The sequence below is a fragment of the Lipophrys pholis genome, assembly GCF_963383615.2.
Source record: "Lipophrys pholis genome assembly, chromosome: 15".
Taxonomy (NCBI): Eukaryota; Metazoa; Chordata; class Actinopteri; order Blenniiformes; family Blenniidae; genus Lipophrys; species Lipophrys pholis.
The window spans coordinates 8,333,204-8,403,954 of NC_137642.1; the positions used below are offsets into that span (position 1 = coordinate 8,333,204).

Sequence of the window (70,751 nt, forward strand, 5' to 3'; positions counted from 1 at the left end):
TGCTAATTCTTTGTCTTTAAAGAGCTTTGGGTTATTCTTCCTCCGACTTTGTAGGACTATCTATCTTGACTACCTGGGACGATTCCACCTTCAATGAATATTACACAGCTAATTAATGTTTTATATCTTCTTCAGTTCCTCTAATTGCTCCTGTACCGTTTGAATACGTTTTTAACCCCCAACATGTGTCCTAAATTCACTGATATATTCTTTACTAGTTTACTGTCGGGCATTTGAGGTTCACCGTGACAGTGAATGTGGGTGTGTGCGGTGGTGTGTTTCTCTGTGTTTCGCCCTGGGATGGACTTGTGTCTTATCCAAGGTGCAGAGTGCGTCCAAACGCAGTCAGCTCGGATTGTCTCCAGTTCTTCCCGACCCTGAATTTGATACAGTGGTATATCGAAGATGGATCGAGGTGACCCGTGTTTGTCACTTTTTGGATGTTTTCATTTCACGTAGATTTATTGGTTAATTTGAAGATTAATTGAGCGTCCACAGTCACCTCCCAAGTGGGTCACCCACCTAGACCAATGTGCTCGCCAAAGATTTTAATCTAGTTTCAAACACCTTCGTTTGTTTACACTTTGGAAATGTGCACAGCATCCTCGAAGGAATCTCAGTCCGCTGCAGTGTTCCTGTTTTCATCCTGAGCCAATAGAGACAAAGATAATGTTCATGTTGTGTCGTTGTTTCAAAGCCAGGCTCCGGTCCTTTCCACATGTCAGTTTTGGCCAGTGAGCAGCAGAAGCATGAGGGAAATGTGTAGGTGGTTAGATCAGCCGATGAAGTGTAAATACCACTCAATCTGTTCTCATTAGAGGAGTAAAAACATACGAATCACTTCGCCTCTATTAAAAATGCCCCAGGGTCTTGGTTAAGTGCGTGTGTGAGACTGCATGTGTGTGTGGTAATATATGTGGTTGTGTGGAAGCGATGGGGGGGCTTGACAGAATGATGTTTTGGCATTTGTGTCTGCAATGGGGATCTGAAATGCCACCACCATCAATGCTGCTTAATTCTCAGAAACATACTCTTAATCTGAACAGACAATCCGTTGCGACAGCCGCTGTTATGATTCAAATCAACTTGAAGTGAAGGGTGTGTGTGTATGTGTGTGTGTGTGTGTGTGTGTGTGTGTATGTGCATGTGTGAGTGAGGGAGTATGTCATTCTGTTTTGGTTTGTGATTAGGTGCCCGTGCACGTGTGTGTGTGCGCGTATGTGTATGTGTGTGTGTATGACCAAGATATCACGCATCCATTCCACATTCCCCTATGATAATGTGGATTGATTATGGATATGATAATGAGCGGCCGGCGCGGCGTCGCGACCTTCACAAGGTCTAATTGAAACAAGCGTTGGTCCTCCGAAGCACTTATCAAGTCACACAGCACATCATTAATCACGGAGAATACAAGCTGTCACTGTAACACACACACACGCACGCACGCACGCGCAGACTCGCGCGCACAGATTCTCTATATTTTTCTGTTTTCCTAACATGCACTCTCTCTTTTCTCCTTTCTTTCACTCTCTTTCTTTTACACACACATACGCACAATGCAAGCTGTCACTACAATATGCCTGGTATTGTCTTCTTTTAAGGAGAGTGGACAGCTCGTCCACCCTCAATCTCTATTTTCCCACAAAAAAAAAAGTTGACGAACAAACAGGCTGTACAAGTTGAACCTTGAAAAAAAAAAGAGAGAGAGAGAGAAAGAAAGAGAACAGGGGAATTGTTAAAAACAATTCAACAAATATGAACAGCTGTTCGCTTCACCCAAACTCGCTTGGAATTGAATTAGCTGAAGTTGTTTTACTACCTGCTTTTATTAGAAGTCAATTTAACAACCAAATGTGATTCCAATGTCTGATTAAAGCAGCATATGGTGCCTACCTGTTAAACACAATGTGCTCAATACCAGCTTAACGCCTCAGTGAGCCACTCGAATAAACTAATAAGCCCAATATCATATTAGTCATTACATAGTCCAACACACAAAATTTCAATCTGATAAAAAAAAAAGGTGGTTTCATTATCATCATAGAGAAAACACAAGGGAGTCTGCAAGCACCGCATCGATACCATCATCAACTTTGTTAATTGTTATTCAATTAACTGCTTTTGTTAATGAAACCAATTAATACATTAAAACAAGCAGGGAGATATATGATTATTATGCATCTATGCAGAGTACAGCTAATTACAACTGTAAATCAATCAATTCTACATTAATCAAGTTGGAAAATGTCCAAAAACAACAAAGTCACCAAAAGACTTTGGAAGTTTTTCTTTTTTTTTTTTACATATTTTGATTGCCATGCTATTATCCTGTTTAATGATTGTTAACGATCCTTTAAAGAGTTTATGATCCAATTTCCTTGCTATGAATTTAATTGGGACCTAAATAGTATAATCTTACGGTGTGAAAGTGTGTCCCGTATTTAATCAACGGTGGTGTATCGAAGAAAGCTGCAACAAGGTCACGGAGCTCCTCTCAGGGCAAACACAGCCGGTGAAGCTTCACATCGCTGAAGGATGGGGGCCAGAGGAGGCTTGATCTGTTACAGGAACATTGATAAAACAGTCACTTCAACCTGAGTACAGCGGAGCTGTAGTACAATGCACTGTCCCAATGTTCTGACAATAGACCAGATCCTTTCAAAAATATTTGAAATCTATCCTCATTTTTGTAGACGATTAAAGAAAGATTACATATATTATTACATCAGGACCCTGGCCAGGATTTCTTTCACAAGTTATACATGTTATACACATGACATATCTTTATGAAATGAAATGTTACAATAGAAATATGTTTTGTATAATAGATGAATGTCTAAGTGAAGTGTTTTTATTTTCAGCCAGATTTTGTCACACAATAGTAATATTTTGGGTTTTTATCACGCTCTGTAATTGTGATAGATTACCATACAAAGCTTGTGACATGCCTGTCATGTTTTGCTTTGAGGTTCAGGTCTGGTCAGGTAGTTACAGCAGAGGGGAGCTCGATGGGGGGGGAGTATATTCACACCACCACATGCCTGCAAGATCTTGAATAACTTGGGTCATTGGTTCATTGCTGATACTTCCACACAGAGGGGGGCTCTGACCGAGCCAGAGGGGGCTGAGCAAGGGCTTGGAGGACACTTTTCCTCAAAAAAAGACATTTGAATAAACTTGACGTGGCCCTAGCTACGGCCTCGTGCACATATGTTCTACCTTCAACGTGTTGTTTCAACAAAACGGTCCTTTTAAACTCAATGATAAGTCATTTTAAACAAAGCTCTGCAGAAGCATTCACTATTCTGGATAATGTCGGTAGTTTTTGGGTGGCTGAAGAGGATCTGTTGCAATTCTTTTCTGTTATTGGGACAGCTTTTCATGACTCACAGCAGATATCTGAACTATATTGTCTCTTTGAGATCCCTTGTACCAGAATCATATTTTCTTGTTTAATTTCTTTGAATACTCTTTCTTTAAACAGCTTTGCAAACATATTCCACTGAATTTATGGATTTTTTTTCTGTGTGTGTGTGTGTGTGTGTGTGTGTGTGTGTGTGGGTGTGTGGGTGTGTGTGTGTGATTCATATTGAACTTTTTTAATTGAAAGACCTTTAGGCGACTTAAAAGTTGTGATTTATGACATTTCATATTATTTGATAAATGTCTCGACCACTTTAAGTCACTAATATTAGAACAAAGGGACTTGTATGTTGAATCCACCTTAAAAATGTGTTTCACCTTTATATTTTGGTTCCTACAGTTCATTGAAATACCTTTGGTAAAATGTCATTGTTCCAATATCTCCAAACATCACGCTGAAAGGGTTGTATAATATTGGGGGAGTGAGTGAATGAATGCTTGTAATTTGTCACCAGCATCATCATTCTGCAGAGTCACAAAGAGGATTACATGAACAAATTAGTTGAGTCAGGAAATATTGAACACTGTAGCGGGGTATTTTTGTTGAAAATGTAACATACAGTATATACTGCTGTAAAACAAACGGTATGTTTCTGATCTTATTTCATTTCTTTACTTGTTGTTATGTAATGATCAACAAAACAACTTAAAAAAAAATACTGTGCATTTATAGAATATAACTGAATTATTCCCTGTTTTTGGTCCCGTTACACTCGTTCTGTCTACTGATGCTAAAAGCAATTACCTTTAGAGATTTTTTTAAGTGGTTTCATCATTTGATCATCATATGATCATCATATCATATCTAACACTATTCCTATATCAAATCTAGGCCATATTGAAGGGGATCCTATACAGATCTGAAAAGACTTAAGCTTTAGTTGATACGGGATCTTGTAACATTAAGTTTACTGAGGATATTATCTGTCAATTCATGTTTTTATACTTTACTAAAAGTAAATTCAAAGTTGGGAAGGGAAAGATTTTCAAAGGAAAATATTTCAAAAAAGAACTTGACCTGAAAGTTGGAAATGAGGAACCGCAAAATGATCTCAAGGAAAGGTAGATTTGAACCCCAACCCTGCAGACACAAACATTAGATGGTCATTATGTTGTATTTTGTAAAGTAAAATAGTTAAATGTGTGAGATAAATGAAGAGTGAGAGCATGTAAGCGCGCCACAATCATTATGCTCGTAAACAGCATTTACGTCATTTAATACTAAAGTCCTGTTTTTCTTTTTAGCTATTCACCAGTGTGAAGCAGACACGCACACAAGTTTTAAGAATATGAAATCACAAAAACATCGAACTGTCTCCAAACAATCTGCTGGCAAAGTCAAAAGTTTCTAAAACACTGTGTTGAGTTTTTTTTTTTTTCCATATTTACCTTGAAGGGAAAGAGCTCATCAGAAATGATGCAAAAACTCTCGCCCTGAAATTATCTTGTAACGAGCAATAAAAGATGAAATGGACAAACAACGCCCGGTCTCTGCAGGGAGACCATTAAACCGACCTGTTTATTGCTGGTGGTAATTAGTGACCTAAACATAACTCCGCACACAGCAATCTTTGACTTTCGGTTAAACTCTTGCTTCAAATAAACCAGTGGTTGTTTTCATGAGACAATGTGGTTGTAAATTGAGGTCTGTAAAAACATCAACAGACGATCTTCCCTTTGACATGGGGAACTTCTAATCAGTCCAGTCCAATTATTTTCTTAATATCCATCCCGCACACCTGAACTGTAATTGCAACACATAGATCTCCCACTTTTAAATGAGACTGCCCTCATTTATCAGGAAAATAATCATCGGCCGGGATAATTATCAGACATACAAATATAAACACCTTTAGAAGTTCCGATGTGAGGGCCTGCTTGCCTCTTAAGTTGATACAGTCATGTGACCTGACCAGTGCCCTAGTTGAACACCTCTTAGATGTTTATGCATATATGGACGCTAATCTCTGTCAGGACTGTGGGATTTGGGAATATTTTGTTTAACGGAGATCAAAGTAGCTGGCTTGGATAAGTAAAAACCCTCCAAACACATCAAACAGAGAGCAATGCATCCTGAATCCCACGCCCATAGTAGCCAATCAAGCCATGCACACCTCTTTTCCTTTGTAAAGAGAGAAGGATTCTCGGTATGGGTCTCCCTCCATCAGCATCTCACGCAGCTCGCCCCCCACAGAGACCAGGGGTTGTTTAGGCTTACGGACTATCAAGGAGAGCCACTGCGCCCAATCTGTATGTCTCTCATGCCCGGCTAACACGATGCTTGCATTGAGGAACAGAGAGATACTGTGTTAAGAGATCAAAGCAGCAGCAGCGAGATTTAGACTCGCAGCCTGTCAGTCAAGATGGCGAGACAAAGCACAAGAAGACAGAAATGCTTACACACACACATAGCCTCCCGCTCGCTGGCTGGCTTTTTCTCCGTGGTGAGCCTGCGAGGGGTGAGGCAGTACTGTCAGATGGCTCAGGGGCTACTCATTTGTAGACATCCACAGCGCGGCATGAACACCTAAACTCTCACACAAAAGGAGGACACACGCAGACATTTACAAGCTCCAGACACGGGCCTGCGCGGATAAGAGGTCGCCTGTAGCCTGTATATTGGCCTATGGAGGAATGTTCTGTGCTCTCAGCATTTTTCCTCATCCAGAAGATGAATAGAGCTATTTTACAGACAGGGGAGAGACAAAACAATGCCGTGTGATTGGTTAGTCGAGGTAGGAGCTTCATGTCTTGTTGATCAAAGAAGCCCTTTTCTTTTTTGTCAAGTTTGCACTATATCTTAAGTACTTTTTGTGGAGCATAAAGGAGCAACAACAACAACAAAAAAAAGTGCAACAGGACATCCTGCTGCAAAGAATGACCCTTGTTCGTGTCTTCTTTTTGGTGTGGTAGACTTGCCCTGCATTGTGCAAGTGTTCTACCAAAATCTTTGTCCTTTTCACCTGGTCTGACAGGAAGAAGCATTTCCTTTTTTCAAGTCCTTCCTGAAAATTACCTCCCATTAATGAAATTCCTGTTAGGATATCACTAGGAAATACACTCTTATATCCTAAATTTGGATCAAAGACCAGATTGGGGGAAAAAGAAAAAAAGAAAAAGCAAATGAGTGTTAGGTGTTATTTACTTAACAAAATAAATAAATACAAAATATTACTTGCTGGACTGGTTATTAATAGGGAAAACAAACAAACAACAAATGATGCGTTATCAGTGTTTAGATTTACAGAGAACACCCGCATCTCTAACTACAATGAGAAAGACACAACACCATCTGGTGGCTGTTGACAGTAACATTTTATTTCAGACTGAACCGACCTCAGCCGCATGGAAAATTAACACAGTGAAAATTATTTATTTGGAGAAATATACAAATTTATAAACATCCATCCATCATCTATACAATTTCAATTCAGGATTGAACGTTCTGATGGACCCCTGTGATGGGGTAAACATCATAGGCTCAACACAAACACTAAGTCACAAACATATGGTTGCCAACTAACCTCCAATGCATGTTTTTGCACAATTAATTCATTGCTTAAACCACTCCGTAACCATTTTACAGGCATTTTAAAAGATATTTTATGAAAAGTGAAACACAAATTGGGAGAGCATCAATAAGCAGTTCACATAAGTCTGCAGAATGTCAATAAAAACCAGAACAGATTACAAATAATGTCAGAAAAAAAAAATGCAACCTTGAACTGCACTTTTTATTTGAGGCAGCATGGATGAGTTAGGTCTTATTTCAGGAGCAAACTTGTGCTTCAGGTTGGTGCCTCGACACAAAAAACCCAGACGGCAGTCAAAGCGCAGCCCATGAGTCACCGGAGAGGCAGACAACAAAAGTTCATGGGAGGTGTATAGATCCAAAAGATAGAGCATGTTCTCACGATGCCTTTCAACGTCCCACACTGAGGTGGTCTGGTTTCATCTTCAGTTTGTACTGCTCTCAGAGGCCTGAAGAAGAAATAAATACACACGTGAGTGAATCAATGGTATGAATCACTGTTTAGTCATCAGAAATTACACAATATGTTAGAAAACAAAAAAATTTTATTTGCAGATGACAAATACAGTGTCTATTGGATCCCATTAATACACCACTCGTTAGGGATATTTGGCTTTTATGGAAAACTGAAAAAATGACGTTATATCATTAAAATAGAGTATTTAAGTACAAACAAGCAGTGGTGATTTCCTCATCTCAAACAATTTATTGAAACAAAAGCCAACAACGAGTGGAGGGTATACTACCTCAACTACAAATGTCCACGTCTCAAGAACTCGACCTTGAGCATGAACTACAGCTTGACAACGTCTCATGTTGTTCACAAGTGGACTTATTGTCTGCTTCAAGGGCGGCCCTCCGGCCGTCGAGGTTCTTTGGTACAGAGTTACGAGCCTCTACACAGCAACTCAGCTGATCCCAGAGGTTTTCTATGGATTAGGGTCTGGAAAAAGTAGACTCCGCTCTATCTGAGGTTCTCCAGTCTCTTGCAGCCATTCTCTAATGATGCCACCTCCATGAGCTGGAGCATTGTCATCCATGAAGATGAAATTCGGCCTGTTTTGTTCCGGCAGGGGCACAATGACTAGATTAATGATGTTATTCATGAGTATGAGCTTGTCACTGGACCGTTCACAAAGTGAATTGCAGTTCTCTATTGACTACCAAAGGCTCGTCTGATGACAACAGCTGCTGGAGCATAGTGCTCTCACTGACGTCTCCATCGTTTCTGCTCAAAGTGAATGAACTTTCATCAGAGAACAGCACTGAGGCCCACAGGTCCCTCATCCAGCATAAACGCTTCTTGATCCATGAAAGACCATAAGCCTGTGCCTGGTGGTGTGGTCAGGTACCAAAGTACCAAAGCCCCTGTACCAAAGTAAAGGTTATAGTGCATTTGAGGTTAATTCTGAAATTTCACCCAAAAATATGAATACCCCTAACTTCCCTAACTTTGTGTGAGTATTGTAATATCTTTGTGGCAACATTTATCTTTTATTCCACAAAAACGGAAGCCACTGTCTACGTTAATTAATAAGCACAATAAAGACAACTCCGGTGTAAAAATGTGAAACAGATGCGCAAAAGGACAAGTAGCACAGCAAGTGGGTTCAAACCACTTTCTAAGTGGAGCTTCCACCATTTTATCCTTGTCCTGCAAGGGTTTTCTTGAATTACAAAGACCTGTTGTTCTCCCGCTTGCAACTACAAGGTGGTATTGATCTGTGAGCAATTGGCTGTCCCTCTTTGTTTGCTCTTTGCCTTCAACCTGTCGACGGTGGCACAGCCCCTTCGACCCCAGTCTACATTAAAGTGAGTAAATAGAACCGATGGGTGTTAAAAGTGAAAACAAACAAAAGACAATGAGCAGATTCCAAAGCACACTTAACAAAACTTTTCCAATGTACTTTTGAGATGGATTACTACTGTGTGGCGGCAGTTTAATGTAGTCATGAAGGATGACTGGGAGGTTCCGTGCATGAAAAGTCAATGCAGACGTATTTAATAATTTGATCCTCCTATCCACATCTGTAAATACAGTCTTGATTACCTCCCCACAAATATAATCAGTTCAATGTGATTTACAGTAATTATTAATATCCTTGTGAAGTCTTCATATATTGGCATGGATTTGTAGTTACGTCTTCTCATTTTTCTTCCCCTGATTCAACATAACAAAATTCCCTGCAAACTGTTTTCAGTATGTTTACAATACAGACGTTTGGCTTCATGTTGTTTTTTTTTATAAACAAATCCAATTCTTCTCTGCTGGCTCCCTTTTCAGTTTTCACAACCAAAATCTAATAAAAAAAAAAACTCTCAGTATTGAGGCATCAGGGCACTATCTCCCGGTTGTAATCACTTTATGTGAGATTTCTGTAAAAGGAGATTCTCTACTGTACCTTCAGAGACTCTGAGGTTTTCCTCAGCTCCTTGATGACTGCAGACAGGGCCTCTGGGTTGATGCCCTGCTCACAGAGTCTCACACATATCGACAGAGACTCCATGTCCAAACCAGTGTTCAGAAGCCTGGAGATCTCCAGCAGCACTGTTTAAGAAATACAGCTTTAATATATATCAGTGTCAACGCTGCAACTGATAACTGCAGATCTTGAGCAACAAAGCAGTTCAATTCTGTGGTTAGCAAACACGACCATCTATTTCCAGCTGGAATTGAACAAATAAGTTAAACATGTGTTTTCAGTAAATATTTACCCTCCATAGTTTCCCGGACTGCGTTCAGGTTTACATTAGCCGCACTCGCCATAGTGATGGATGAAAACAGTTAGCCAAAGCTCGCTAGTTGATTCACAAAAACAGTCTCAGACGCGACTCAAGGTGACTAACTTTATCACAGCGGTTGAAGCAAAGTCAAGCGTTCTGTATTCGCTACATATGGGAAGTTACAAAAAAGACTTAGAATCATCAGTACATTAGCATTAGCTGCTAGATACAAAGCTAGCAGAGGAGAGTATTAACGGAAGTGACGACATGAATTCTTTTGATTGGCCGTCCGCAACTTCCTGCCGCGTCCCTATTGGCGGACACTTCGCGTAGTCAAAATTGAAATAAACGTTTGTGCGCATTGCTTTTTGCTGACTCTTTAATGATCGTTTTAAATTTCGAGTACACAGATCTGCTGCATTGACCGATGTAAGTACCAACGGGTATATATTTTCATGTTCAAAGCGCGTATCATCGTTTTAGTAACAATGTTTGGACCGTGCGTGATGCGACGCCGTAACCGATGGCTCGAAATGAAATCCGACTGTTGTTTTAGTGAATTTGGTAACGCTTGAAATGTGATTTTCATGCGTATTCACTGGGATTCTTTTTTTAATGTTTCTTTTTTAGCTAAACATGGGGGATCAAGTTGAGTTCCAGATCACACCAGAGACTCCAGGAAGGCCCTCCATTAGAAACCCATTTGAAAGTCCCAATGACTACCACAATCTCCGGGAACCGCTGGTACCATCTCCTTCTGTCTTCAAGTCCAAGCCCGTTAAAACTGTAAGTCGAGACACACTTTTTTATGTTGTTCTTTATCTCAATATCTTGTCACGGATCATGGATTTGTTACTGTTAGACTTTAGTATCCAAGGAAGCAAGCATCACCCCCTGTTAGACAACCCAACAATACAAAGCTCCATAAAGTAGTGTATCCACCTAAACATATCACTGAAAGGGCCTCAAAACAGACTTTAATATGACTGACAAAGGAATACAAACAATCCAATTCAAAAGAAAAAGTGAAGATATGATTAAGATGATTATTGAAAGTCACCATATAGCCAAAAAATCACTTTATCCAACTTTCAGTGTGCTGGATCTTGTCCCAGCTGATGATGCAACACGTGATAATAGAATCTGGACAGTTCATCAGAGAGCAGAGGTGTAGTCACACAGATCTACATTCACATCCATAGCAATTTACAGTCACCAATGAATGTTTTTGTACTGTGGGAGTAACCTGGAGTACCCATGCACACACAGGGAGAACATAACTCCATGCTTAAATTTACAGCTAGCATCAGTTGAATATACGACAAAACCATAATCAGCTATTAGTACTTGAATGCACATGGTCCACTCCTCTGGCCTCTTTCACAACGTGCGCCCTGTGCATGCCTGTTTTGAGCAAATGTGAAGCCTGAGCCTCTGAGTTTGGTCACCACTATAACTAAAGTGGCTATAAACTCCACTGGGACACATCTTTCATGAGTGGTCTTACAGTATACACACACTGTATACTCCATATCTCCTAAAATTTCCTGTTTCTGTGGAAATTGTCCATCCATCCACAATTGTCCTATACTAATTTTCTCTTCTCACTCCTTCAAAGACTCCTCCTAAATTTAACTGGTCTATTGATGAAATGGCCAGTCTTCTACCAGTACACATTGACCCAGAGGACATCCAGCGACAGTCTTTCTACCTCAGCCAGACAAGGTAGGTACTGATGGGAAAAGCATTGTGTTTTTTTTCTTAAACAAGACTATTTATCTGTTTTTAATCTGTGGATTGATTCAAAGATTGCAGAGAATTGGGTGAATCAGTTTCTGTCTTCTATATTTCAGGATGGATTCTGACATTGAGGAAAAACGTCAGAATGCCATCGAGCAGGTATGGCATTATAATCAAATTCATCATCTTTTTTGCATTATAATTGAAATTCTATCATAATAGCATTTTTTTCATTCTCATCATGTCCTCCTCTGTCACCCAAATAAGTTTTTCACCAAAGGAACTATTGTTCCATCTCCCTGGGCCCCACCAGGCCGCAAAAGCATACAAACGTATAAGAAAAGTGAGTTACGTTTTCTGTCCCTGTTGCTTTTTACTGACTATATATTTGAACATTTGTTTGTAATCATTTTGTTTTAAATTTGTTCTATAGAGTTATGAATGACTTTGTGTTTGTTCCTTTATCCCCTCCTGGGATTTATAGCTTCTTTGTCAGCGATGATTGAAGAACCAGAAAAGATCTCAGGTAGATGAGCTTTTTCTAACATTACTTTCTCAAATTTGTTAAGCAGGAACTAACTTTTTACTTTTTTTTTTTGCTTTGTTTAATTTTCAGTTTCATGCCAGACAACCCTTTCACTGCCTTTGGAATTTGATCTGGAGAAAGTACTTGGTAAGTGTCTGAATCAAAGTTACATATGCATCCGTCTATCTTCTATATTGATTTCTTCAACTCGAGCTCAAGACGCACCGGAGCCAATCCCAACCGACTGTGGCAAACACAGCAACAGACAACTTCATTCTCATTAACTTATATACTTCTTTTGTTCTCTTTCTCAGGAGATTATTACCGTTATGAAGAAGCGTGTGATGCTGTGATGGAGAGTCTCAGTTCCTCCTCACTGAGGCGAAAGCTCTTCCTTGATGGTCAGGGCAGTTACAGCAGCTGTGACAGTTCCAGTCCATCGAGCCCTGAGAGGGGCAGTTTGGAGCAGGAGCGGTCCTCTTTCCACAAAAGAGACAAAGCTGTTGGAGAGGTTGCCGGTTCCCAGGAAAGTGTTTTATCATCCATCTTTTCTTCCCCATTGCCCTGTGGCATCTCGGCTCAGACTCCATCCACGGTGAGTTGAGAAGTTACACAAATGATAATTTTGCTGAAAAGCAGTATTTGAAATTTTACTTGCTCGGCCAGATGCATTGCAGCATGCAGCCAACACTTCTATCTGATGTGATTTTTACAATTCTTTTTCAAGCCAAAATGACATGACTATCTCATAATGATTTACATTTTTACCACAGGGCCAGTTCTCCTCCAGTCCCATCCAAAATGGCCGCTTTCGAGACTGCAGCCTCGGCAGCATGAGTAGTCCTGTGTTTCCTGATCGGTCATCTCCAGCAGGTCTAGGCTCCCCTACAATCTCTCCGATTCTTGCCCATGCACACACTCCCAACAACTCAGGTAGACTATTTGTTTTCTACGAATATGAGCCAAATATAGATGTATGAGATAAGGACTAATGTCTTGTGTACTTTTCTGTTTCCAGCTGAGAAGAAGCTGCAAAGCAACTTGACCCCACTCGGTGTTCCTCTGGAGACAGGTGGTTCCTGCAATGAGAGCCCCTTTGTCGAAGGCTGCTCTCCCATTCGGAGCTGCTCCCCGCTCCAGCTCCATTGTCACAATTATACCCAGTACGCCTCTAGATCCAAACTCAGATCCCGAATCCACTCCTGGGCTTCACCTCCCCTCCCCACTGCAGTCCCCATCCGAAAGCTTCCGGAGAATATAGAGACTGATGACCACTTTCTTTCATTCTCCACCTCCCCTCTCCATCCTATGGAACTAGATGCATTGTCACCCCTGGCCCGGGGCAGTCATTCTGCGGATGCTGAAAGAGTTAGTCCGACTGCTACAGAACCTTTTATAATGGATGTGGAGAAAGAGGCGGAAACAAAAGGGAAGTTGGGAGATGAGGAAGAGGAAGATGGAAGACCACTAGGGCAGCTTACCAGCTCTCGTATGGGCAACATGTCGGCAACAGAAAGCTCTCAGATGTTTGTGTCTCTTCTCGTAGAAGGAAGCAGCATACGATGCGATTCCAGCATGCAGGTATGTGAGCGAACCTGTCACCTTTCAGTGTACATGAATAATCTGGTTTATTATTAAGTGTGTCTAATGGACTGTTTGTGTGTGTTCAGGTGGACAGTGGCTACAACACTACCTCAGCAGGAACTGCCAGTCTTATCGACGGCCTCGGCTCAGACTGCCACGGCAAAGAGTCGTTCAGTTCCAACCTCATTGAAGACACTTTCCAAGTTCCTCGACACACTAAAGTGAAGGTACATTTGAATCTACACGGATTCACAGGCTATGTTTTGTCTGCAAAAATTAGTGGTCGAGAAGGTTTTGTCACAAGACGGTTGAGGTATGAATCTTACTGGTGACAGAACATTGCTCTTGATCCCGAAATGCTACCTGGGCATCATCCGGTGGTTTTCCTCCCACACTTACCAATCAAAAGCAAAATGATGTCACCATATTTGATCCAATGCACTAAACACAATAACTTAACAATAACTTAAGAGTATCATTTTAGCAAATCCTTGTACTGTGCTGTAGTATTTATATTAAGACCAAGTTCAAAAATCATGAAACAAGTCATAAAATGTCCTTCAATACCACCGCTTGGTAGACATTTAGAATATTTCAGGGAATTTTTATTTCTTTACTGTCATTGAAAGTAACTTTTTTTTCTTCTCCCCAGGTATTTTATCCTCATCACTGAGCCACCTGGTTTATCCATCCAATAGGATTCCTCCTGGAGTTGAAGCTTGCAGTGATTTTTTTTTTTATTTTTTATATTATTTTCCCCCTCCCCCTGCAATCAAATATAAATTTTATTCTACGATTGAAGGATTCATGACAAATGGGTTAAACAAAGGTATCAACTGTTAAAGGTGTGAAGGGATTTGAGGGGAGTTCACAGATGATGATTTAGCATCAAGTTGTTCAACTCGTGTTTATCAACAAGAAGTCGAGTCAACAGACAATCTTCTCCCCATTGAAACGCACTTGAAATTTTATTTCAAGAATCGGCCGCGATACTGACATTTTTAAAAGGGGAAGAGAGAGAATATTGGTTCTTGAGCAAGCACGAATGCTGTATTGATGCTAATCATAATTTCAGCGTTATTTGGTGCCAACACCGACTACTTGGTGATTCTGTACTGTATTGTTTAATTAAATTCACCTCATGTTATTTGTACACTTTTTCTATCATAGAATACTGTTGCATTGTTGAAAGTTCAGGGTACAGGTGGATCTTATCAGATTTTAGAATATTTATTCCACAATAAGATGCACTGAATACCACTTAAGAATTTCATGCTGAATGAGCCGTTTCTTCACCACCTTGTTGTACCTAAAATCAAAGTTGTTGCATTAACGTATCATGAATCCTTTGTTGCACAGTACTGACTATTTTGTCAATTTGACTTGATAAAGAAATAAGACAATGTTGTGATAGTTGAGGTGTCATTGTGCTCGGGGCCGGATACAACTTGGGACACTTCCATCAGAACAAACCACACTTCAATTAAATGCTTATTTTTTTTACCCATGAGAGGAAAAGAGTACCTGTACAGGTATGACCCAAAGCCCAGACCATCATACCACCATGGAACTCATACTCAATGAGTCAATATATATATTTTTTATTATTCAGAAAAACACCCAAAACAGGTTGATAAAAGAAATGTTTTAATGACTGAGGTCCAGAATCCTTGTATTTGGCAAGATTTGGTAATTCCACAGAGCAGAACACTATGTTTAAAAAAAAAAATTAAAAAGTACTGTGGTACAAGGTGAATTGACCCTACTGTGACAAACAGGCACGCTTTAAATCTATTGACATCCAATATAGAGAAAAGTCCTGTCAGGGTGATTTACTGCACTTCTTTACATCAACGGTCCAGTTTTGGTTTCTTGGCCTGTGGTTCTACATCTGGCAGTGGAACACTCACACCAGGAATCTGGGGAAAAAATATAAATTGTATACACACAAAATGCCAACAATGGATTCACAAAAAGAGAATTCAAGCAAATGTACACTCAGAACTTGCTATACTTCCGTTTTTCCCTTAACTCCCAAACAATTAAATGAACAGACAAAATGTTGGAAAGTTGTTTGGCACATCCTTACCACAGGTTCAGTCAGAGCCATGCGGATCTTCTGGTGCTGAATGTTTGAAGCGTCGAGGCTGATGGTGACCTTCACTTTGTCAAATATGTGAAACGTGTGTTGCTCCACGGTGAGAGTAGGACCCTACACATGCAGAGGATACATTTTAGATATATTTATGAATCAACTTCAGCTGCTAAGAATTAGACTATGAGGGGGGGTTATAAAAGTGTCTGTACCTCTTCATCAAAAACAATATTTGGAGCAACTTTGTCTTTGGTGTCAAAGAAGACCGTTCCCTCCAGTCCAAACTTGGGAATGAGAACGATGATGGCGTTCTTCCTCACAAACAGAACAAATCCATCTTCATTTAAGATGCCCCGACTCTTGAAGAACAACTGGAAAGACATAATTCGTATTAATGTGTGCGTGACGGTTAATCATTACCACTTCAACATGGCCGCCGGTGCGTTCCCATGTGCTCACCTGCGTGTGGAAGGCCACGGACGACCTCTGCGCATACTGAGCCATTTTGTGTCTGTAGTTGAGGTTGTTGCAGAGAGCCGACTGCTTGTGTTTGTCCATCAAATCTGAGTAGGTGCTGTCTGCGCCGATGGCGACAGCCAGCAGGCGGTGCACTATAATGTCTGCATACCTGCAAACGTGAGCACGGAAACAAGACGGCGGAGGTGAGGACGTCAGCAAGTACAAACGGTGTGACAGTCTTCACAACCAGCCGCGCAGGAGTTCCTCTCTCACCTCCTGATGGGCGATGTGAAGTGTGTATAAATGGGCGAAGCCAGGCCGTAATGGTGGAAGTCGCTGTCCATGCCAGAACAGAAGTAGACGGCCTGCATCATGCAGCGAGTGGCCAGGATGCGCAGGAGCGTGTTGAAGTACGGGAAGCTGTCCACTTTGGCTCCGTCGAGAGAGTCTGCCAGCGCCTTCGCCGAGTCTGTGTGGATCTCCACGTTCTGACGATAGATGGAAAGAAAATCTTTACATTTTGATATATTTTCTATGACAAAAAAAGTACAAACTTGAGCATTGACTCGACGTCTGGAAGCAAACATATTCAAATGCGACCCTTAGACTCAGTCCAAATTGAGACGATCCTGATCATTTACCACAGCAGTCTTCTTTTGTCACAAAGCAAATAAATTAAATGAGCCAAAGACAAAAAGCGTAGCATTTATTATTTTTTTTCTGTCCACTCACCTTGGATTTTGCAGCCTTCAGCAGAATGTCATAGTTGGATGGAGGCGGCGCTGGATGTTTCCTCAGTAGAGCGCACTCTGAAAATTCATCATAAATCTTCTGGGCAACGGAAATATTGGCCAGCAACATGAACTCCTCAACCATGGAATTTGTCTCCCTGGTGAATAAGAGATGAGTCTGTTTATATACATGTGAAACTTGACGTGAACTATGAAGACACTGAGAGGAGCTCTGCGGGAAGCACCTCAGTGGAAATGGACTTACATGAGTTCTTTGGTCTGGAGTTCGATGGGGTCGTGAGTTTCACTGTCCATGTGGAATCGGACCTCCAAGGAGGACAGCGTCAGTGCCCTAAGTGGTAGTAAACACGACACAAAACAATTCATGATGACGCCATGGTGAGAAGAAAAGGGTTGTCAAACAGCCCAGCAGGGACAGCTTGGTATAAGATAAAACTAATATATAAATCTGGTTTAAAGATGGACATCTGCAGAGGAAAAACGAGATAAAAACTGCGGTAATATGTTTGTCTTTTTGTTGTGTCGAAGCTCTTCTAATGGATTTCCCATTACCCTTTCTCTATCCTCTGCTTCTTGAGGACTTTGGCCAGTTTGTTAAGACCCCGCAAGCTCGTTGTGATGTCGTCGTTCATGCTGGTGTCATCGATCTTCATCTGAGCCTCAGCGTAGGTGAGAGAAGCCTGAACAAGACGGCAAAGCATGAACACAAACCTTCCCAACCAAAGCAGGAGGCTGTTTTGTTTCGAGGGAGTTGTTACATGCACTTCCAAAAAAAAAAAAAAAGTAAGTATACCTTGGAGTTGATGACGCTCTTTGTGAATCTGGTCTTTAGAATCTCTGCCTTGTGGTTCATTTCCCAAATGCATGAGAAAGCCAGCCTGGAAATAGATTAAAGATTAATTCACATGAATCCGCTGACAAACAGCCCAAGCACATTCGGCTCTCATCAGCAGGTCCTGAAGAAAAGAAAGTTATAGATTTTGTTCGGGCTAATGCTCAAGTATGGAAGACCACCTGCTTAGTCAATGGAGTTGATATAATGGATATATATATGTGTGTGTGTGTGTGAGTGTTCCTCACCTCTCTACATTGGAACGCAGAGAACAAAGGTTGGAGCTGAGCAGCTCAGGCACCATGTCTATCCTCTGTCAAACACAGAATTAAACAGAACATTTCATATTAAATCTAAATATCTTGATTAGAAAACCCTCTAAACCCTTATTACGCTCACTTGAATTATTTCAAAGATGTCAAAGCAGATACAAATATAAAATTTGAATCCAATAACTCAACAGTTAAAAGCATGCAACACATGCTGTGCAGGATCTTCAGTTCAAACGCTAAGCTGCAGATCTTCTGCACATCGTCCCCATCTTTGTCTAAATTGCGAGTTCATAGTTTGTCTTGAGGTTCAGATCGTTTAAAAGATGAAAACATGGAAGTCTGATGTTCTTACCTTGCCACACAAGTACACAGTGGTGCCCCGATTGGCTGCCTCTTTGTCCATGGCGTTGCCAGGTCTGATGAAGTGGCTGACGTCGGCGATGTGGACGCCCACCTGCAGCAAGCAAGTAGGAGGCAAAGAGACTCCTGTGTAAATACAAACTAGGAATGCATGACTATATTGGCACAACACCGGTAAGTACTGATAAACACGCAGCTGGTCGTATGCCGATTTATTTATTTGACGTTTTAGAAACTGATAAAAAAAGTTGGCGTTTGCAATGAGGAGGATTTAAAACCAGCGTGTGAAAATCCAACCAGGCTCTCTTCCCAGTTCTGGTCCATGTATCATGCAAATACCACAGTGAGCCCTGTACAAGTGTTGCCATTAGGTTACATTTATATTGTCAAACATTGCAGAACCACATGGGCTCCTGTTCTTGAAAAAGATTAACTTAATGCAGGAGGCTGTGAATCACCAATTCAGATTTATTCACTTCGGTATCGGGACTATTTCCTGTTCTGTAAAGCTGTAATGTATACGTTCTTTACCCCTGCCACCAGAAATGGTTAACAACTACCAAGCATTTCACACTTTAATTATTGTCAAAAATGTTCAAAGAATAATAAAGGGTTGACAAAAGCATCATCATTTAATTGTGATCTAATAGGCAGTATCAAGTACAAAATTGTATCAGATATCAGCACAACTCCAATACAAACAAAGACATTCCAACTTATTTGAATAGTTACAATACTTGGTGTCTACCTCAAGGTTCCCATTTTCCAGCTCTCTACAGTGCAGCGCATCGTCGATATCTGTACATCCTGGAGGATCCACGCTGCACACGGTCAGATGTCTCAGGTCCAGCCTCTTGGCCATGTCCTGCACCGAGCACACACACACACATTTAGACACAGAACAACAAAGGAAAGTACAAGGAAAAGTATGCATTGGAAAAACAAATACCTCTGGAGTGATGGCCCACGGCATCTTCGGAAGACAACTGAGAACAGCTTGAGAGAAATCCTGATGTGGAACGTCATGCTCCAGCAGCAGCACCTCCTCCTCCGTCTCCTTCTCTCCCGCACTTCCCAGACTGCGCACAAAGTGACCCTGACGCAAAGGAGGGGAAAGAGTGACTTTCTTCTCTCCACACACTCGAATGTTTTTGCTCGTTAATGCGGCAAAAAAACTAATCATACTTATGTTTCAGACTTTGGCGAGTGAGCATGCGATGCCACCAAGTTCAAAGGTTTCGATAGCCTAAAAAGATCTAAACTCACATTTGGATATCTGGAGTCTTTCGGCCAGCCGTCGATGGCCACCATGATCCTCTGGCCTGCCAGTGTTTCCGACTGACGGGTCTCAATGCGAATGCGCGGGATTCGGCGGTCTGCGGGGGTGAAAAGGTGGCGGGTGGACTGAATGGGGGGAAAAAGAAGAAATGGGAAGGGTTAGAAGTGATGATGAAAGGAAAATAAATACTATCCCCAATATAAACGGAATGGTCTCTGGTTACCTCTTTGATTTGGGAAACATTGAGCATTCCACAGAACGGCCTCCAGCTCCTTTTGATGATCCCAACGACTTTCCCCGTGGGCTTCCGGACTGATTCAGCTGCCGACACGTTCAGCTGCTCAAACAAATGGGAGGTTACCTTACACACTATTTATACAAAGACCAAACTAAGGTTTCCAGACAGCTGGAAAATATCTGAGCACAACATGTCTTTTTCAGCCCAAATCTTTGCATTAACACAAAACCAAACCCTGGTGAAAAGACATTCTAGCCGAAGAGGACCAGCAAACACGTTCTCTAACTTTAAACAGACAACCGTCTACTCCTTTCAATACAGCAAAAACATTTACCGCTTTCTCCTCCTCCTCTTCAACGTTATCATCTTTTGCTGCCCCTTCATCCTGTAGCACAATGGAGGACGGTGCAACCCACTGATTGCGTGGCAGCAGCTGCACCGCCACAACATCCTGGTGCACGGCTCTATTGAGGTTCTGCAGACCCTGGAGGAGAACCTGGAACATAATGTAGTCCCAGTTAACATACAGGGATTCCTCCATTTGCAAACTTAAAATCCAACTCAGCAGGACATGTCTTGATTGGGAGGTCTTGTTGTCGTGATTTAAACCGTTCACACATACCTCTGTGCTGTCTTCTCCTTCTCCTTGGACAAAGACCGTAGCTTCCAGATAGTTGTCCCTGCTGGCCCTGAAGGAACCCTGGAGAAAGGAGCCGCTCTTAATTCCTGCTTGGATCCTGGAGAGATGGAGGTGCTCTGGATACAACACTTTACTGCTGGTGATCTCGCTCTGAGGAAGACAGAAAAAAAGAAAAAAAAAGTCACTGAATGATGTCCATATCTGAGATTATAAACAGAGCAAATCTGATGTTCAGAGAAAAAAAACTAAAAAACCACATTGTGATTACCTTGTCATCATTTGACAAAGCCAGACGATCCACGAGCTCGGGGTTCGCTATCAAACTCTTGATGTACTCTTCACCTGCAATGAGAAACATTGTGGTAAAATGGTCAGCCCATTCCATCCGAATGAAGCAGTTTCTCCACCAGAACATAAAAGTGTGTTGCCCTTTTTTTCATAAGAATCAGCATCATTACATTTGTACACCAGCAAGCCGCTCTCCTCCGCAGTCTCTTTGTTCCTCTGGTCATTAGTGAGAAGAACCACTTTGAGACCATCGGTGTCGGCTTCAAGCGGCTTCAGGTGCTGGCTGTACCACTTAGCTGACACACGGATGGCACGGTCGTTTCGGTCGTTGGCGCTCTCTCCTGGCTCACGCTCAATGAACGTTTCTCTAGATAATTCCCAGCATGAAAAAAAAAATGTTAACGTGTAAAACGGCGAGTGAAAAACAGTCAATCAAACGACCATAACATCATACAGTAATGTCAGGGATATAAGAGGTTTTCTTTTGTTCCTGATTAAATACAACCCTAAAAATTCGGTTATACACACACACACACACACACATATATATATATATATATATATATATATATATACTTTCAGGTCCTTGCATGAACATGGCATCAAAATTCTAGTGTCACATTTCATTTCATTTTAAGGCTTTAGTCTAGTTTCATTGACTTGTGGAATGCTGAGTTGGGCTCAGACAAAATGTTACTGTGCAGTCTTAAAAAATAACTATGGTATGCTGATTTATCGAATAGTTGAAATGATTTTGAAGACTTTGTTTGAGATTCTTTGGCTTTGATGTGTGTGCGAGCGACATATTTGAATCATTCAGCATTACAATGTTGTAGCTCATTCCTGATCACAGAGTAAGACATTGAACATTTGTCTTTGCTTTTTCAGTTCTCTGAAGCAAGAAGTGATCGATTATTAAATCTGCCTTAAATCAAAGGGAAGCTGTATGACAATCCGATGATGTATTTTGTTTCCCTTGCATTAATCTAAAGAAAATTATTGCCCCATTTAACTACAGGGTTATACAACTGCATCATCCGATATGCAATAAAGTTACTTCAACTCATTACTTGCATGTGTTTGGCATGCCTTACATACAGTATATCTGTTGTGTACCTGTGGTGTTCATTGGTAAAGGTGTAAAAGCGTTTCTCCTTTTCGTGGATGATGTCCTTAAGACGTTTATAGATGGGCGCGCTGCGATGTCGCACCTCCTGCAGCACAGTCTGCAGGATTATCACGTTGCGGATGACAGAATCCTCCAACACGTCGATCTGTGGGACAAATTAAAAACACAGAAGAAGCATTTATCATTTAAGCTCCACATCCATAGCGAATGATGAAGGTATGTGTCGTTTGTTTGTGACGTGTGTCATTAGGGTCTGAGCTCGAGCAGCGCTGGGAAAAATGCTATTGGAATGCAAAAGATTATTATTATTATCATTATTATCGTCATTACAATGTCTTCTGCCACTGTGTGAACTGGTGGATTTTAGACGGGCTAAACGTGCCAAAAACTTAATGAGAATTTGCACATACGTCAGATGTGGCAAACCTTTTTAAATTGTATGCTCATTGCACAAATGTCTGGCAAAACGGCTCCATAGCACCCCCTACATTGTTTTCACATTTGTAACATCGACTAGGAGCAACACCTTGAACACGTTTCACCAGTGGCGGACCTGGCTTGTTTTCCGCCGTGGGCAAACCGCAAAAAAAAAAAAAAAAAAAGCATATGAAAAGGATGCTCCTCCCTCCTCAAAGGCGAAATTTGTCCACAAGTTCAACCCTGACTTTTTCACTTTGGACTTTGCGAACAGACGTGGCGAGGCAGAGCCAGGGCCAGGAGCGAATGAAACAATGACGTCTTCAAAACCCAGGCGGCATCTCGAACCCAAACACCCAAAATTAGTTTCAATTAACTGAGAAAATCTTGTGTTGAACTCCTCCTATAGAGTAAATCCAAGAGACCTAAAATTTGGCCTGTATATACAAGAGTCCTGATGAGATAAAAAGGGGGTATCAAAATTCTTCCACAAAGGTCAAAGGGCGTGGCCATGGGGGGCCAGAGGGCTGCACAGGTACTGCAGTGTGCTGTATGCAGCAGACAGGCTGACAGGCCACCCTGCTGAGAAAGCTCACACCAAGTCATTACATACCAACAGTTACTTTAGCTAAGGGGAGTGGGGGATCTCTGTCCAGCACTGTGTGAACCACAGAATTTGACATTTTTGACACTTAAATGCAAAAACAGGCACCTCGTTCCAATGTTCGTGGGTATATGGCTTACACAGTTACAGCTTTAACTGAAAGGTTAGAAGTGAAAATCACAGACTGACATGAAACTAATCATATTAGAAATGAACACAGATTTACCTGATGCAGCACAACATTGGTGTCAGGGATCAGATAATGAGGATAGGAGCACAGATTGCTCTCAATACACGCGTCTCTCTGCAACACCGTGGACTCTTGTTTGCATTCAGAGCAAGCTTCACTTCCACACCAAATATCATCCCTCAGATAATGTTCCCGCACTACTTTCAACACCCCGCCCGACCGGGTCTTCTTCACGAAGGTTTTCGATTTCAACATGATGCATCAAATCCCCCAAAACTTGATTTATGAATGAAACTCGTCTAACACACACTGCAAGCGTTTAACAGCCCATGTGTGTACACTGTCCGGTGTTTCGGATTGATTGGTTTTTCTGTTAACTGGTGACCGACTTCCTATCGCGGCACATGTTGCTACCAGTAACGGCAGATGTTAAAAGCCCAACAGAAATCCGTAGCTGTCTTGGAGAATGCTGTTTTACACCAAAGTTTCGAAGTGTATTTTTTGTGAGTCTCTTTTTAACACCTGCTATCATTTGCAGCTACGACAGACAATGTAGGAAGTTGGTCACTAGTTAACATGGAAGCCAGTTAAGCCGAAACACTAGAATGGGCCGACCAAATATATTTAAAGGGTTTTGGGAGACTCACAAAAATTACATTTTTAGGTTTTATTAGTTAGACTCTTTTAGAGTTAGATTTTTGTGAAAGTATTCCATATGCTGATTATTAAAAAAACAAACTGGTGACGTCAAAAATGCATTATTTTGTGTAATTCCTTTTCTATGGTTAATTTTGTTTGGCCATCTGATTAGTTGACCAAAACAAAGCGGATGCCATCGAAAGATCCGGGTTCATAAGTAGTGTTTACTTTATTTTACAGCGCTTCGTGAGGTCGGAGGTGGTACTGCAATCACTTTGCATTATCACAGACCACGGCGTCGTGGGCGTTGACTGTAATCTGCACTTGTCACCATAGAGGGCGCTGTAATTATCAACACAGAACGTCTGATCCGTTGGCGGCCAGTCGTTGACTCGGAGCGGGTTTCTTGAAAAGACAAACAATTGACGATGTGGTCTTGACAGCGATCGGGGAGTAACTTTGTTTTCAGTCCTCCCCCCCCCTTTTTTTTAAGGTAACGGTAATCAGGAATCACTCAGAGACACTATGCCTTCGAAGAAGCAGCACCTGAAACCGACAGCTGCCAACGCGTCCAGCTCGTTGGACCTGGAGTCCGAGGACTTCAGCCTGGAGACCACCGTGCCCACCACGGAGGACGTGTCCTCCTCGGACGAGCATCGCGACGGATCCAAGAAGGAGGTGACCCGGCAGCTGATCGAGAGGAAGGAGCTGCTGCACAACGTCCAGCTGCTGAAGATCGAGCTCTCTCAGAAGAACCTCATCATAGACAACATGAAGGCCGATCACATGTCTAAGGTACCGGAGGGATGGAGGCTGGACTCAGCCAGAGATGTTGAATCTTCTCATGTAAAACATCTGGACGAATGTGTTATTGATTCTGATGATTTGTGAGTTATGAAGTCGTTGTGAGTCTCTTCGGAAGTTTTCAGTGTTGCTTTATATTTCTGGGGTTGCTTGTATGTCACCTGTTGCTACTGAGGTTCTTTAAATACACTTTTTTTGTTAATGTGCATTTGTACTCGGTAGGTGTGCCTTTCTAGTTCTTTATTACAGGTGTCTTTGCTTCTTATCATTGTAGATCATTCCTGCTGGTTTTGCGTGTTTACGTGGTCATTATTGTGTCCCCATGCTTTTAAATGTGGTGGTTTGTGTCTCTTTGCTTTTCACTCTTTCTAATGGTTTTGTGTTCTTTTGCGTTTATTTGTATCATTGTGATTTTTTTTTTCTCTGTAGTTGTTTTGTGTCTTTCTGTATTGACTTTGTACATTCATGTTGTGCCCTGGTAATTATTGTGGTATCACAGCCATCCTGTTGTGCCAGTCCTGGTCCCCTCATACTTGTTCTGTATATGAGTGACCTCGAGTATGTACTGATCATCTGTTTCTCACCACGCAGGTTGAAGAACTGGAAGAGAAGCTGAACGACACTATACACCAGAAGCAGGTGCTGTCCCTCAGACTGGACAGTCAGCTTAAACTTGCTCAGGAGGAAAACAGGTGAGGGAAGCACAGGATGTACCATTTTTCCCTAAGAAGTTGATACTAAAAAGATGAAATAGGGGGTGTTTTCTGGACTGGCTCTTTTATTTTCCATGCATGCAACCTTTTGATATTTGGAAATTATTAACAAACATCGAACTGAATAGCAAAAGAAACTGAGGAAGAAAGAATCGGAACGTCTTTGTATGAATCTGTTTATATACATTTATAAACACGTGTTCCAGGAGCCATGGAAATGTTCGAACCTGTCCTATCATTTGCTGGTAAGCGCCGTTGTGAATAGTTTTCATGACGCTCGTTCTCACCAGGAGGCAGCAGAGCCAACGTAAGCAGGAGATGGAGGCCATCCTGCTCAGGCAGCAGCAGCTGGAGGAGACCAACCGACAGCTGTGCGAGAAGCTGCGGCGGTCCCTCAGGGATCTGGACATCTCTGAGGAAAGATACCAGGAGCTCCGCGGACTCCCCGATGACCAAATCTCCATACAGGAGTATTTTGCAGTAGGTCTTTTCTTTTACGGTCTCCTTGAAACACACGAGAGTAGGTTGAAAGAAAAGTGAGCTGACGTTCTTTTCCGGCGTTCAGATGCATTTTTATGAAGTGGTGAATCCTCTGCGGAGTCAGCTGGCCGACCTCACCGCGCTGAAACACAATATGACTGAAGAGCTGAATATACACCGAAGCAAAACGAAGGATTTGATGGAGGTAAGAGATGCACACAAACGTAAAAAAAAAAAAACACCCTTGTACCTCACCTCAGTTTTTTTTTTAAACGATTTCAAACATTCTCACCATTTTGTCAACTACATGTCCACTTTACTTTTGTGTTTTTCCTCCGCCTTTCTTTAAATCAAGTGTTTGTTCTGGCCACAGTTCAAATAAACATGAGAACTTTTTTGTGCAGCCGAAGAATAAACCACTCAGAAAAAAATAATCTGTACAAACGATTTAAAGATTTTGAAATACGATGTCACTTCCTGTATGAGACACGTCGAACTGGGAAGAGGCCTTCATGTTGGTGAACGACACCCTGAAGTTTATCTTTAGGTTGACTTGGATTCCCTCCAGAGAAGCGCTGCAATCCCAAAACGTGAGCAATCGAGAAGTGCTGCGGAAATGTGGTTGAAGAAGCCATATTTATAATTTACAAACAAATATGAAATGACACTTAAACTATTGAATACTTCAGCTTACTGACCTGTAGGGGAAGATAGTAATACTAATGGAAGATGTTAAAGGTTCCATAACAGCGTCTTTGAAATTGTAATTTTTATAGCCTGAGTTCGGCATCGTGTAGCGAGATGTAGACGGACGGACGTTTTCTGAGTGATTGGCGGGAAGCGTTTGTCAGTAGGATCAAGTTGATATCACTCCATCTTTTCTTTTGTTCGCAGAGCTACGAGGAGGAGCGGCGGCTGCGTTCAGAGCTGGAGTTGAGGAGCCAGAGGTTGACCTTACAGCTGGCCGACACCAAACAACAAATCCAAGAAGGAGACTACCGCAGGGAAAACTACCCAAACATCAAGCGGTGTGTGATGGAGTGTACTTGATAAGTACAGTTGTTAGTAATTCTTTTGAATAGTGCAGTACAGTTTTTAGGTCCTGTCCGCTTATCTTTTATGTTTTGGGTTTTACAGCGAGCGTGACAACTTTGACGCAGAACTGAAGGAGTTGAAGAGGAGATTTGACACCCTGGACTTGGCTCACACGGCGGTGACCAGAGAGAGAGACGCCTTCAGCAAAGAGGTACGATATCTATACGCCTCCGCACTCTTCAGAAGTGACGCTGGAGGAGATGAAGGCCTGAGATGGCAGGCTGCGACTGTGCTTTCCGTGTGACGTGAGAATCAGAGGTCTCACATTGGGGTGGGGAAAGGTGGATGAGCTGGAATCGGGGGGGACATTGTCCATGTCAATGACAATATGGTGGAATTGTCTCACTCACACGATGCCGCAGCAACAACAATATACTGGGAATTCACCAGGATTTGGTGACAGTTTGGGTGTTTCTCTGCTTTTAACCTGCAGGTGGCGACATTGCAGCAGTCAGCGACTCTTCTTCAGAAGGACAAGGAGTATCTCCACAGGCAGAACATGGAGCTCAGCATTCGCTGTGCACATGAGGAAGAGCGTCTGGAGAGGCTGCAGGTTTCATACACTTTCTCAGCCAGAGGCTTTTTTTCTAAAATGAGAATATATATATATATATTTTTTTATTTTTTTTTCTCCCTCATGTTTTCTTTTTTGTTGTGTCTCAGGTTCATTTGGAAGAAACCAAGAAAGCCAGGGAGAATGCCTACGAGAAATATGTGGCATCCAGGTTTGATGTTGCCGTTTCACGCCACAGACACTCGGACGCTACTCGTATAGAAAATATAAACGTTAATAAAAGTCCCTTGATGTGACTGCCAGCTGCACTTTTCACCTGTATGACAGCTTTGATGTAAACTATTGGTCCCTCAATCCTCATAATGTGTGTTTTTTCCTGCCGTAGAGATCACTACAAGTCAGAGTACGAGAACAAGTTGAGAGAGGAGCTGGAGAACATCAGGACGAAGACCAGTCAGGAGATTGAACACCTGCAGCGAACCTCCAGAGAGATGTATGAGAGAGAAAACAGGTATCAGAAGTCTTCTCTTCAAAAAAAAAAACTACTTGCAAATGATAAACAGTTAAGACATATTGCTTTAAGATACTTCTTCTTTAGTCACAGAGAAAGACAGTGTTTGTATCCAGATCACTGATTTTTTCACAATAGCCTCCAGATAAAATGTATTACAACATAACTTGAGCTCCCAACCTCATAGAAAAGTTACTTTCGGCGGCGACGGAATAACAGTAATGGTTTTATTTTTTGGCAGAAATGATTGGTGCGACGTTAATTCACGTGTTGATTATGTGCTTTGACAAGGAATCTGCGTGAAGCCAGAGACAACGCCGTGCTGGAGAAAGACAGAGCTGTGACTGCAGAGAGGGACACCCAGTCCAGATACGACCAACTGCTGGAACAGTGAGATACACTCCACCCGCCCGCATAGATGATATATGTTTGGTTAATATTTCCAACATGCACAGTTTCATGACATACCAATAAGTCTGTGTTTATAAAAAAAAAAAAAAAAAAAAAAAAAAGTTCTTAATGTGATGCACTCACTTGTACTCCTCTTTTTTTTTTTTCTTTCCTGTCGTAAATTAAAGCTGGAGGAGGCCTCCGGTGGCCTCCTTCTACCACCGCTTCTCTTTAATACGGATCACTTCCTGAGTCTAATGGACAATTAAAGCATTTCACCTGAGGGCTTGTGCCGGTTGGTACAGTTATTGGCTTTGACATTTAACCACATCATATTTTCGACTCATTAATCATCTTTGACAGCCCATCGGCAAAGTGTTGGTGTGCTCCAGGTGAAGAGCTCTGATTTTCTGCGAATCGTTCCCTGAAAGCTGCGAGCTTGTTGGTGAGGCAGCGACAGGCTGCCGTGAGCGAGCGAGCGAGTGAGTGAGGGTTGTGGGTGCGGCAGGGACTAGTGGCTGCGGTTTACCGACGATTTACTAAAGATCACATGAGTGCTTTGCCGTGAGTGTGGGACCGGGAGGTTGTGTGGAAGTCAGAGGTCAGGTGAAGTCAAGCTGCAGACGTGTCGCTGGCTGCCGATTCCCGCCGGGGTAAATAGGGTTGGACACGTAACAACAGAAAAGAAAACCGCCGTTCAATCTCTAAATCTTTCTGCATTGATATATCAAAGTGATATTGGTTTTTTTTTTTTGTTTGTTTTTTTTAAGAACAGTGTTCCGCATTTTTTTTTTTTTTTGAATTCGTTCTTCCCCATTCCCGCCCTCGATCTGCTTGATTTGTGTCCTAGTTGCTCGTTTGTATCACCGCTCCAGGCAACACTGCCGTCAATCTCGGCACAGCTTTCAAAGTTACCTCTGGGTCACGGCCTTGTAGGAAGTTTCAAACCTTTCATAGCCATTGCAACATATATGTGGTGTGTGAGTGCAGCTACACACACACACACACACACACACACACACATACATACACACAATGTAAAGCATGCACTTGCAGGAGGCCGTTCCAGTCACTTTCACACAGTCGGTTTCTGTTTTCCCTGTTCTTAATATCTGTTGCCAACTAAAATGTGGGTCATTCATTATCTTCCTTATATGGTAACTGAATAATCATCGTACTCTATTAATCCCCTTGGGGGAAATTCTATGCATTGTCGCTCACTTATTTTGAAATCTAGCTTTATAGATCTCGAAAATATGTTTCAACTGCCTTTCTTAGTTTATATTCTTGTTTCCTTCCTGTTGCGTTTTTTTTTTTTTTTTTTTGGGTTATCCTACATGAGCTTTCATTGCGTCAACAAACATGCACGTATGCAGCAGCAGCAGCAGTAGTGTGCCTGTCCCGGGTTACTACTGCATGCCAGTCATTTCTTTAGATCCAAACCACCAGCTGTTGGTGTTTCCAAACACACTGGCTTCACACAGACTTCACTCTCTCTTGCACTCTCTCCACCGCGATCACATTCCCTCTCTGTGTCGTATCGCAAGCCAGCAACGACAGATGCTCGCCTCAAGCCCTTAACCCCTAACCCCACGCATTGCCCCTATTTTTGGTGGCCAAGAATGAGGGGGACAAGCTTGAAATGGCGTCAGATGATTGAAGCACAAAAGGCCAGCTCGACTCTCGGTGATCTAACAAGAGTTGTTTGTTTTTTTTTCGCTGTGATCAAATTGTCCAAGACCGAGAAAAAGTGTCAGGTTTGTTTTTTGTTTTTAAATCCTCCCGAGCAGGTTTGAACTCACTGTGATATTTGCCTCGGGAGTCGGCTTCTAATACCTGCTGTAGATGTTAATTCCACCAATAAATTCAGCTTAGGGACGGACGGAGAAATGGCTGACTACACTCCTCTGAAGATCGCGTTTTTCCTTCTTTAAATCTGGCTTCCTTTGCTTTTAGATTGCAGCCGCCATTAATAAAAGAAGGCATAAAATGTCGACCATGTGTACATGTCTGTCACTGGGAGCACATAGCTCAGGCCTGCGCACTATGGATGATGAAATATTATCAGGTCAGCTGTAATCGGGAGTTATTAATATTATCCAACCAACTTCCATGGCTTGATAGAGTCTGTGTGTGCTGGCCTGAGGAGGAGCAGCAAGCTGGAAACCCGCTGCCTCCTGGCTACGGTTCTTTTTGCTGCTAAATCTGTATTTTTAATGATTTCTTTTTTTTTTTTTTTCTTTTTTTTTTTAAATAGTTATCTTCATCTTTAAAATTTCATTCGAACAAAAAAAAAAGTGCCATTGATACATTTTGATTCTCAGATTAACAGACCAACCAGTCATTAGAATAATTCCAAACACAGCAAAGAAGAGGATTTGAAAGACAAATTCATCTCACTCCTGATAGTTTAGATTTTCCGTGTGCAGTGAATGCTTCAGCCTTTTTTACAAGATAAGTTTAACTTTCATTATCTGGCAGTTAATGAATATTTTTTAAATTGCAGTTTTAGAATTTAACAGATCAAAAACAATGTGGGAATTATTATTATTATTATTAGTAGTAGTAGTAGTAGCGGTATTCTTATGTGTAATTCTGTATGTGAAGCCTGTGAGCAACAACAAGAAATAAGAATAGAAAAAAAAATAAAAGTATGAATGTAATGGTTAAATGTAATAGTTTCAGACTCAGCCCTGTTCTAGTCACTGTCACTTTGTCTTGAATGTCCATTTGAATACAGTGTGAAGGTCAAAGGTAATGTTCATTCCTAAAACATGTTTGTAACTCAAAAGCTAAACGATCTCTAAAGACTTTGACATTTTGAATTCGTATGAAATGATTAGATGACGCCGTCGTTATCTAACAATGAAACCCCGTCTATCACTGTCGCGTCTTGATTTGACCCTAAAGCACTTGTTTCAACATCATTCATCGCCATGACTCGGCAAAATAGAATTCATCAGTAACACCAATACTACATGTGCACCTTAAGCTGAGGATTTTGTAGGTTTTCTGCTCTGTCATACTGAAGAGGGATGAGAAAGTCTTCGATTTGATCATTTTCAACAACGGACACAGTCAACATTTACAGCCTTGCGTGAGCGATCGCACGCATGAAGTGTATCTGTCAGGACAAATGCACATTTAAACTGAAATGCAATCCCTTTGGCAGAGGCAGTAATTCTAGTTCTACTCGTCGCTCTTGTTGCATTGTGCATCATGAGAAAACCTCCAAAGACCAAAGTATGGTCTTGCTCTTTTCATTCTTTTTTAATTGCCAATGCTTTCATTAAAGCAGATCTTTCCGTTGCTGCCGGGAAGATTCACGTATGAGATCAAACAAAAAATCCAAAACTGCTGTCAGGGTTGAGAAATCCTGTTTGTTACTGAAGTGATTTAAGACTTTGGCTTTGCTGCCTGGTGACTTGGTGCATCATCATCCGAGTCGAATTACCGACACATAAAAACTCTCGGAAAGGGTCCGTTGCCAAAAGGCACGGCAAACAATCAAAACCATGCCAATTTCTAAACAAACATGTCATCAAGCAAATTCGAATATGAAATATTCCGTTGGGCTTCGGTTTGAACGCACCAGGCAGACGTCAGCCCAGTCGCACGTCTGCAGCGGAGCGTCACCTCGTCATGAGGCGCACGCTACAAAGAGACGTTTTATCAGGAGCTGTTTGTCACCGTGTCTCACACACTTGGGCCTGTCGCTGTCGCCCCTCATTCTAGGTACCGTGGTCTTCAGCTGGGCACGGAGAGCCGCGTGGCAGAAATGTCCAGCCAGGCCAAGCTGCACTCGTTCGAGGCCGAGCGCGCTCAAATGGTCAAGAGTGAGACGGCAAAAGCTTTGGCCCAGTGCCAGGTGGAGTGTGAGAAACAGCAGAAGAAACTGGAGGTATAATAAGAGAAGAAACCCATCTACCTTTAACTTTCCTCAGTGAGTTCACATGACTCCTTGTTTAGACGTTTGGATTGATGATACAATATGTCGATGGAACAGATAATCACTGACTTTAAGTCATGTTGATTCGTTATTGGATGAAGTCATGTAGTTCATAATACTCAAGGTTTTTCCTTTTGTCAGATGCGTAATTTTGCAGCATTTTGTTACGATTGCCGGACCTTTTCACACCAGTTGATCCTTCAGAAGAAGCGCCTCGCTTGAAGCTTACGAGCTTTCACTTTAGTTCTATTGCACTAAGACACTTAACCGCAAAGCACTGCAGGAAAATGGTGTTGGTTTGTATATAATTCTACTATCTACAACTTAAATTCACAAAAAATGTGGGACACTGAGAAATGTTTAAAAAAAGAAAGAAAGAATACAATGTTTACAAATGTCAGAAACAAATCCTTTATTCCCAGTAGAACATTAACAACATATCTGATGTTAAAAGTGAGTTTTTTTTAGCATTCATGAATTCACTTATTGAATATGTGAGGCCGACCCTCAAAGTAAAACTTCAATATACTCTTCAGCTTTGACGATGTGTAGGCGGCTCACACCATAGGCACTAATGTAACCCCGCACCATCTGAGGATTTCTGAATTACCTGTTGAGAATGAGCTTCTTTTTCAGTCTGCAGGACACAACACCCATCCTTCTGATTTAAGCCCTCTTTACACCTGAAATGCTCTGCTTCCATAAATTTCCTCTTGTGTTACTTGACATGTTGTCATTTAACCTCATCGAAGGCTCCCAATGTCACTTTAGAAAAAAACAAAACTGTGTATAATTGATGTTTATCAAAATCAAAATCAAATCCATCAAGAGTATTCACAAAATAATGCGAGTGCCTTTCTGAATTTTGTCTCACTCCAACAGCTTTATATTACTTTCCTTTCTTCTACTTTTTGTTTAACCTTTTTTTTTTTTTTTTTTTCCAAGTAAACATCACAGAAAATATACCACATCCCTGAAATTACAAGCTGTCGCTATTAAAGTGAACAAATGTATAATGTTTTTGGGCTGACCTGTGAAGAAATGCTCACATTTATTGATACATAAACACATTTTACGTCTGGAATCGTATTTGTGCGTTTTGAAACTTCCTTTAACGCTCAGTGAAAGTTTGATCCATCGGGGATGTAGAAAAAGGAAGCACACCTGTTGGGTTGTTCATTTCCTCTCCTCACGTCCCAACAGCTCCTCACTCAGGAGTTCTACACTCTACAGTCGTCATCGGAGAAGCGCGTGACGGAGCTGCAGGCCCGGAACGCCGAGCAAGCGGCCCGGCTGGAAACTTATGAAAAGCTGGAGCGAGAGCTGGACGAGGTCACCATGCAGGCCGCCGAAAGTAAGGAAGCAGCGGCACTTTCCTTGAACGCACGGCTGTCGAGGCAGCAAAACCCGCTGAAACTAAAGCTTTTCCAGTAAATTCGAAAAGAGCCTGACTTGTTGAGTCGTACTGGATTCAAACTCTGGTCGTGTATTTAATATAGACCTAAAACCTTCAGTTAAGCAACAGAATATACAGTTCTATGTTATATGGGATTCTTGACAAGTATAATGAAGAAATTATTTGTATTGGTGGATTAAAAAAATAACAGTTTTAACAATATTGTGTTTCCCTTTGTTGCCAGTTGAGAATGAAGAGGAGGCAGAGCGAGTCTTGTTTTCATACGGCTATGGAGCAAATGTTCCGACGACGGCCAAAAGAAGACTGAAACAGAGGTGGAGTACCTGATATACGTCCATTTTAATGTCGATATTCAAGCACCAGACTGTAATATCATGACAAATGGCAGTAATAGCTGCAGCAGATGTGAAAAACCCTGTCGTGTTGTTGTGTCCAACACTCTCAAATTGATGCACATCACATTCATCCCACATAAAATGATTGATCTCACCGTTATAGTTGCAGAATGCATAGGGGGGGGGGAACACACCATCACGTTGGTGTTGTCATGTTTTGGTATTTCTGTAACCGTTTTTGTTTTTGTTGTGCAGCGTTCATTTGGCCCGCCGGGTGCTGCAGCTGGAGAGGCAGAACACCTCACTGAGGAGAGAGCTGGAGAAGAACACGTCGCAGACAGGAGAGATGTCTGAGGAGGTACACGCACAGAAAACACACCGGCATGCACCTACCACCGCTGTTAGCGTAACGCTTAATTCGCGGTTCATTATCAAAATCAACAGAGATGTCGGAGCGGGACAAGCCAGCACCTGCAAAGCCCGTTTGGTTTCCTGCCAACATAAATCTTTCACTGCAGTTCAGATTATAGTTACAGCAGCACTTCCATCGCAGCCAAAACAGAACGTCTCGCCTGATTTGACCTTTCGTCATCGTCACAACAGTCAGCGAAGTTCCCTGGAATCCATCGTGTTCGGCACGGAGGAAAGAAGTAGTTGAGGAGTCAAACAATTCGTGCATTGATGTGTGAAGCTTTTTGGCGTTCGATAAGTTCTTTAAAAAAAAAAAAAAAAATCCTTTGTTATATTTCTGCAACCGGAGCTCGGATCTCAATGTTGATGAGTAAATCTGTAAAGACACGGAAGCAAAGGGACTTTGGTGACTCCATAGAAGAAGTGTAGCGACTTCTCCAAGATCCTTTAGAGCAACATTTCTGCCAAGTACTTTAAAAAAAATTTTTTTTAAATGTTAAATTTCCATAAGCTGTGGATGGATCAAGTTATTCATTATAAATATGAAAAATGAGCAAAAACCTGATCACGTCGAACCCGTCATTGAGAAAGTGACCCGAGGTGACCTCACTCTGTAACGTCTCCATATTCATCCAACTAAATAGTTATATATTGAATTGTTGTGAACTGAGAAAGATATTGCACGTTTAATATTCACATATTAAAATAATGTTTGTAAGTAATATTACCGTAACGTCCTTGTAAACAATACATCATAAAGTAGCACATTGGTGCTCAATAGCATGTCGCCACTGTTTTACAGAAATCCATCCAATTTGGAGACGTTTTTGATAAAAATAGTCGAATGTATGTTTTTTTGGTTTTTTTTTTAAGTGTAATGCTTTTTTCACATATTCCATCAGGTGCAAATGCCACATACGGTTGTAGTTGCATAGTCTTTGATTGCATATTGTGCATCAGTGATTCAGATGTCAAAGCTGGGTGTGGAGAAGACCTGATGTTTGTTTAGACAACCACCTTTTTTCACGTGGTTGCCGCACTCTGCACAAAGCTTCGACGGACTTTCATGCAAACACATTTGCATGGGCGATATTGATTGGGCGACTTTCGATGTCGAGAAAGAGAAACAAAACGACAGCTTTGGCGTAAGTTTTTAACAATTGCCCCACCAAAACTGCACATCTAAATTTTAAGCCTTGTCAGCAAAATCAAGGCTTTTTCGGAGCAGACGAAGCACAGAGCTTAGCGGAGGGGGGGGGGGGGTTGCGCGGAGTTGGCCTTCATACCTGTCGCCTTATGTTGACACAGAGAGGAAAACTTGCCAGAAATCTCCTCCAAGCACTTCACTCTCCAAACAACTTACTGCACTAATCATTGAGCCTTCGTGGTGTCTGTTGCGTCACGTTCGCGTCTGTGCAACGCGGAGACTTTGGCTTTAGGCGGGGCCGCATGCGGAGTCACATGGCGGCGACTCGTGAACCGATGCCGCAAAGCACCCAGCGAGGGTTTGCCTAATGAGAATGACGCCTCCGATGGCCAACGAGCCATTTTCACTTCGCGGCAAGTGATTGCGCAAGGCCGAAAACGAGGTAGGCGGGCACATTGCAGACTAAATAAACCAGCCATTCAACTGTCAGTGGTGATTGACTCGCTCTCGTCTAGAATACCTTATGATTCACTGGCTGTGAAGGAAGGGAGAAAAAAATGACACTTCTTTCTCACTAGAAAGAGCAAGGGTGTGAACCGTTTAACCACCCACACAAACGTCCAGCGGGCTATTGTCTTTACCTTCCCACCCAGTTTTTGCTCACTACTGACCGTCTGTAAAAGTGGCTAATGTGTAACAGCCTCACGATATCTATTGTTGGCACATTTGAAACATGATACTGAAAGAGCAACATTGTACATACCTTTAACAAAAAGAAGAAGAAGAAGAAGAAGAAAAAAAGATACGGCTCAGATGAAAACTCACTTTTATGGGCCTTCAAACCAACCCTGCCGTCAGATAAAGATAAGATACACTGGCTGCAGGCAGTGTTTTAAGAGGGTTTTTTTTTCTCAGAAATTCTGTACAACTTTTGAGAATTCTAAAGATCATATCAGTTTTAATGAATAAATCCTTGACTGCTGTCAATTAACAAATATCCTGTTGCATCAATTGCCTCCCTGCCTCTGTTGCGTCAACCTCGCACATGGGAAAATGTCAGCCTGCGTCTCAGGTGCATCATCCAGTTAAATAAAAATGATCCAAGTCGGCCTCATCCTACAGATGAAGTGTTTTGTTCTGTAATTGCCCAATTACACAGTTATGCATGTTGTTCTTTAGCTGCTGGCGGCCAACCAGCTGCTGCAGCAGGCGCAGCAGCCCTATAGCTACATGATCGAGACGGTGAGACAAAGAGACGCGCAGATCAGCGTGCTGCGGGAGCGTGTCGCCTCGCTGGAGGACGATGTCAGGTAAACTCACGCAACCACACCCAGCGAGCGAAGGCGTCCGTCTGTAAACCTGCATGAGAGTGGACCTGCCCACACTTTTTTGTTTTTCAAAATTGGAACTTGTTGTATCCTATAATTTACTGAAAACCACACCTATCCACCCTTAATTATCATCCCCCGTGTCCTTATCTCCCCTTGTCGTCGTCCCGATTATGTGTCCAAACCTGTGTATTCACGGGTTCCTCTATGCTAAATTGTCGAGTTTTTACACATGTGCACACTTCCTGGCTCAGACCTAAATCCCTGTTGTCACCTGCTGTATTTTAGCCTGACAAATATGCAAAGTGAACGGCTGCAGGTTTTCTCTTGCTGCTCGCTACCACCGAGCGCTGTCCCGGGGCAATCGGCAGGGGGGGGGGGGCAAATCCCTTTTAAACGCTGTCAAGCTTCTTGCGTCGTTTCACAGCCCTGGGAAAACGGCGGGGGCTCAGAAATGTGGAAAGATTAAAGCCTCGGAAATCGGCTTGCGTTATTTTCTATATTCCAGACATTCGTAACTCCAGTGTTTTGTGAATTATTTTTATTTTATTTTTATTTTATTTTGTGATTCATTGTCTCTGTAAGAGAAAACCAAACCGCTTCTCTTCGTACTAATCGGCTAAAAATGTAGTTTTACAGTCCTGTAGATGAAATACAAAGAGGCTTACAGTGTGTGTCACAACAGCACATCTCACCCTGTATACACCTATTTCTTTTGTTGTTTTTTTTATTTAGTCATTTTCTTGTACACGAGACATGGCAGAAGTTAAATTAATAATGTGTTGTTATTTCCAATGACTGATCACGTTGATGTGATGACAGCTCTCTGAGGAAAGAGCGGAGCGCTCTGGAACAGGTGAAAAACAACATGGCCGCCGATCTGGAGCGACTTCTCAACCATCGAGAGGTACACACACACACACACACACACACACACACTGGCCCCTCATTAAATTTATGAATTATTTTGGGTTTTCCCTTCCTAACAATCAGAAGATTATTTTATCAGTTAGTCTTGTTTTTGCTTTTTTGAAAACTGAACGTGTCTTTAAGGGCTGCACGGTGGCGCAGTGGTTAGCACTCTCGCCTCACAGCTGTGTGGAGCTTGCATGTTCTCCCAGTGTTTGCGAGTTTCCTCCGGGTACCCCAGTTTCCTCCCACAGTCCAAAAACATGCACGTGAGGTCAATTGGAGACACTAAATTGCCCCGAGGTGTAACAGGCTGGCGACCTGTCCAGGGCGTATCCGGCCCTTGACCACAAGGCGCTGGGATCGGCTGCAGCGACCCTGAACAGGATAAGCGCGATAGAAGATGGATGGATGTGTCATGAATAAAATATATGCATTCTGCTTACAGTCAAAGGTCTTTAAATAGCTTAATTTGTGTGCACAGAGATTCAGTTATTACACATATTTTAAAAATAGGAAATTAATAGTAGCAAAATTGCTAAAGGTTTAAGGAAGGCCTTAAAAGAACTTAATGCAAAGTTGCCGTTTGTTCTCTTAAAGCAAAGTGTCAGAAGGGGTTGGCAGCGCCTGCTATCATCAGATGTTGAAGGTTGATCATTTGATATGCAGATTCATATGCAAAAGTGTCCTTGGACAGGACACCTTACCTTAAGTGTGACGGTGTAAAGCTGATGAAAAAAGGTCAATGTTTAATGAAAACATTAAAACTATTCAGTAAGGACATGAACACACTTGCACATCTATACAAAAATGACATTTTGTCACTTGAGGGTAAAAACAAGCAGTAGCAGTTCCTTAAAACCTTAAAGGGTTCCACTTGGCAGGAACGTGTCACATTTGAAAAGGTATAGAATTGAGTGCAGTCATGTGACTTATCACTTTGATACTAAAATAAGTGCTATGAGTTCTCAGGAGATTTGATATTTGACTGGACAAGATGAGTATTTTTATTATGAACCAAAAACAAATTGGGACGAGAGTGGGGAAAAATGAGGCTCGGAGAGTAAATTTACCCCAAAACACAGACACTGGAGAAAGACAAAACAAACAAACAAACATCAGTTCTACCAAATGGACTGTTCCTGTCAATTTCAGTCCAAAAAATAGTTAAGTAAAAGTTTGATTTCGACAACCTGTGAACACATGAGTCCGATTTTTATAAGCACAAGTCGTTGCACATTGCTGCTGTGTTTCCTTCAAGGCTGCGTGTGTGCGCATGTGTGTACGTGTGCGTTTCCCTCGCCCCGAGCCAGCCGTTTGCTGTATGAAGTATGCGCCCTGTCATAGACAGCTGTTCCTCCGCTTGCCTGTTTGGGATGCCACTGCGGTGCGCGTGTGTTTGTGTGTGTGCTCCCGTGTGTGCGCGTGCGCGTGCGTGTGTGCAACATGCCAGGGCTCATGTCCTCAGAGGTGATAAATAGAACCGTGAAATGGCCCAGAGTCCTCCCCTCTGCCCCGCTGCTGCCACCCCTCCTGCAGACCCTTGAGCTCGTTGAACTTACTGCAAGTCGTCCTCAAGAGTTGAGTCAATTAAAATTGTGTCACCAGAATTTTTTTTTTTAGATTTGTGAGAATTTTTTGAGGAAATGCATCGGGGAAACATTTCATGGCATTCCTTCCACATTCCCATGTATTCCTCTGGTCGTGTCTCCGCATGACTATATTGATCGTGTGTGTGATTCATCAGGAGATCGCCATGATGAAGCAGGTCCTGATCAGCATGCGGCCCAAAAGGGGAGAAGCACTCAACCTGTTGGGAACTGATCAAACTGCGGCGCGGGCCTCCGGTTCAGGAAAACGACACTCCAAACGTATCGGCAGGTTCACAGAAGAAGGGGAGTCGCCAAACAAACCCAAACCCACCGTATTTGTGAGTGTCTGACACTTGGCAACACCCTGGTGTGAGTCACACCACGTCAACCTGCTTTAACAGAAGTTCAGACAAAGCGGGATGACGGATTTATAGGAAATGATGAATTACGTTTTCTTCTGTTCAGCTTTAGTCATTCGAGGAGAAACTCCCTGTCATTTCTATCATGAGAATGTTTCGAGAAACTGCAGCACTTATGTACATCATTCTTTTCCCTTTTGTGTTTTTTTTTTTTTTTTTTCTCTTTTTCTTTTACAGACCAATAAAGAAGCTCCTGATTGGTACCAAAAGCTGAGGCAGAAATCCAAATGAACATTTCTCACCACTGTTGCCCGACTCAGGACTTCAACAATTGTGCACTTTTACTGAGCCTTGTTTGTGATAAACTTGTAAAATACACCTTTTAACACTGGGTTTTCTTCTCAAATACAAAAGCAGAAACTGCTACTAGTGTCTAAGTGTTGTTGTCGTTGTTTGTTGTTTTTTTTGTACCCTTGTTTAAATATTGTCCAGAGGACACATTTCCTTTGTGCTGGTCTAAAATCAGAGGTATTACCTTCCACAGGGTACACATTCCTAACTAACTGACTGCCCAAGAATTCCTCTTTCTTGGCAGTGGTCTCTTTTATTAGGTCTGTCTATCATTATTTCCTCATCTTTTCCAGGTTTGCAGATACTGGTCTGCTGCCGACAGACAACACTGCGGGGTCCTCAACCTTTGATTTGCAATGGCCGAGGCTCCTTTGGCTTTAAATATAGACATAGTAGGCATACCTTTATCATTTCAGACCACGTTCTTATTGGTGTCAAATTAAACTCGGTCAGTGGATTGCTGCGACGCTCGTTTGGTCCTTTACAGCAGTTTTTTTTTTTTTTTAAGTTTCTCAATCGGTTTCTGAGCTACAACTTTTATACAAGAGTCAACCTACTGCAAGCTTTTCTTTAAATCTAAGGACAATTTGTGTGACAGTGTGAAAATCGGAGACTTTCCGCACATGTGAATGGGACTGAGGTGGTTTTGTCAGTTTTTATAATGCGTAGAAAGGCCACCGCTACTTCTCCAACCACTCCTACCTAATTAGACAGGATGTTCTATCAACAGATCAATAAACCCTGAAATGTTCCGCCTGGTGGGAGAACCCAGGTTTGATTCAACTTGTGTAAAAACCAACGAGAGGCGTGGTGCAGCCACAATAACTCGATGTGTCTACCCTCGTAAAAAAAAAAAAAAAAAGATCCGCCGTATTGACACTTCTATCGCATATTAACAGTACCTTTCATAACGTTTTGTTCTCTGGTCAAAGTTGAAAACAACCGTCACCTGTCTGTGATTCTGAGGGAGAAAGTCATCTGGGCTGGAGTTTAAGATTACAATTTTTTGAAAGCGAGAACCTGCTTTAAAAACCCACCGGTATGGTTTTACATGTGAGCATGAGGGAGCTAAATCAAATAAAAGATGTATTGCATGGGTAGTGTTTTTTTTTATTTTATTTTTTAGCTTGACTTATCTTATTAAATTTGAAATCCGAGTTTTTCAGATTGTGCTGCTCTGTTTTTTGTGTGTGTTTTTTTTTTTTTTTTTTTCCATGTCTTGATTGACATGACCTTTTGGAAAAAAACTGATTACAGATTAAATGCTGCACCTTTTATTTATATTTGGTATACCTACAGTTTACTGTAGAGTTACTTTATCTTTCTTTCTACCTGTTTTCCATTGTATTTTTATGCATGCGCGTGTTATTTTATTACTTATTGATAAGTTACATGATTCATACATGAATGTCCAAGCTTTGGGGTTGAAGTGAGCCAAACCAACTCTGAGGGAAAGAGAAGTCCAGCCCAGCTAGTCCATTACGGGAAAAAACACAGAGAAAGACAATCGAAAATGGGACATTTAGAGTCCCTAATTATTCTCAGATGCATGTTTTTTGACTTTGGTAGGAAACGTGAATACCAGGGGAAACACCTTTACACACTCAAATGTAACTATGATGAGGTGCACGTCATTATTTAACCGCTGGCGGTCTAATGGCGTCCTAAAAGCGACGTGGGCTAAACATAAGCAACTGGGAAAATCTTACGGGGGGGGGGGGGGGGGGGGGGGGGGAGTGGCCTGGTTGTGAATAGGGAAATATGAATATGGCCGATTTCATTACACCCTCAAATTCTTGACAATCCAGAGTCCAGACCAGGAGTCAGACAGTTGCAGTCTTACACGATTCTCTGCTGATTCCTTGCATCTGTCGGCCTCCAACAACCAAACCTGCATCTGTCCTGTCGAGACCGTCTGTTCCCCAAACGTTTTATTTGGGAAAAACTGAATTCAACAGAAAGAAATTTAATTAAAATCAAAAACGGCCTCTGTAGCAGAGCCAAAATCCACAATAATGAAATAATATCGCGACCCCCACTATTCATATTATTTATCATATTCCTCAAGAAACTGGTTGAGGAGGAGTCGCATTCATCTACAATTTTACTCTTCGTATGCGACCGAGAATGAAGTTGAATCATGGAAATCGGTTGCCTTAGCATTAATTAGCCCCACTCTGATTAATTTAGTTGTAGGTGTTGCAGCAGCTTCACTTCACTTCGATTCTGTTGCCCCTCTGAAGATAAAAGCAACAACTCAGAGGAGGTGAGCTCCATGGTATAACAAATAATTGTGAACATTAAAGAGGTCAGTATGAAAACTACCGAGGAAATGGCATCTAACTCAATTAGAAGTGTGCTAGGGTAACCCTCACCCTAACCCATCTGTCCACAATTCCTCCTTAATAAAAGAAAAACAACCCTAGTCTTTGGTTGGGGAGGTCAAAACAGTCCTATTCAATAAATCTTGCAGTTAGGGCTGGTTCAAGCCTCCCTGGATCATTTTCTAGTTTCGCTGCTATAGGTTTAGACTGTTGGGATACCGACACTGAGCTTCTCTCCTTCCTCACTCTCTACACATTAATGCCAGCTCTGCATATTAATGTTTCTGTCTTGTAGCCTGTGCTCTCTCTTCCTTTCCGTTGTACCTCAGTGCAGGTTTGCGGACGGTGAAACTGGAAGTTTGTTGTTTTGAACCTCTTAAAGTCTGCAGCGAGCTTATCTTCTGATGACAAGTTCTTTATTGCTTTCTGTCGCTGTCCTGTCTTTCCCTCTCTTTCTATTCCCACGCCTCAACCGGACCAGCAGGAAACCTCCACCTCCACAGAGGTTTCTCTCTGGTAAAAGGGAGTTTTTCCTTTTCCACAGTCACCTGTATACTTGTGGAATTGTTTGTTTTTCCAACATAAACGTGTCTCTGAGATGATACTGCTGACCCATACGCCACTGTGCAGGCCCAGGTCACTTGATTGTAACGTCTAAATATCTAGCCGTAGTTATGTTCATATAATCCCACTTGAAATATAGCACATTTCTCTGAAACTGTTTAGCAACTTCAACTTGAGACAGTCTGTATAAAGTGGAGCTATTGTCACCTTGATTTACACCTTTAATACATCCATACCCACGCTAGATTTAAAATTTCATTATACTACATAATCTCCTTAGAACACTATAATGTATCTCTGTTTCCAAGATACATAAATTTGCAGTTTGGGTTCAGGTTGGAGTCATTTTATTCTAAGTATGAAAATTTGACTTTTTTTTCTGATTATGTTGGAATAAATGCACAGATGTGGAGTTTATAAAGATTTCACCAAGACTCCATTCAGTTACTATATCCAGTATATTTACTTTGCACCACTAGCAAAGTGTACATCTATTTGTGGGGTGACTTTGTGGAAGCACTGGGTGAAGAAATTAAACAGCATAAATATTAAGCACTTTAAAAGGTTACATATAGATCATATTATAAAAAAGATGAATGTAAAGTACAGTGAGGGTGATATTGAGGGCACTTATAGGGTGGTGGCAGTGGTTTTATTGATGGATTGTTTAATTAATTAAGATAGAATAGGGGTAGGGCTGTACAGGCAAGTTGCTTCTCCCTACTCCGTTTTTATTATTATTACTGACGATTGTTTATTCACATTATTATTATTATTATCGTTTATTTGTCTTTTATTTGTAAAAAATAAAATAAAATAAAAATGTTCGAAATAAAGATATGGAACTAAACCAGGAAGCAAATTGTGAAATATCAAAACAAATTTAATGCATTTCAACCATGGGAAAAGATATTCCTTTACGTAATGTTTTCCGGTGCATTCAGTCGTATAAAAGTGATAATCAAAATGACAACAAACTGTCCTGGAGACTAGAGTTCAACAAGCCAATGAAAGAAACCGGCTTTGAGGCGGATTTCTTTTTCCCTGCAAGTGGCGTGAAGCATCACTTGAAAGCAACCGAGCGGAGAAGAAAATAATGACTAAAAGTGTTATTGAAAAAAGGCTGGCGAACGGGTTTCATCGCTGCCCGGGATGGAAGCGGTCCGGCCGGTCGGTGGTTAATGTGTCGCGATGGAGCGAAGGGCGGTGGCCGCTGAGTGAGGGATCAAAGCGCTCCGCTCCGGTGGGCGGTGTATTTACTCTGGGGCGCTACACTCCGCCCTGCCGCGGCCGGTAGAAAACCGTCTGCGGGCCGGAGGGATGAAACAAGTGGAAGGAGATGAAGCCGACAGGCACAGTGTGATCGCTCCACCACCACCACCACAACCACCACCATTACCCGGCCGCCGCCGCTGCTGCTGCTCCTCTCTCTCGGTCCGCCGCGTGTTTGCGTAGAAAGACGCGGCGAAGCCAGACGCGGGTTGTTTTCTGCGGCGCTGCGTCGGGAGGCTTCATGGCCGCGACACTGGCGATGAGCGGCGGCGTGCAGCAGCAGGAGGACCCCTTCTACACGCTGCAGAAGGCTGGATTCCCCCTGGAGGACTCCTCACTGTTCGGCTTGGACTGCAAGATCCCCGACTCGGACAAGGCTGGACACCACGACTACACGCAGGTAAATGCAGAAAGCGGCACTTTTTATTTATTTATTTATTTATTTATTTATTTCTATACGCGTTAAGTGATGTGTTTCATTGAATGGGGCGTGGCAGATCGGGTGTAAAAACCCCTGGGTTTGTTGTCTTGATTTATTTATTTTTTCCTCCCCTGATCCCTGGGATTTGACTCTTTGTTGATTATGTTAAATGGCTTTTGATTTGCATGATTGTTTTTTTGTTTCTTTTTAATTTTGCGGTGATTTTAGACGAGCGGAGCCGCTCTCCTTCTTCCCAGCCTGCATTCACCGCATGTTTATGTGTGTGCCAGGCAGCCAGTTGGTCGCCAGTTGTCGGGCTCTCCTCTCACCATCATACCACGCTGACAACAACTGACTTCGGACAGAAAAGGTCCCGGCAACTCTGTCCTGCCCCCCCCCCCCCCCCCCCCCCCCCCCCTCCTCCTCTCCTTCTCTGATCAGAAACTTGTGCAACACCGGAGAGAAGGCTGTAGAACAGCTGGTAGGATCAGCAGCCTCAAATAGCAGCCCATCCCCAGACTGCTGCAGCAGCAGCAGCAGCAGCAGCAGCAGAGGACAGGGAGGCATGGGTGTTTCCCCATTCTCTTTCATGTTGCTGTTTCATCCTTTGCTGCAGGGCTTCTCTTAACTTTTAAATTCTCCACAATCGCAGGGGTTGCACCATAAGGCCAGAGTAGAAATGAACCGGTTGCCCACCTGACCCGTGCTCAGACTGCTCCCCGGTTTACTTTGAAATCACACATGTATTCCGGTTCCTCGTGGTGATAAAAGAAGCTCTTTTAATGTATTTCTTTAGTCCCACCAGAGCATGGCCAGGACCCTTAACTGCTGCTGGCCTCTCCGCTGGCTAGGTTTCTGAGTTCACCCTTGCAGGCAAAGAGGGAATGTGGCAACCGCCTATTGATGACTACTTGATAAATGTTTTTGTGATGAGTGCCCTATCAAACCTTTGTCCTCTCAACATAATGCGTCTTGGTAGCTAGGGACAAGTCAGAGCTGGATACATTTCACTGAGGTATAGTTTCCCATTTTTAAAAGTGTTTTTTTTTTTTTTTCTTCCTCTTCTTTTTCTTTTGATTTGCAGGCAAAGTGTGAGATGGACAGGTATCTCTCCCCACAGCCTCTTCCAATTCCGCCTCCCGCAGACAGCCAGCAGAAGCCACACCGAGACGGCACGTCTGCGGTGGATCATTTCTTCACCGACGACCAAAGCGGGGCCCCCTACACCCTCAACATGAATCTTTACCTCCCCAACATCGCCTACCTGAGGATGGGTTTGTCTCCGCAGGCGCGGGCCCCACAGCACCTCAACCACACGGGTCTTGCTCAGATTAAAACCGAGTCGGCCTCCTCGTGTTTCTCCCCCTCAAACCTTCAGCCTCACTGCCCCAACTCGACGCCCACAAGTAGCTGCTCGGCGTCTGGGCACGGCCCTGGCGCCATTGCCATGGAATCTTCAGCCATAAACATGACGCTAACAGGGTTACCAGACTTCACCAGTGTTTTCAACCAGTCGGGGGGCAACCGGGTCGGCGGCGAGTCAGTGCCAGAAGTCTTTGTGAAGCAGGAAATGCCGTCGCAGTACGAGCAGCACGCTCTCCACCAACACAACAACAGTGGATCACTGTATCAGCTCCTAAACTCCGGCTTGGATCAACACCATGGCACCATGGAGCCTCAGCATCAGCATCATCATCATCATCATCATCATCATCATCAGCAACCGCATCAGATACAACACACTTCCACGACCACAATCCACTCACCTTTCCACGATTTGCCCGTGGCCTCGTCTGCGTCCCAACAGGAGCAAACTGCCAAGTCTGCTTACCGTAGCCTGGGCGGTGGCGTATACACGCACCCTCACTCTCAAGCTCACCCGCATTTCCTCCAGCAGCAGCAGGCGCCGTACCTGCCCCCTTCTCCGCCAAACTCGGAGCCCGGCAGCCCCGACAGGCAGAAGGAGCTGCTCCACACCATGTCCCCTCCGCCCTCGTACGCAGCAACCATCGCCTCCAAGCTGGCAGGTAGCACCCCTGGACTCGGACCTGGCCCGGGACCGGGTGGTTTAGCCATGTCCGTAACCACGGGCTCCTCAACAGTTCCGGGCCAAGCCGCCGTCTTTCCCCAACCTCCAACCACAACCCAGGCCCCGACCCCGGTGCCGAACCCCCTGCCGGTTCGCTACAACCGGAGGAACAATCCGGACTTGGAGAAACGGCGAATCCACCACTGTGATTACCCAGGTTAGAAGAATATGCCTGTGATGAGTGTGTGTGTGTGTGTGTGTGTGTGTGTGTGTGTGTGTGTGTGTGTGTGTGTGTGTGTGTGTGTGTGTGTGTGTGTGTGTGTGTGTGTGTGTGTGTGTGTGTGTGTGTGTGTGTGTGTGTGTGTGTGTGTGTGTGTGTGTGTGTGTGTGTGTGTGTGTGTGTGTGTGTGTGTGTGTGTGTGTGTGTGTGTGTGTGTGTTCACCACACTGTGGTCAGTTGGATGTCTGTCTACTCGCAGAGGTCAGTTGTATAAAAACCAGCTTTTATTTTAAAACTCGCATGCATTTTTAGGAAATTATATGTTGTGCTTTGAATGGCTGGTCCTGGCCTTTGGGTCACATTATGTAGTTGAGCCGCAGTTGCGAACACGCTGTCCCTAAGATCACAATATTTTGGCTGTGCAGACGGCCTGTCAGCGCCTGTCAATGAAGAATCTAGTTCAAAAAGCACTTTGCATTTATTATCGCACGTCTAAATGACTGTAACGCTGCTTATCATGAGCTGTAGCATAGCGTTGTGGCTTTAGAGTCATCACTGTAAGCTTGTGGTATGAACCTGTGTGGGTGTGTTAATTGGACAGTCCTTGAGATTTTTTGGGATTTTCTTTCTCACACACACACACACACACACACACAATTGCATACAGTCACTTTTCAGATCGCGCACGCCGATTAAAGTATTTATTTTCTTTTGGTGGCCTTTTCTGGCACACAGACTCGCACACGCACGCACACCAACTGTGGCGGTACGATGTGCAGCTACTTGTAGGACATGTAATGTCGACTCGCCTGTGGCAGCATGTAAAATGGGCTTAAGCGGAGCCTCCTGTAGCATGTTAGCACACGCCTGCCTCCTTTAAAGTCAGATGAAGCCGATCCATCATATCCACGGATCCACAAGTGTATATTCGACACGCTGCTGCAGCTGCTGTCGGGTTGATCTTGGCAATGCGTGACATTTGAATTTAATTTTTTTTTGTCTTTCCAACCTTTGAAAATTGAATCTACATATTTTGTATGACATAAAGTGCAAACATTTTTAAAAAACGTGAGCATAAAGGGCCTCCGCCTTATTGTCAAGCCAACAGAAGTTTCAATCGGCCCTTTGTACGGTGTATGTATTAGCAACCACATCAGACTTTGGTAAGAGTGTGTGTGTATATGCTCTGAAAAATATGATCCACATTAAAACAAACATTTGCTCTCTTTCAATCAAAGCAGTTTCTGTTCTCCACTAGTTCAGATTTCTCACACACCACAGTTTGTTGAGTAGACGCGTGCTAATTATTGATTCGTCTGTTTGTGTCTGTCGTTAGGCTGCAAGAAGGTCTACACCAAGTCGTCCCATCTGAAAGCCCACCTCAGGACTCACACTGGTAAGAGTTCCCGTATCAATGTGCGTTTTTTTCAAAACCCCCCCAAAAAAAAGCGAGCGATCAAAAATGACGCTGTCCACAGGGACTCGCGTTTCAGTTCCTGCACTGGCACCGTGTTGCTAGGCAGAGTGTTGTGTTCTTGGCATGTGTGTGTAAATGTATCCTACCCCCATTCCCATCCTCTGCCCAAATATACTATTCCATCAAAACAGGTGGAAGTGACACACTTCTGCCAGGGGCTGACTCTCCGACTATGTGGCCGGCGCGAGGCGCGCGGTGCCATCTCCCTCAGGATCCCGTTGCCTCCTCAGAAATAGCTGAAATGCTTTGAGACACTTATTACAGACTCATTGAGCTTGTTTATTGCTATTAATATCCCCAAAATGTGTCAAGGCAGTCACCAAAAGTGTGTTTTCGTGGTTCCTCTTTGACTCAATTTCTTCTCGTCTTATGTTCTTTGAGATTTACATGTAAAATATTGTGGGGGGGTTTTTTGTTTTGTTTTTTTGCACAGGCAAAGTCAACAAACAAGCCCTTAGGTGTTGGGCCTCTCCTTAGTCCAGCTAACAAAACATGGCTTCTGTTGATATCTACACATTCCTCCCTCATGTGGAGTTACACACACACACACACATACGCACAAAACCTACCGTTTCCCAAAAGTCTGCTCCTCTTATGAATCCAAACGGCTCGCTCAGGAAGCTGACGTGGGCGTGCGTGCCATGCATTTCAGTATGGGGAACATGACACGACAATTAGATCTGGCGTCATTCATGCTGCAGGCTGATTTGAGGTTATTGCCGTTATTACCGACCACAAGATGAGAGCACGACATGTAAAAGGTTACGGAGCAACAGCCACACATCCTTTCTTGCTGCTTTTTTTTTTTTTTTTTTTTCCACCAGCTTTCGCATTTAACTTTCTCTCCTCTTTCATGTTTTGCAATCCTTCTTTCCTCCTTTTTCTGTGCCATCCTTCCACCTTCGACCCTCCTTGGCTGCCCCCCCTCCCCTCCTTTTATTTCTATCTTTGTTCCTCATTCAACTTCTCTTATTCTGCCGCCTGAATGCACACTTACACACTCACACATGAGACACTTCCACACACACACACGCACACACCTGTCAGTAATCTGTATGAGATGATTCCTAATGCGTTTGGGTCCCAGTGGGAGTTCCCACTCTAATCTCCATCAACATCCATTACCCTGATTGTTTGTGTGCCTGTGTGTGTGTGTGCCTGTGTGTGTGTGTGCCTGTGTGTGTGTTTCGAGTAACTCAACTGTGTTTTTCTCTGAGTGACTTTTCTTTGTTGTTTGTCATTGTGTTGAGTTCCGTGTGTGTGTGCCTGTGTCCAGTGACTCCAGTGTGTTTAAAGTGCGTATCAGCCTCACTGTGGTTGTTTTAAGAAAGCTGCAGAGCTTGCCGTGCTTGTTTAGAGAGTTCGCTCACACAAATGGCCAAAACATATTTTCTTTGGCACCTCCAGCAGGATCCAGTCATGCAGATCGTCGTGTTTGTATTTGTTCAGGTTTAAAAACATCAATCTCTGCGATCCCTGCTACCACTGTGATTTAATGGATGTGCCTGGGATTATGTTTATGGCAAAACCATTTTATCATCAATATTTTTAGGTTACGGCCCGTGGGCTGAAAACAGGCACAGAACACACTGTCAGCATTTTTCAGATTTTTTTCTTCTTCTTCATTCAATCCATTGGGAGCTGTTTACTGGGGAGATTTGTGGAGTAATGGATCAGTGTTTCCCGACAGATACAGTGTCGTTGCAATATTACTTGATATTTTCAGGAGGGTTACAGATCGTTCGGGCCTTGCTTTGCTCATCTTTGTAACGTAATTGGATGATAAAATGCATAGGCGTTCGCTCTACATTTCAACCTGATTTCTTCCTGTCCCACCTTATCTTCAAAATGCAAATAAAAGTGTAAGATAAATAATCAAAGATGGGATTACTGAACTGAACCTGAAAATAAAGGGTCAAGATCCTGTACATTTCCCACAGTGTATTGCGAAATGTAATGCACTTTGGTTTATTAATTCTGGAAGTGGCTTTTTCCTCTATTAAATTGCTGCCATCTATTGTATTTTACATTTTCAGTTTCTTTAGTAAAAAAAAACATTTTCCGTCCACTCATTATATTTAACCCTATTTTGGCATTGATGTGGGTTGCTGCGAGGCCGGGACACAGAGCCGGTCCTGAAGTCAAAAGGTCACCCTACTAGTTTCACCGAGCGCCTCGAGCAGCAGCTGAATGTTAGTGGAATGACAGAGTGACACGCAGAAATATTGCATCCATCAAGGGGGAAAAATGCCCAGAAGTGAAGTCAGACAGTGTTCAGACGGGCTTCCGTGAGAAACTTGTGCAGCCTCGGCATTTGAGTGCCTGATGAATGCCTGTCAGTGACGGCGTTATGATTGTATACGTTGGCAGACGTGGAGTTTTCAGTGCAGCCTGTTTTCCCTGTTCCTCCACCCAATTGTATGAATCATGTAAGTTTGGGTATTAGTGTTTCTTTTATAATCCACGCACTCGGCTCTTCCCTCCGCTGTTGTTTGGTTAAGCCACCGGACTCACTCGCGTTCTCTTTTTTTTCTCCCCCCCCCCCCCCACTGTGCTCGCAGGTGAGAAGCCGTACAGGTGCACGTGGGACAGCTGCGACTGGCGCTTCGCCAGATCAGACGAGCTGACGCGCCACTACCGGAAACACACGGGCGCCAAACCCTTCCAGTGCGCCGTGTGCTCGCGCTCGTTCTCCCGATCCGACCACCTCGCCCTGCACATGAAGAGGCACCAGAACTAGCGACGTTTGCACACACACACACACACACACTTGCAAATGTACTAGCACTATCTTTGACACGTGAAAGCACTCACTCCCATTTCCCCCTCGACTACAACGTTACGGACTGCGTGCCACGGAGCAGCGTTCACCCACATCCCAGCTCCTCCTGGTGCCGCTGTCGTGTGTTTGAACCGTACGACAGCCTAAAAAAGCAAAATAAATGTGTTGTTCTTAATCCAGAGTGGGACAGTGTGGAGGTCGTAAAGTAGGAAGAACGCGACTAGGTGAAGTTACTGGTCCGTTAACCTTCAAACTTACTCTAGTTGTTCGGTCGAACGATAACAAAAAGAGAATGGTAGCTCCACAATGTGTTTTTCCAGTCCCTTTGACTCTTGTGTGACTGGAATGAAAGCATTAAAACCACATCTTGTCTTTATTCTAAGGTAGATCAGGCTTCCCTTTTCTGTTTTTATATAGAAAAAGAAGCTTTTGCAAAACTATTCAAGCCAAATATTTGTTTACTCATTGGTTTGTTAGTTCATTAATATAACTGGAATATCCAGAATTATTATTTTTTTTTTTTACATTTTCTTTACCAAATCCTTAGGTTTGCACTAGAATTGCTAATCCAAGTCGAAGACTTTTTTTTTTTTTTCTCTTTATCTTCTTTTATTTTGGCCCATGTATCTCACTCACCACTGGAATGATCATTCTCACTACTGGACTGGATGTCTGTGAAGGCCACACAAATCATCACTTTTCAGATATTAAAAATTGAAGGCATTTGCACTCTGGAGAGAGGGAAGATAGAGCGGGGAGGAAAAAATGAGATAGGGGAGGTTGGAGAAGGGGGAGACAGAAAGATTTTGACTTGATAGAGAGAGAGAGAGAGAGAAGCACAGAGGACGACTGAGAAACAAAAGGAGGTGGATGGATGCTAAAGAGCAGCAATTAGGTGATGAATTATTCAGGTTGCCTTTGGATGGGTCTCCAGCCAGAGAAATGTAAGCAGAATTTGTCGACGAAAAAACCCAGAACTCATTCAGCTAAAACGGAATCGACTGTATTTGATGCACAAGCTTGAATTAAGCGTCTTTAAAAGACTATTACTGTACATGTGTCTCGTCAGGCTTTTTACTTCTTTTAACCAAAGTATCATCTCCACGATTGACACCTTATTAAGTGCCTCCTTGTCTGAGTCATGTGTTTTTGTGGTAGCAGAGCTGCGATCCGCATAGACAGTCTTTTTTTTTTTTTTTTTTTTTTTTACACATACATGGTGCTGTTTTCCTTTCTTCAAAGATCATATTTGCAGACTCATCTTTGGAAAAGTGCATTTCTTTAAAATAAGTCTTTTTCTCATTGTAAAGCAACAACTCAAACCACGTCTCAGACATCCCGACGTTGTGTGGATCGTTTAGTCCCCCCCCCCCCCCCCCCGTACACAGCTAACTTGCGGCTCGGCTCTATCAGGCAATCGAATGTGGACTCGTGTTTGTTTAAAGGACAGGTTCACTTTATCTGAACATGATTGGTTTCTAACGGAAACCTCTCAGAATGTGGATTTTCCGACCCAGTGTCAGATGTGATTGGCTCCAGCCCTTAATGATGATTATGAACTTAACTTAAAAAAAAAAATAAAAAAAAAAAAAGCTGGTGTAGAGATGGAGGGATGTTAAAAAATAAAGTGTGAACCTTTCCTTGAATATCCATGCAAGGTCTGTTTGATGGTGTGATTCAGCCTGCACCTATAACTGTATTTGTTCCTTCACTGCAGGTAGACTAACGATAATATAGCACTGTATTGTATCATGGTAAATCTGACTTATTTATTTGATTGTGTAGAGGTGGGGGTTGTATCAGATCAACCGTCTTTCTCCCCAGCAAAAATGCCTTAATGTAAATATATGCACTGTAAATACCTTTTTGATTAGTTTTTTTGTTTTCCTCTTTTGTTATTATTTTGTAAAACAACAGGGCAAAAAGAAAAAAAAGAGTAAAAATGCCCCGCATCCAAAAATAATTGAGCCTCTTTTGTTCTCTTGTCAAAGATATTTTGATGCCATTGTTTTATATATTGTCCTTCCAACAACTTCTTTTGTAGATTGTTTTTTTTTTTTTTTTTTCTTCTCTCTCTCTCTTCATGGTAAACGTTCCAAAGACAAAAGTTGTTTTTCTTCAACTGAGTGAAGCCGATGCTAATAAAGTCAACTGACACTTTTACAGATGTCCTTTTGTGCTCAAATTAATGGGGAGATTTCTTCTGTTACTTGTTAATTACATGTGGCAGCAGTTTGTAGTTTTATCCAAGCAAACCCACGCTGCGCAGAGAGAAACTGTGCTGGCCGTGGGACATGGAGATCGGCATCGTCAAGGCCCGGATGAACCAAATGAGACATAACTACACTTAATTTTTTAAAAGTCCAAACATGCTATCTGAGGACGTGCTGATCCTTTTCTGGGTGCTTACAAAAGTTGAGTTCAAGCAGGGATGAGATACGAGGGGAAGATGTGGAAAAGAGGTGAAGCGCGCTCAAACGGGACCTGCAAGTAACCTGCAGCACCCTCGCTGATCAACAAACAATAGTCCTTTGATATCCCAGCAAGAGACAATGAACAAGAAAATAAATCTGACCACCACTCGGGGACCAGTGGGGAATCCCACCACATTGAAATGGACGTACAAACACACACACACACACGCGCGCGTACACACACACACATGCGCACACACACACCAACACCATATGTTCTTGGTTTAAGTCATAAATGTGACCTGAGGTCTCTGTTGTAATCTACCTCAGATGTCAGAGAAGGAGGGGGTGGAGGGGAGAGAGAGTGAAAGCAGTGAAATGCAGAACAATCTAAACAAAAGAATCTCTGGGGGGACCCAATCAACCACTTCCGTCCTCCTACATCTCCTCTCCTTCTCCACCTCCTCTGCTTTTCTTATTTAATTTCATTTTTTTCTCTCTCTCTCTCTCTCTCTTTGTCTTTCCACGCACCGTATCCCCCTCTCCTCCCCGGTGGAGCGTATTGTATGAAAGTCCAGGGGCGCTGCTCCACAGGTCAGAGTGGAGACTGTTCTCATAACCTGTTCCACTCCTCATCTTTTCCCCATATTTAAGAAAAAAAAAAGAAAATCATGCCCCTCTTCTCCCATTAGACAGCTGCACCTTTTCCTTCAGCCTTAAATCTCATGTCATTCATTCTCCCATTTTTTTCTTGATAATGTGGTCTTGCAGGTGTTTTCAGGACTCTCTCTCTCTCTCTCTCTCTCTCTCTCTCTCTCTCTCTCACACACACACACACACACTGGTGGTGCTGAGTGAGTGGGAGCTACCGGTTCATGTTTTGGATCAACTAAATTAATGTCACACATCTGGAAGAAGGCTCCTGCCTGCTCCACCCTCTGCTGTGCTGCGTTGGTGTGATTCCCAGTTTCCCTTTGTGTGCGTCTGTAAATCTGTGTGTGTGAGTGTGTTTGTGCGAGCGCATGTTGGTATAAAGTTTCCAGTCCTCTTCTCTTGGAACGGACCACCCACTCAGAAGACCAATAGAGTGACCGCGGGGAGTCCAGATACACACAGACACACGTATATGCAACTCCCTCCAAAATCAACCCTTCCCAATATTCTCAGAATAGAACATGTTGTTATCGCAGATTGGAGAGATACGAGAACAGCTGAGTCGCTGACACAAAGTTAAAGATAATATCAAAAAGAATTGAGGAGGCTCTCGTTTCAAGACGTTACGTGTATTCCCCAAAAATGTTGCCCCAGGTGAACCGCTCAATGGTTCGGAAATGGTTTTTGAAATCAAACATTAGAAAGCAGAACTGTGGCTTGAGTGTTAATATTTCCTGTCGATCTTCTCCAGTTTATTAGAACCATTTCAACGAGTCATATACAGAGAATTGGTCTAGCGGGGGGGGGGGGGGGGGGGGGACAACACAGGGGCAAAGGGCCTTCCTGTGTGGAGTTTGCATGTTCTCCCTGAGTTTGTGGTTCATCTGTCTTTTGTTGGTTCAGTTTGATGTTGACCCGTAGTTGGATAAAACAGGTATAGAAGATTTCACTCACTTCAGTTCATCTCAGTGAAGGTGTCCTAATTACCAACTCTAAAATAGAAGCTGGTTCCCCAATCCCAGTTCTCTACTCATTGTGAATGGATTAGAGTTTCAGGTGTTCTACTTGACCAAATATTGTTAAAAAATAAATAAATAATAATAATAATAAAGACCTGAATGTTGCTCTATATGTTTTCTTTCTTTTATTTATTGGACCTTTGTGTCACAATCTATTTTTAGCAGAGGCCAGCTGCAGAAGCACTGATTACAAACCGATGTCCGGTGTGTTTTCTTCAATCCAGCACACTTCTCTATCTTTGGAGACAAAGAAAGCATCCGAATCACTTCATTTTTTTTTAAGAAAAAAATTCCAATTGAAATCCAGAAGTATCCAGATCTATCAGGGGAATTTTGAGCCCGGGGCTTTAAAAGATCAGTTTGCAGTTTTTCAAGTCAGTCTTGAGTCGTAAGTCATGAAGCCATTCCTCCTGTTCAGGCTGAATTAAAACAGACTCGAGATGTTTCAAGCGTTTAGTGAAGCTTAGAGGTGTCTGCGTTCGATCTGGGTTAAACAAATCAAGTGGTTGTCTTTTAAAGTGGTGAATCTTTTAAGGATGAATGTTGTCTTTATTGCAACAGGGTTGAGGAGAATCCCTGTACACTGAAATCATTTACCACCGGAAGAAACAACCAAAGGAGGAAACTTTATTCATGGAACATTATTGCTAGTGTTTATTTATTTATTGTGATTTTCACACAAGTGATGAAATAAAGATCTTGCAAGACAATCAATAACCTACTGGTGTTAAAATCCTATCTCGATATAGGGTTAACTGTAAAGGCTAAAGGACCAATTCCAATGTGACAAAGTATTTTTACCCATTGCTATTTATATTATGTTTACATTGCTCTTATTACTTGCTTTGTATTGAGAAAAAAGCCACAGAGATATCCTCACTGGGCCAGGTTGGATTCATAGATGTCAATGCTTTGTGATTTATAATGTGAGGGGCAGTGCATGCACATTTAAAGGAAACACAATACATAAACACTGCAGATAGTGTGTGGCCGGTTTTCTCCTTTCAGACGACGAGGTTGCAACACTTCAAGGTCCCTTCAGGATTTTCAGCTATTCAAACCCACGAAGTCAATAAATCAGACGAACGGAAATCGGAGGGACAAGCAAAAAGCATAAATGATCCATAAAGAAAAAGACAAAAAAAAACCAAGGTGTATCTTATAGAGCTCGTAAATGTTACGCTACAACAACTGAAAAGTTAAATCTTTTACATCTTCTCTAGGGCAGATTTTTATTTTTCTAATAAATCACATAATCCTACGAGCTCCATATTGCACAACTTTATTAGGGATCTTATCTGTGATTTGTGTACACACTTCATAAAATGCATCTGTATCTTTCCCATGGGGGCAAACTGATAAAGATAATGTGCAAGCTGTGTTTACCAAGGAGGTTTCTTCCTCTGCTATGCATTTCTTCTACGTTGTTCGTTTATTGGATAGAAAACAAGCGTGAATAGATTATAAACATCCAAATGTGTCTTGAGGTTACACTGTCACTGTGTACCTGTGTAATTCTTCTCAGACGAAAGATGAGAAATTCTGACGATAGCTATGTAACAGCGTCGAACAACCAGTGTGGTTTGGCACGACAGTTTTACTTCTGTAGCGCCAAATACAACAAAATCATCTCAAGAGGCACTTTTACAGAGAAGAAACAAACTATTCCATATGAGCAAGCATAGGCGATGGCAGAAAGTCAAAAGTCCCTTTTCAACAGGGAGGAACCTGCAGAACCAGACTCATGGGTGGAGAAGTTTTGCTGTTCTGGTAGTGTTTAGGGGATAGGTGGAGAAAAAAAAAGGACAAGACAGAGAGAGAGTAACAAGCAACATACCGATAGTGACTTACAATGATTAAATATGACTGTATGGTGGTGGTAAACATCTCCCAGCAGTCTAAACCTTTAGCAGCTCAACTCAGAAAATGCTCCAGGTTGGCCTGAACCAACTCGAACTGTGAGCTATATTGAACAGAAATGTTTTCAGTTTTTAGCCCCCCGAACTTAAGCTGGCAAATTATACTTTACTGCTTATATTTATACTTTTTTCTGCTTTATTCTTGGTCGGCTTCTTTTATTTATTTTCTGAAGACATCAGTGGCGTACGTAGATTATGTATACGATGTCGTTGTTGTCATTCTTGCGTTCTGAAGTGACCGATGTTACATCAGTGGAAAACGACACTGAGAAGAACTCAAGTTTTTAAAACTCTGTCTCTTATGACAAACTAAATAACAAACTGCAATACGTTGTACTTTTGAGAAACCTATTGAGCTCCGTCACTACCTGAAATATAACCATGGGTAAGTTTATCTTCTATTCTGAACCCAGCAGGCTGTTTCACAGCTGAGATACACTCTTGGTAATGTGGAGTTGTTCTCTTTGCAGCTGTTGTGATTTATTAACCACTGTTTCTGAAATCAAATACCTGAATAGTATGAATACTTCTGAGATGTTTCAGCTGCTGCTCTAAGGGGTGAAGCCTTGTTTTATCTGCAGTCACAGGTGGTTTCGCTGATTTAGTCCTCTGAGCTCACATTTCTGCCGCCGCCTCACTGTTTGAAACAACAATGTTGCGCGAGTAGTCAAGGAGTTTCGACATCACTCATAAATGGCTAATAAGACGTAGACGACGAATCCTCTGTATCATAAATTGACATTATCACACACAGAGTCAACAGAGCTTGATTTATAAGGTCCAAATTCTGGTCCGATTAGTTTGAAATCATGGCGCGACAGCCTCGAGTTATATTCTGTTCAGGCTTTAGAGCGCGTGTAACATGAGTCCATTGGACAAACCCATTAGGCTTTCCTCCATATCAAGCAAATATCTTCACACCTGCAAAACACTCATGGCGACACCCTGCTCCGGCCCTCCGAGGATACAGAGAAACCCTTTTCCTTTCACACTTGATATGAAGAAGTGGTCTTTTTGTGTGCTCTTATCATGATTCAAGAAAGGAGTCTGTATACATACAATTAATCAGAGCTGTTTGCTTACTGTAAACTCCCAGACTGAACGCCTCCCTGACCAAACAGCTGATAGTTTGCTTTTATTTTCCCACGTGTTTTCATGGTTTCATACTTTAAAGGTGATGAAGCAATGTTGTTCCCGCTTGGTTATTCACATTTGACAGTCTGATGACTAGAGGCTCACTGATTCAGTCCATCGCCAGTCGCTTTTTCAATACTGTTGGTTCTTCCAATACTTCATTTTAGAAGTAAATAGTGCAATCAAAAATCCACTGTCTTATTCACTTTGTGGACTCTGGTTATCAATACACAACTATATATGATGGACCTTTATCATATGTATTGCTACAGATGAATATAAGACTTATATCTTGAAAATATGTACAGTAAACCATTTCTGACCAGCAACAGTATCACAACACAATTAATAGAGATCAGAACTGGAACATCTCTACCACACCTCTTCAGATTGAGCGTCCTTGATTAATTAGCTTTTACTTCACCTGATTGTATTCTGAATGTTTTATTTATTCCATTGTATCTTGAGATGACGGTGCAAACCCCTGTCAATACAAATTTTATCTAAAAAAAAAAACCAGCTCAGGACTAATACTTTAAATGGATTGTACTTAAAAGACATATTTAACAGCAGACAGGTCAAGGCGAGAGATTCAACCATTGTCATTGGGATCGAAACATGAACATAAAGCTGAGCTTCTGCTGCATTTGATCATTGTGTAAAATCTCCATCTCTGTCTGTATTTTTCTAAGCAACCACTGATCTCAACTTTCTCAGGCATATGTGACTGTAATGTCCCGCCCACAAATGTAAAAAACCGTATTCACTTTGGATGTGATTAATGTGAGATGATCTCAAACCGAGACATGTAGCGCCTCGAATATTCATAAGTGTGAGAGGTTTTAATGTAGGAGGGACGCTGTGGGTCAGTGACTTGTCAGTGGATGATGACTTGAACCTGCAGCTTAAACACCTTATTGTGCTGTCAAGAGTTATTGTTTCTGTCTGAGGAATTCATTTCTTCTGTTCCAGAGAAAACCTCAGCGGGGAAAAACTTAAGATCTTGTCAAAGCAAAAACCTTTATATAATACAACAGTGTCCTTGTTTAGTCTTTTTTTTTTTTTTTAAGTCTGACCATTCGTCTTTTTTGAAGACAAATTATTTTGAAAATTTAAAGTCCCAACGAGGCTGCACTGTTGAGACTACTTGACAGTTATAATTTGATGTGTTTCAGTTGAAACATATGTTCAGGCCTCATATAAATCAAGCGCCATTCACATCTAAAGAAATATTAGTGGGAAAACTGAGGTAATTTTAAGGGGTGAGGTTAAAAAAAAAAGTGCCGGTCTTCTTGCTGAGAGCTCTCAGCAGAATCCATCTATTGTTTTCCAAGTTGCACAGACTAATGACATGCCAAATCCTCATTTATTTTTCTCAGATGGAAGGATTAATAAATGCAAAGGTGTTTCTTGAGGGATGTGATGGGAACGTTTGTCATGTTTTGCTGTCTGCCAGAAATCCACATGTATTACTTTGTTTTTAAGTTTGCTCAAGGGGCTCAAACTCGGAGTGGTTCCTCTGGTTTGTGCTGCGCTTTCAAGTACTTTCATCCTTCGGCAAGTTAGAAAACAGTGTAAATAGTTAGGTTTGAAAACAACAAAAAAAAAAACCATCAAAAGGCTGTCAGAGATTATGTTAAAACTTGAGGTTTTGGGAGATTCTCAAAGCTTCTGGTAGCTTTTCTCCACTTTCCTCCCACAGAGCAAACACATGTCCGTGGGAGTCGAGGCAATTTATCTGGGTGGATCAGTCTTCTGATAAGCTTGATGATAAGCAAAGTTGCACATATCTACGTAGTTAAACGTGCTGATACAACCTGTGATGTAATATTCTTTATTATCATAATTTCATTTACTTTTCAGTGTGTCTGTATGGACAACAGAAACAAAAAAATATGTTTTTTCAAATAAATTAATGTCAGTATATGAAGACAAATGCAGTATAAATAGTCATGTTAGTTTGGTGCAAATCCTTTCTATTTCAGATGAAGTCTGTCGTAGTGTGGGTCTTTTAGTTTCACTTTATTTCATATAGCATGAATCATGACATACCACTTACATGACAGTATTGCTGAAAAAACCCAACAATCCCGCTTCAGCAAGCATAGGAGACCGTGTGGGGAGGGGGGGAACAAAAAACATAAAAAATAAAAACCTTCCAAAAACCCTCGGCAGATCCAGACTCAGAGGTGGTTTTCTCTGGTTGAGGGATTGAAACATAGAAAACGATTGAACAAAGACAGAAACCAAACAAACAAACAAGCTGACGTCACACAGCAGACTTGATGTGGACTGGAGGCACAGATCAAGAGCTGTGGGCGATCTGACAGAAAAGGATGAAGAGAAGAAGGGGCAGGGGAGAAGCCCAATGCTTGGGAAAAAAACAAACAAAAAAAGATCTCATAGCAGCCTACACCTATAGCAGCTTAAGTAGAAAACGGTTTCAAGACGGATGCTGTGGGAAACCAAGGACGTCATTTTAGTACAAAGAGGAAACCAAAAAAACTAAAAGTCTGAATTCACTAGTTCAAGGGCGCAAAGTCCACAAAAAGACACCGAAGTGCAGCAGACATAGAGGCAAAAACCCGGACGGACCGACAACAAGAACATTATATACTAAAGCCACCAGGCGACGACAATCACACACTCAGGCACAGGTGAAAGACATCAGGGTGGGAAACATCAAACATGATGAGAGGACGCCAAGGAGCCTGAAACGAGAGACACAGTGAGAATTTCACAAAAAAGCACCGGAGCCAAACAAGAAATCAGAGATAACTGACGACTCTCCCTCAGATTCTACTTCTAGAGACTCTCTGAACCTTCAAAAAGCTGCATCCTGAAAATAAAGTCTAAATGTTGAAGCGAGTCATACTTATACTGCCTTCAGCAGTCTCGTTCATCCCTTCACACTCGCACATCTTGCCCAAGGGTACTTTGACACATGACCAGGGCAAAACAAGGAATTAAACCTCCAAATTTGTGATTGGAAGAGGCCCCAACTCTTCCACGGCTGGAATCAGGTTTTAAATATATGATATCAGCTTGTTGCTGAGAACATTCTGTGTGTAAAGAGGAATTTTACACTGTGGATTTTACAGGAAGCCAGTGAAGAGAAACCACTATGTGAGAAATGTGATCTGTGCTGCTAATTCCTGTCCAGTTGAAGGAAACACTTTTAAATTGAAGGAGGAAATGTGAGACCGAATACATATTTATTTAGAAAATCCTTCTTTTTTTAATGAAAATTTCAGAAAGAATATGTGACAGGTCACGCAGGCTTCAACTCACTTTATTCTAAGGAGACATATGAGGGAAATGTTTGTTCAGTCAATGACAGAAGTTAGAAAAGAGACTTTGATTGAAGAGCTTTCCTAAAAGTTCCTAATTATTCCGCTCCAATTATTTTTTGCTTTGGGCTTGGAGGAATATTAGCAGTGGAACAGGAATGTCCAGTAAACTGCAGTGACTGTGTACTCTGTCGAGTAAGAAGCTGTATAGGTGTGAAACAACTCAGGTCAGTGTTTCAACAGCAGTAAAAAGAGGAATGTGGCAGATTTACCATCAAATACACACAGAATTATGACAGAACTCTCTTCAAAGATTTGAGAGAGAAAAACTTGCGAAGAAGAACGTGACTTTCTACGTCAATAGACGTTATATAATAAGAAATAGGCCTAACTTGTCAGTCCACATTGAACATGAACCCACATAGTGAAAACAAAACAAACAAAACAAAAACTATAAAAATTCCAACAGACAAGACCAAAGTCCTGCAACAGACCTGTTCGTTTAACAAATCATACATTTTTGGGAGAAAACTAAATACAGAATTTTTCTATCAACTTGTACCACAATTTAAAAAAAAGTGTACTCTTTAGACATCTATTCAATATTGTGACTTTATGAAGAACTTAAAAATTTTGCAGTGTAATGTACATATGTGCACGTAAGCAAGAGCAGCCACAGACATCCACCGGGTTTATAGGTTTGTGGGAGGACAACCATGACAGATCCACTGTATGAAAATAATCAGTGCCTCTCCCCCCCCCCCTTCTTCCGATGAGATAAAGCATTATCCTATTATATGATGAAGGCCTCTCTCATGCCCGAATCCCCCTGCTGCAGCCAAAATATCCCCTAACACCTACACGCAGTCGCTGAACACATGGCCACAGCGCACACACACACATGTACCGAGGCTGGAACTCACACATCTCCTACCTCTCGACCCCCCCCCCCCTAGTTTTTTCTCCCCTTTCTTCTTTGGCAGCTGTGCGTCATGTTAAGTATTTTCTATGAAACCTGGTATTCATAACCGCCGGTCCTGATTCCACCCCCGAGTCCCACTCACATCATAATGGTAACAGTTTAATCTGCGTGGTCTTGACCCCGTCCTGTTGTTTAGATGTGACCTGAGTGGGAGAAAAGAGGCTCCCTCAACACACGCACATGCACACGGTACAGCTGGGAGCCATTGTTTCCCTGAGAAAACAACCAGTCTGACTCCCATCCATCTATCTATCTATCTATCTATCTATCTATCTATCTATCTATCTATCTATCTATCTATCTATCTATCTATCTATCTATCTATCTATCTATCTATCTATCTATCTATCTATCTATCTATCTATCTATCTATCTATCTATCTATCTATCTATCTATCTATCTATCTATCTATCTATCTATCTATCTATCTATCTATCTATCTATCTATCTATCTATCTGTCTATCTATCTGTCTAATCTACCAGATTTCCCTGCATCTGTTTCAAATTAACACCCACACATTTAATCCATGCACCTAATTAAATATCGACTCGTAAACGTAGTTTTCACATCATTATCGTGTGCAGATGTACCAGACAGCGGAATGAGCTCAATCAATTTGAAATTATTTTAATAAGTGTTTTATTTACTGAGACTGTCAACAGAAACTCTAATTACTGTAAAAGAAATATAGTTTCCTGTACAATAAATTAGCTTGTCTATCAAAATTGTAAGCAATTAAGAATGAAAGCGCCATGATTACTTATTGATAAAGGTCGATTTAATTATATATATTTTTTTAGATTAAAAATATGACTTTATTTCAAAAGGAATATCCTGAAACACACCTGTACTGAATGTCAGCATGTTATTTACTTTAATCTACTCTCGTCCCTATTATTATCGTCTTTCAACAAATTCAATTATTATATCGATTTGTCTTTTCAGCAGCTCCCTTTCACAGTGAACGTCCAATTATTGTAACTTGCACCGTTTACTTGGTTGGGTCTTATGACAATTTGCCTCGTTATCACGACCAAAATCTAATTAAAGGCAAAAAGAAATCACGCAGTTGCATCGGAGGGTCCGAGGATTAGATGGTGGAAGTCAGGCTCACGTTTTGTATTTTACGTACAATTAATTAACTTTTCATTCATAACAGTCAAAGAACAAAAAAGCTTTTTACTATTACTCTTTTTACTCCTCAGGCGTTATTGGTAATTACTTCTTTTTCAATATTTTTAAGCACTTTCCGTTTGAGAATATACAGATGTTTCCCATCACTATGGGGGATCAGGGGGTTGCCTTTTCCCAGCATGATTTATTTTTCTTTCAGCTCGGTGTAAATATAGTAGCAGTGGAGTGATTATACTATGTTGACTTGCTTCTAGTATTTATTTTTCTCTGTTGTTGTCTGTTTCATTTCAATTAAATACTTGTTTTATCTCCTTCATAATGGAGAAATCATTCTGGGGAAAAACGGGGCATATCTATCTATCTATCTATCTATCTATCTATCTATCTATCTATCTATCTATCTATCTATCTATCTATCTATCTATCCAAGAAAAGAAGGTGAGTCATGTGCGTGCCGCCACCAGGAAACATGGCAGCTCGGTGTCAGATCCCCTCGCACACGCTCGTGCCGCCTGACTGGAAAACGACCACCACATGCAGCCTGCTGAAAGTTTTTCCACACCTTTGTGCAAAGAAGGCCTCATTATCCTAGAAGACTAATGAGCATCATCCCGGCCCGTGTCAAAAGTCCACCAGCAGCCTTATCTGGACGGGGTTGTCGCAGTACAAAGGCCGCATTCGTAAAATCATATTTCACTTCAAAACAAGGGTCTGACATTTTCCAAACTATTTTTCCCTACAGGCACGTGTAACAGTGTTGCAACAGCCTGAGCGTAAAAAAGAGAGAAAGAAGGAAAAAAAAAAAAAAGGTTAATCATTGAGGATCAGATCTTTTCTTTCACAAATGAATATGTAACCCACCAAACAAAACCAGTCTTGTTTGTGAAAGTGTTCAATGCAATGACGCATCAATTCACCGGCGACCCCTCATGACGCTGCAAGGTAAGGTATAAAAAGAAAACCATGAATATAATCATTAGAGCACTGATTACGGCATAATGACATTCAGCAGAGGCGTGTGTGTGCGAGTGTGTGTGCAGGCTTGATTAAAAAAGCGTGGGCTGAGAATGTCATAACCTTGCACACATAGGATGGGTGGAGATCCCAGACATTGTGGAGACACGGGCTGTAAACTTGAGAAAGATATTTCTCATGAAGCGCCATTGTTTGTCCCCTTTTATATGTCAGATGAGTAATATTTTGTAACGTGACCTTGAGAAACCCATTGGCGTGTTCATGCCTGCGCGTCGCACGCGGTGGTATTTACACCGGTCAAACAAGTTGCTCTCTATAAATATGTTTTGAAACAAGCCTCGGGCACGCTGATGGACTGTTACTGGGTGTTTTATTTGGACGTTTGATTAAACCCGGCCTACAAGTGCGCTTCATCATTCTCACGTTAGACATCTCTTTCACCGTACGGTAAATTCGCCCCCCCCCCCCCCACCGTGCTACAAGTACAATATAAACCAACACACAGATGAAATGATACTTTACAATTGTAAAAGTCAACCTCTTTTAGGATTCAATCTATAAATACAGTCAATATATTTGACAAAAGAAACCTAATATTTATATATTTCCTTTGTCATTTCTAATGATTGGAATTTATTGAACAGTGAAACAAAGCCATTCTGAAGAATGTATGGACATACGGGAAACAACGTCATGTAATATTTAGAAATTCACTTGCTTTAGCCTATTTTCAAGCCTTACTTTCGCTTGATATTAATGATGTCAGAGTTTTTTGAATGTTATTTTGTTCTTCTTGTGAGGCACTTCGGTCTGATAATGCCGTATAGATAAACTTGCTTTACGTTAAATAAAGTGTTGCTCATGTTGAAACATCACCTTTTATGAAAAGTTTAACTGACTTTGCTGATATGAAGACCTCTAATATGGTTTTATTTTTGCAGTTATGACAGTGATGAGCAACAACACGATAATGTTTACAGACCAAAGCAGCTGTAATTCAAGTGTATCCCATGCTGGGGATTGTGTGATTATGTGGAAGCAAAACCTAAACATGGGAGAATATAAGACAATCAAATAATCATAACCAATAACCCAAAATGAAAAACACAAACATTGGTAATTTAGAAATAGACAATACTGCTCCAACTAAAACTTAAAAGCAGGGTGTAAAACATTTTATTCCAGCATCTTCTCTGGTCAAGGACAGGAAACTACAACTTTGATGGTGGTTATAGCCAACAAATCATAAAATATAAAACCATGTTGGATTTTGTTTCAACTTTATGGGATTGATATGCATACAGCTGAAGTTTTTCTTTTTAAGATGAACTTGTTGATACAGCTTCCAGAGTAATTTCAGTTGATACCTCATTACGTGTGAAACCATTGAGTTGTCTCCTAACATTTGAATCACAGGCTGAGATAAGATTGGGAGGCTACGTGATGAGCAAATAGCAAAATATGACAAATGTACACATGATTCAGGAAGTGATGATTCAGCACGACAAATTAATTTATTTTTGGTAGGTACTTTTCTTCTTTTGTTCATTTAAAAAAGTATTAACCGGTTGACCAAGAATTCTAGTCGATCTGAGACCACAAATAAATTCTTTTTAATCCCAGCCAGCTATGTCACATGTACAAACATGACACACCCCCCCCAAAAAAATAATCACACAACTTTCCATGGTATTTGAAGGATGCATGACAACTGTGTGACTGAAAGTCCTCATGGCGAGCGCGCGCGCGTGCCTGTGCGTGTGTGTGTGTGTGTGTGTGTGTGTGTGTGTGTGTGTGTGTGTGTGTTTTAATATTTTCCAAAAACTTGGTTTCATTTTCAAATATTAAAAGATGTTTTTGGAGCCAACGACACAAAATCACCTGTAAGGAAAATAGATTTCTGATTTCTGAGACAACTGATCGCAGAATCTCTGTCAAAGGTGACGTTAGAGTCGCTTTGGCCTCAGTTACATGTGTTTGGACTGTCTAAGGAAACCGGAAACATGCAAACTCCACACAAAATTCCTGAAATCAGACTGGACCGACGGTTTTCTCGCTGTGAGTCGAGTGGGATTATCACTCCACCACAGTGCGGCCTTAGCACAGATCATTATTTCATCTAAAAGCAGGAACTCTCAGTTTTGTTGGGATCGCTGCTGCTTTTTCCTCATGTATGACCTTGTCTGCTGATCAGGCCTGCCCACTCCTGGGAGCTGTTGGTTGTTTGTGCGAGCCCCGAGAGACAAACTGCAACTCAGTGCTCAGCTCTATTGATCTTTCTATTGTGTAACTTCTCCACGGGCATCCCGGTTCTTTGGAAATCATCATGAGTGTTTTGTTCCCTGAAGGCATAGCGAGAGATTCAGGCCTGTCTCCTTTTCGAACACTTGCTCATATGTCCTTTACCCTTCATGCACACACACACACACACACACACACACACACACACACACACACACACACACACACACACACACACACACACACACACACACACACACACACACACACACACACACACACACACACACACACACACACACACACACACACACACCACACACACACACACGCACAGTAAGAGGCAGAAACAATATTTTCCTTGAAAGCTTCTTGGACTTAGCAGATGGGAAAACATGCCACTATTTTTGCCAAACTGTTTCTTCCTGGAGGTGAAGTTCTGCCTCCGGTTTTAGGAGGTCAGCCAGACAGTCTGTTATAGAGCTGGTCATCAATAAGGCGCAAAAAATAATTCAATTGTATCGTCTCACTTTGGTGCTCAGACCAGTTGTAATCCATTTACCCCCAGTGGTGATCAATAAGGCTGATGGTTGGACTGAGTGAGGGAATGTGCTGCCCTCTACTGGTGCCAGCAAATATTACAAATGATTTGCTGAGATAGTTTGCGGTCACATCAGTTTAACGTCCATCAAAGCAACTGCAACAGCATCTATCATAGCTGATTTAAAGAGATGTAGTTAAAGCTGTAGAGCAGTTTTGTCTCAATGTTAAAAGCCATTAATCATTATTAATGTTTTTCTCCAACAGACATGCATTTCAGCTTAATTGGTGACTTTAAATGGCCTTTGTGCCTGCATTGTGACATATGAATGAAGAAGAAGAAGAAGAAGAAGAAGAAGAAGAAGAAATAGAAATAATTCACATTCCCGTTGTGGCACTAAATCGGGTGATTTGTAGTTGTATGAACTGCTTGTCTTACACTCTGTCTTGTTATTGTACTGATGATGTTTTCCTCTTTTCACTTTGTTTTCTTTCTCTGGGCAGTTTGAGAAGCAAACGTAGATGTAACAGGGTCTCAAAACTGTGTTCGATGTTCGTGACGAATAATTCTTCATTAATCAGTGTCTCTTTAAATATTACTGCAAAAAAAAAGTGTGCATAATTTGATGAAGTCTTGATTTATATATATTCTTAATGTCCAACTCTGGCTTTAGAGGCTGCAGTGTCTTTGTGATTCAAACTGTAGGAATGTACACATTTCTTTCTTCATTATACACTTTATGGTTTCATGCGTTCTATTTTAGACTATTATTTCTCACTGGCAGGGCTGTAATTCTCAGTATAGCTTCAGATGTGTACGTTGAGGATAGTCAGAGATTCATGTTCAGTGCATTACCTGCTTCATGTACTTTCATTCTGGCTCACTCAATTTGTCTCCTCAGTCCAATAAGTGTGTGAAATTCGGAACTTTTCTGAAAGGGCTCTATGACTCTGTGACCTCCTGTGAACATTGAATGTGAGACTTCACATCGGGTCTTGTCAAATTTACGCAGCGAAAACACAAAGAAGGACTTTTTCCTCAACTGCTTTTTTTTAAGCATTTAAAAAAATATATAATTATCTTATTATATGTTGTTGGAGATAGTCTCAAAGTCAACTGTACAAAGCTGCCAGGGACCGGATGAATGATAGAGTTGAGCGAAACACAGCAGGATGACCTTGACCACAGGTTCAAACAAGGTGAGTCACAATGCAAAGACACGCTCCATTATAACACACCAGCAATTAGTTTGGTGTAGCTTGTTGGCTTTGAAAGTTAAAATGCAGGTGTGGTCATTTCGGCTTGGAAAGCATCTGGTTGGCATTTTTGCCAGATCATTGAAGAACAGCTCTCCAGGTTAGACCACAATCTTAACTGTGCAAAACAGCCTGCGGCAACTGGCCGTGCACAAACACGGGAGATGTTTATCGTTTGCGCAACTCTTGCTCACGACTGAACGCGGAAATCTAATTTCACACAAGCAGCTTTGGATTTCATGTGCGTCCAAAATGACAGCCTTTGGCTTTCGTCCCAAAAACTGGATGAGAATTATCGCGAGAGACGCGGAGTCACGAAAGAGCAGATTTTATTTTAAGCCCAAGAGAAAGTCTTATCAAATACATACATATCATGTTTTAGCACTCCCTGATATATCCTACATTTCAAATAAACTAGCTGAGTCACACTGGTGTGTTGCCCTGTACAATGTTCAACAGATTATTATTATTTAATTTTTTTTATTGATTAGGGTTAAGGAACAAATGGAGAAGATGTAAACTCTGTATTCTCATTTGAGGCAAAGCTGCCAGTTAGTAGAGCACCGTGCAGCTTATTTCAGATATTAGCAGCGGGGTCGTCCTGCTGGGTATCATTCCTGTCTGGATTTACCTTCGAAGGTGCTGATGATACCGGCTGCGGGCCCCACAGCCTGCCCCAGGGAACCTTGTTTGCGCCTCACCACAAGATCGCTTGCTCGTGGCAAGTAAGAAGCCTTGCTTTCCTTCAAAGATGCTGCTAATAATGCCGAGAGAGCTGCAAACTCGACGACCTCCTGGCCAATGACCCTGCAGCCACCGTGCACTCGTGCTTCGCTCCATCGATTCCCAGAATGTTCTAGGTCTTTTAGGGACTTTCCCAACCCGGAACCAGTGATCTCACCAGACTTCACGAGCCACCGGGTGAATGTTCCCGTGGATTCTCTGCAGCCTACTTCCGTCCACTCCGGTTGTAAGAAGATGACACCTCTGCATTCCATGTTCCAAGCCCTCTCTTCACGTTCTTTAAATTATTGCACATCTCTGGTAATTCCTTCTGCCTGGTGGTTAAATTACATCTCAATGCCGTCCAGTCGGGACGTTTCTGAGACCTCTCAGACGGTATTACCTTTTTGTCAATCAATACAACAACATGAGAAATACAGTAGCCCATCATGTGGAGTTTGTTAGGAACCAAAAATGGTTATATCTCAATTTGTATGGACGCAACATCTATCGATAACAATGACTTTACAGGTATTATTACGTTTGTGTGATGTTTTATGTGGGGGTTGACAATGCTTGTCATTTGTTTTTTTGTTCTTTGTGAACACTCCCATCTGGAAAACAGGGTTTGACCAACTGGTAACTCTCATGAATGCACCATTACAGAATGAGGAAGTTGGTTAGTTCTGACTTCTGAGTAGGGAAATTACAGCCACATACTTTGAAATTTTTATTCTGAGAGAGATCCAAGAAGAAAAATATTTTGTGTTTCACTTTATCGGGGTGATGTTATTGTGTCAGTTGTGTGGTTTTTTTTGTTTTGTTATGTTAACACTGCTAAATGGGAAGTGGGGCTCTCCCAACTGGTAAGTGTATCTACATGGATCATTTACACAGTGGGAGGTGACAATATGACAGGCAGAAGAAGACTGTACGATGATTAAACACCGTTCATACAGCATTAACTCATGTTACTAGTTGTTGTCATCTGCAAGTGAAACTAGATTTTTCTTTTATCTAAATAAATTAAAAATGTATTTTTATTTATTCAAACACAATCAGGTCTGGAAGCATCAACACCAATATGCACTGAATATACTGTAGATTCACCTCCACTAGTGTTTTCCATTGAATCCTAAAGATTGACGCTTACTAAAGACAGTTTGACACATTTCTTTGTTTGTATTGTGATAAAGATTTGACATTTGTTCTAATGATTCGCTACAAGATTCCTCCAATACTTCATTTTTTTTTTTTTTTTTTTAATGAAGATACATTTACACAACAATCTTGCACAACTTTTTACCACACACATGTTGTTTTTTTGTTTTTTTTTTAAAAAGAAA

General features: G+C 41.9%; 5 protein-coding genes across 5 annotated transcripts; 3 read left to right on the forward strand and 2 right to left on the reverse strand.

Annotated features, from left to right (window-relative positions):
* Positions 1–6,722: 6,722 nt before the first annotated feature.
* mzt1 (mitotic spindle organizing protein 1) lies at positions 6,723–9,965 on the reverse strand. Its single transcript, XM_080481605.1, has 3 exons — positions 9,674–9,965; positions 9,361–9,506; positions 6,723–7,407 (listed from the first exon to the last, which is right to left on the reverse strand). The coding sequence occupies exons 1-3, from the start codon at positions 9,723–9,725 to the stop codon at positions 7,384–7,386; spliced, it is 222 nt and encodes a 73-aa protein (XP_080337731.1). The 5' UTR covers positions 9,726–9,965; the 3' UTR covers positions 6,723–7,383.
* Positions 9,966–9,988: 23 nt separating this feature from the next.
* Positions 9,989–14,938, forward strand: bora (bora aurora kinase A activator). Its single transcript, XM_080481606.1, has 12 exons — positions 9,989–10,111; positions 10,313–10,468; positions 11,301–11,407; positions 11,536–11,581; positions 11,690–11,765; positions 11,907–11,948; positions 12,039–12,095; positions 12,263–12,543; positions 12,722–12,881; positions 12,967–13,529; positions 13,619–13,759; positions 14,185–14,938. The coding sequence occupies exons 2-12, from the start codon at positions 10,319–10,321 to the stop codon at positions 14,203–14,205; spliced, it is 1,644 nt and encodes a 547-aa protein (XP_080337732.1). The 5' UTR covers positions 9,989–10,111; positions 10,313–10,318; the 3' UTR covers positions 14,206–14,938.
* A 220-nt stretch (positions 14,939–15,158) lies between these two features.
* Positions 15,159–23,665, reverse strand: dis3 (DIS3 exosome endoribonuclease and 3'-5' exoribonuclease). The gene is made up of 21 exons (XM_080481607.1): positions 23,124–23,665; positions 21,864–22,021; positions 20,918–21,114; positions 20,728–20,801; positions 20,442–20,609; positions 20,154–20,315; positions 19,805–19,918; positions 19,569–19,706; positions 19,252–19,398; positions 19,051–19,167; positions 18,295–18,396; positions 17,919–17,983; positions 17,632–17,716; positions 17,391–17,518; positions 17,083–17,169; positions 16,819–16,975; positions 16,360–16,574; positions 16,087–16,255; positions 15,840–15,998; positions 15,622–15,744; positions 15,159–15,451 (listed from the first exon to the last, which is right to left on the reverse strand). Exons 1-21 carry the CDS (start codon positions 23,340–23,342, stop codon positions 15,383–15,385), a joined length of 2,853 nt encoding a protein of 950 aa, XP_080337733.1. The 5' UTR covers positions 23,343–23,665; the 3' UTR covers positions 15,159–15,382.
* A 395-nt stretch (positions 23,666–24,060) lies between these two features.
* On the forward strand, positions 24,061–40,911 carry pibf1 (progesterone immunomodulatory binding factor 1). The gene is made up of 18 exons (XM_080481180.1): positions 24,061–24,521; positions 25,122–25,222; positions 25,534–25,723; positions 25,809–25,928; positions 26,618–26,751; positions 26,861–26,969; positions 27,252–27,371; positions 27,482–27,543; positions 27,718–27,843; positions 28,135–28,233; positions 31,969–32,134; positions 33,386–33,536; positions 33,823–33,913; positions 34,190–34,292; positions 36,672–36,802; positions 37,643–37,727; positions 39,477–39,659; positions 39,918–40,911. Exons 1-18 carry the CDS (start codon positions 24,252–24,254, stop codon positions 39,969–39,971), a joined length of 2,295 nt encoding a protein of 764 aa, XP_080337306.1. The 5' UTR covers positions 24,061–24,251; the 3' UTR covers positions 39,972–40,911.
* A 3,291-nt stretch (positions 40,912–44,202) lies between these two features.
* klf5a (Kruppel like factor 5a) lies at positions 44,203–53,278 on the forward strand. Its single transcript, XM_080481089.1, has 4 exons — positions 44,203–44,591; positions 45,697–46,858; positions 48,198–48,257; positions 50,900–53,278. The coding sequence occupies exons 1-4, from the start codon at positions 44,433–44,435 to the stop codon at positions 51,076–51,078; spliced, it is 1,560 nt and encodes a 519-aa protein (XP_080337215.1). The 5' UTR covers positions 44,203–44,432; the 3' UTR covers positions 51,079–53,278.
* The last annotated feature ends 17,473 nt before the right edge of the window (positions 53,279–70,751 follow it).

Coding starts and splice junctions, on each gene's coding strand:
- mzt1 (XM_080481605.1), bottom strand. CDS start 9,725: ATGGCGAGTGCGGCTAATGTAAACCTGAACGCAGTCCGGGAAACTATG. Junction 9,507..9,673: donor AGTCCGGGAAACTATGGAGG/GTAAATATTTAC, acceptor TTTCTTAAACAG/TGCTGCTGGAGATCTCCAGG. Junction 7,408..9,360: donor AAACCTCAGAGTCTCTGAAG/GTACAGTAGAGA, acceptor TTTCTTCTTCAG/GCCTCTGAGAGCAGTACAAA.
- klf5a (XM_080481089.1), top strand. CDS start 44,433: ATGGCCGCGACACTGGCGATGAGCGGCGGCGTGCAGCAGCAGGAGGAC. Junction 44,592..45,696: donor GACACCACGACTACACGCAG/GTAAATGCAGAA, acceptor TTTGATTTGCAG/GCAAAGTGTGAGATGGACAG. Junction 48,258..50,899: donor CCACCTCAGGACTCACACTG/GTAAGAGTTCCC, acceptor CTGTGCTCGCAG/GTGAGAAGCCGTACAGGTGC.
- dis3 (XM_080481607.1), bottom strand. CDS start 23,342: ATGTTGAAATCGAAAACCTTCGTGAAGAAGACCCGGTCGGGCGGGGTG. Junction 20,316..20,441: donor AAGGAGAAGACAGCACAGAG/GTATGTGTGAAC, acceptor ATTATGTTCCAG/GTTCTCCTCCAGGGTCTGCA. Junction 16,976..17,082: donor CTCCAGACCAAAGAACTCAT/GTAAGTCCATTT, acceptor CTTATTCACCAG/GGAGACAAATTCCATGGTTG.
- bora (XM_080481606.1), top strand. CDS start 10,319: ATGGGGGATCAAGTTGAGTTCCAGATCACACCAGAGACTCCAGGAAGG. Junction 11,582..11,689: donor GTCAGAATGCCATCGAGCAG/GTATGGCATTAT, acceptor CACCCAAATAAG/TTTTTCACCAAAGGAACTAT. Junction 13,760..14,184: donor CTCGACACACTAAAGTGAAG/GTACATTTGAAT, acceptor TCTTCTCCCCAG/GTATTTTATCCTCATCACTG.
- pibf1 (XM_080481180.1), top strand. CDS start 24,252: ATGCCTTCGAAGAAGCAGCACCTGAAACCGACAGCTGCCAACGCGTCC. Junction 26,970..27,251: donor GAGACGCCTTCAGCAAAGAG/GTACGATATCTA, acceptor TTTAACCTGCAG/GTGGCGACATTGCAGCAGTC. Junction 33,537..33,822: donor CACCATGCAGGCCGCCGAAA/GTAAGGAAGCAG, acceptor CTTTGTTGCCAG/TTGAGAATGAAGAGGAGGCA.